At 36.9% G+C, this 72,089-nt stretch overlaps 1 protein-coding gene across 2 annotated transcripts; it reads right to left on the minus strand.

The window, feature by feature from the left end:
- Positions 1 to 300: 300 nt before the first annotated feature.
- On the minus strand, positions 301 to 50,571 carry SCEL (sciellin). 2 transcript variants are annotated; one of them, XM_030036710.2, is made up of 18 exons: positions 50,391 to 50,571; positions 42,843 to 42,916; positions 40,046 to 40,163; positions 39,339 to 39,401; positions 38,956 to 39,024; positions 33,501 to 33,569; positions 31,603 to 31,668; positions 30,339 to 30,404; positions 28,221 to 28,253; positions 26,849 to 26,920; positions 15,649 to 15,708; positions 13,966 to 14,022; positions 12,568 to 12,627; positions 10,984 to 11,073; positions 7,443 to 7,517; positions 6,054 to 6,162; positions 3,066 to 3,168; positions 301 to 2,016 (listed from the first exon to the last, which is right to left on the minus strand). In XM_030036710.2, exons 2-18 carry the CDS (start codon positions 42,883 to 42,885, stop codon positions 2,000 to 2,002), a joined length of 1,170 nt encoding a protein of 389 aa, XP_029892570.1. In that variant the 5' UTR covers positions 42,886 to 42,916; positions 50,391 to 50,571; the 3' UTR covers positions 301 to 1,999. The 2 variants fall into 2 exon arrangements, with proteins under 2 accessions (XP_029892570.1, XP_029892568.1); XM_030036708.2 differs by having other exon boundaries at positions 38,956 to 39,027.
- Between the last annotated feature and the right edge of the window lie 21,518 nt (positions 50,572 to 72,089).

Raw genomic sequence — 72,089 nt, forward strand, 5'->3', positions numbered from 1 at the left:
GGTTTGCTCCTGGTCTCTAGTGGAGTGAACAAAAACCTCTCATCCCCTCAAACACTAGGAAGTCCTGGATTCTAATGTGCTGGCTCAGGTGAACATCTAACATCTTCCATTGTAACTGAGCCTTAGCAATAACTGTTGGCTTCTGAACAGGACCAAATTTGTGACCCAAACATTAAAATTTCACCAGTACGTCTCTCCACCTATTGTGCAAGTCTCATTGTTTCCCAGTGAAGCACAGGGTAATAACAAGTATAGTTTAACTAGAATATGTCATCAACAAGAGACACACACCAGGAAAAGTATCTATAATAACAGGTTTATTAAAGCTACTGCCATTAATTCATAAGAAACTTTCATAAAACTAACAAAACAAACTATCTACTATTTCACGTCTCCTTTGCATATCAGTCTGAACATCTTTTAAGCCAGGCAAGACAGATTACATCATTATTCAGCTACAGGCCCAATGATTTAAATTACACAGACATCCATACCTCCTATCTCCACTACTGAATGTGCAGATGAGGAGAGCAAGTTTGGCTGGGACAGCCATTCAACAGTCTAATATTAATCTATGGCTTTGGCACTTTTCACTTTTCTAAGCTCTTGCTCAGGTCCCACAGCCTCCGAGCACTCTGACTCTGTCATGGTCATATCCAGGAAGTCTTTTTAAACTGAGATGTCAGGGAATAAAATCAGTTCTGAATAACCATGATCTAAAACATCTCATGGCAGAGACTGGTAGTAAACACCTTTTTTTGTCCAGTAAACTACTGAACTATTTATTATTTTAGGCAAATATGGCAGGTAAATATTGAGTGTTGTGGAAACATATTATAACAAAGCATGAACTCTTCTTTCAGTTTGTATACTTTAATACACATATGCTGTCCAAAAGGAAAAAAAAAATGCTTTCACTGTTGTCTCAAAGGAAGGAGTTTATCTATCATCTGGCCTAATGTAGATGTCTAGAAACGTGAACTATTCACTCCAGGTTCCTTTGCAAACCATGGAAAGTAAGACGTACATTCAGAGCATGCTTAACATCATGCTAAAATAGATGTTTGCAATCTGACCAATTGAATCACTTCCTAAAAATGTCTACTTCTCTATATGACTGTAAAGACAGAATAGATCAAGTAACTTAGAAGTAGATGTCTACACTGTAGATGTTTAAATTTAGGCAAGATGAATCTATCCAAGGTGTTTAGATACTAGTCAGTTTAATAAAGTAGGAAAGATAAATACAACAACATAATGTCATGAAAAGTACGTATTTCATGATTCATGGCAACTATTAAGTGGGCACTTCTGGGAAAAAAAAAGGTAATACAATAGTTACCAGAATTACAAACATGGAGTGTTAATTAAAATGCTCTAATGATTTTTGCCTAGAATCCCTCTGCAGTAATAGAGATGCATTTTCCAAAGATTATTTGTTCCATCTTAAAGTTACCATTTAAGTTACTTGGGAAGAATCTTCCTCTGGAGATTGATCTCTCTCCTCAAAGGTGCAGAGTGAACCCACCTCACTCTGTGTGAAAATAGTAGTTTAAACTGAATAGCTGACTTTTAAATGACTAATCTTTGATGAGATTAATCCCATTCATGCTATTCAAAGATAACAGATCTTTATACCTGAGGAGATGTGTTTTCAGTAAAGAGAATATAGCCCCTTCAAAACATATGTGCAAGTATGTCAAGCTGTTCAGAAAATTTCAATAAATTATTGTTAGTTTTGCATACAGTTTAGCAGTTTCACAGATCTGATGAATATATTGAACAATATCTTGTTTTGTATCCTGGAATGTGTGTTTGAAAAGGCATCTAAATTCTCATGAAATTAATTCCTTTGGAAACCGTGCAGTAGGACTGCATTTAGAGTATTTGTTCCTAGCAATAAAAATGAAGCATTTCCCATAGTAGTTTGAATTAACAGGCCAATACACTTAGCTAAACACTAGTGGAACTTCTTTATCATGCTTTCTGGATGTCAGAATTAGTAGATCCATTTTTCTGCAAGAGAGAAAAGATTGATCAGATATGCCAAGCAAATCAGTATTCTCTAAATGTCATACAAGGAAATTTTAGATCAATTTATTTTTTTAGAAAATCTGCTGAAGTCTGACTGTCCCATCTTGTCGTTTGCTGAAATAGTATATGTCAATTTATAATGCTTAATATACAGACCATTGGTATGTCTTTCTACAGTTTATAACTTTCTACTGTTTTATAACTGCCTTATTAATTTTATAATCTGATTAATTGTAAAATTCACTCTTTCCATCAAATTTTGCAGTGGAATAATACCACAAAGTATTTTAACAAAACAAATTGATTAATATAATTGTAGTTAACATGATCTTATCTCAGAAGTACATAGGTGAACACCAGCTTATCAGAACATTTAATCTACATTTCCATTTGTCTTTATTTGGTACAGAGGTACTGATTTATAGTATTATGAATTGATAGTTGCTGTGAACAGAGAAGACTTAAAATCTAGCAACTTCTAGAAAAATTAATAAAACAAAAGCTGTATTCTTCACTGCCTTGCACATTTGTTTAACCACTGTGCTCCTCACAAAGGTGAGAATGGTAGTCACAGTATAATATTTTCATTATGATTTAATAGATTTTGTATTTTCTCTTTATTGTTCACAATGACTACATTTTGTGAAAATGAACCTCTGAACCCTGGCTTACTCCTTTCAGTAGAACAACCTGATTCTCAGATGGCCTTTCAATTTATTCTTGTCACTTTCAGGGCAAGATGCCCTTGCCTCACTATAGGTGTCTCTATTGACCGCACAGGGAGGACTCTACAGATTACAATGAGACCTTAAGAGATTTCCCTTACAGGTACAGAATAATTATTGTGTCTAGAACCTGCGGTTGCATATCATCCTAGGCAACCCAGTCTTACTGAATGAAATACTTTGGAAAGGTTTAAGTATACAGAAATGAGCAAAAACAATAGCTGTGTTGTAATATATTGAAGTTATTTGAATGAAGCTCTCTACATTGTTTTTCGGATGTTCAGTAAAATACATCTTGAATCTTACCTTTAACTTTGGAATAGCAAGGCTCACAATGCACAGTTTGTCTGTAAATCCAGATGCTGTCTCCTGCTTTCAGATCTTCCAGTGGTCTTTTACATACTTCACACTTCAACACACAAGTAAAATAACAAGAAAAATTAAAATTAAACCCTTCCCTAATATTCATTCCCAGCATGCTGTCTTTCAGGAAGTAAGCAATGCCAGACCAGAATAGAGGTTATGAGTACTGCAATATCATCAAATCTGAACTCTGAAAGAGTAGTTTTAATGAACAGTAAATTAAACAGCTCACCTTTAGACATCTAAAAATCAGATATCTAAGTCTCAACTGTTTCTCTAGGTTCTTATTATACTCACCAACCCCTTTCTACCCCCAGACATTTCCAAAGGGTACTTTCTCTGCCTTAGCTTAGAAATTTATTCTCAAATAAGATTAATCACTCTTTTGAGATCCTTTTGTTTCTTCACTGAGTACAGGAAGCATGATCAGACTTAATCATCCAACTCGGAGTAGGTCTTAAAGAATCTAAACCTGCTTATTTCAAAATCTTTTATGATAACTTTATCTTAACTATGTCTGCCATTATTGCAGAATCTGGACACTGCTTTCATAAATGTCTTAATAAGCTAATTTTTGAGAGAAAGAAGCATCTCCCATGTTTCGCATATGAAAACACACAGATACACACAGAGGTTGACTTCCCAAGATCACAAGGACAGTCTACAGTGGATCAAGGAGCAATGTAATTCAATCTATAAACCAGAATCTTGACACCCGCATCATCTCTTTTGCAATCTAATAAAAGAATAGCAAATTCTGGTTTCTTTGGATATTTTATCCTCTGATAAGTGAAAAATCAGCATTACTTTTACAGTGCAATTCAGTAACTGAATTGACAGCCATTCCAGAAAGGCTGTAAGCCTTTCCATAATTTTCACAATGGCTGTCTATTCAGATAAATTTGGACTGAAAGTCTTCATTAAAATAAAAAATTAACAAACAGTCTTACCCAGAACATCCCTTTGCAGCTAAATGAATAAAGAAATTGTGTGATGTCAACACCATGGATTTAAAGGCAGTGTGAATTATTATATCCAGGATCCAGACAATATGCAGTTGCCTTGTTTCACATGGTCACTAGGGCTAGTATGAAATTGCAACTGAGCACTCAGTATTGATAAGTATAACATGTTAGAGTACTAGAGAACCCCCACCCCCCAGTTTTACAGAACTATGTTTTTTCTATATCTTTTCTACATAAGCTGTTAGTATTAAGGTACTAATAAAAGAGTCTGCTCTTTTCACTCATTTTATGTTTCCTTGCATAAATCAGCAAAAGGATGGACATGTTTTCAAAACTTTGTTCACCAAGATTAGCTAGCATTTTTTATACAGAGAAAAAACCTACAATTTGGATTATGTACTCACTGAACTTTTGGTATATAACTTTACAAGGAAACAAAGACTTTATACTGCTGTCAGCTACATGCAAATCTGTAATGGATATAGGGTATTTGTAAGGAGCTAAATGAATATTAATGATGAGAAACTGCACTACTTAGCTAAATACATAACTACAAGCATGAACCACAGACCTACATTAGTTGTTTAATTTTTTGCCAGTGCTTTCATAAATGTGTAGTTACACAAAACTTAAGCTGAATTTTGCTGGCCAGACAGGTCCCCACTTGGGAATAGGTAGCAAAAAAAATATAATTTAAAAAATAAGCTTAAATATTTAACAGATAGTTCAGCCAATACCTACATGTTAATACTGCTAACTGCATAAAAAGCCCATTCCTCTCTATGGGGGTTGGTCTATCGAAAAAGAATGGGAACAAACCAGAGCTTGTATTTACTTGCAATAATAGTATTGAGGAGGTATTACATAGTGATTTCCATGGAATAAATTGCATTCTAGTGCTCACAGAGCTCACAAAGTCCATGTGAGACAAAAAGCATATGTAACTTCCTACACATTAAGTACAACCTTACTGCTCTATTCTGCTTTGGGTTACTTTTCATGCAGTAACTAGGTAAACTGGGTAAATGAACTGCTGTCAGAAGCAGAAGTGAAAACTATGCAATACTGGGCAGAAAAATGAGCTATGCTAATGCGATGATTTTGCCAAGTATTGTTTGTTAGAACAACAAACTATGTGTGGAGATGCAAGCAGAATTAAGACAAACGAGGCATAAAGAAAACAGATCAGAGACCTGAGCACTGGTAGGTGTACCCTGAGAAAAGTTTAAGAGTGAGTTTTAGGCTGAGGCTTAGGCTTTGGAATGACAAGCAAAAAAAATGTCTTCTGTGCTTTCATTCTTCTTGGAAACAGGAAAAAAAAATTACATAATTTTTAATAAATAAGACTGAGGCAAAGACATATCCAATTTCAACACTATTTTATCCTACAGCAGAAACTATCCATAAGACCCAAATTTTAACCAAATCTTTGATGCCAGTGGGTAAAATGATTTCACCTCTATGGCTTAAATACCTTTTACTAATGCCTTTAAGTGTGGCTTCTGCACAAGTCATGGTTTTAGATGTCACTTAATCAAGAACAACTACAAAACTTCATAAAAAAAGAAATAGCATGAAATTTTACAGTTTGAAGAACGTGTAAGTAGGATATAATTCACTATATCAGGCTGGAGGCATGTTTAATGAAAGCTTATAAACGTGTAGGGCATTCAGGATACGTTCCACTGCATCCTTTATCTTCTTTGTGGTTGCAAGAGAGGAGAGGCAGGGAGAGGGAGAATAGAGGGGGGGAGAGAGAGAGAGATGGAAAGAAAGAAGGAATTATCTAGGGGTGAGAGAGAAAGACTAGTATTTCCTACATTAATCTTATCCTCCAGTGTGCAAGCCTTCCTCTTCTCCCAGGTGGAGAAAGCCTAAGGCCTAAATATTTGCTTATTGTATGTGTAATATAATGTAGGTATTACATTCAAATTATATTTCTTAGTAGCAGGTGAAATCTTCTTACCTTGAAGCAAGTCGAATGACAGCAAATTTGCAAGGCATCTAAGATCATTTTGGCATCTATACCCAAGGGCTTCCTGCAGTATGTACATATATCTTTTCCAATTATACTCCTGTGTATATAATATAACATCAGCTGTCAGAAAAAGAGCTACCATTGAATTCTCAAGGAGAAAATTGATAAGCTTAGTGCACTACGTGGGAAAGACATTTGTATACTGTACAATGGCCATAAATGGAAAAACGTCATGTGTATATTCCCTCCATTCTAGTTGACAGGTGTAATATACATGCTCCTGTGATGGGCAAATTGCTGAGCATAATTGTCAAGTAGCAAAAATACCTTGATAGAAAGAATGCTCTTCTCTGGTGAACTGAATGATTTCAAACAGTAAATGAGACTGTATTAAGCTGCTGAATGTCTGGGAGCATGTATACTAAATGGGGATGAAGTGGAGGGTAATGATTTTAATGTTTTAATCACAAAAGTAAATTGGTAGTTGAATTTAAACTGCTGTCATTTGATCAGTCTGATAAAGATTTCCCCTCTATGTTGCAGAAGTGCCTGAAAACATTTTTAATTTTCTGCACTGCAGACAGAAATCCTACCTTCATGGCAGTTATAGTGAACACATGTATAGAACAGCCTACCTAGTATTCATAACAATAGTATTTTTAACAATTTTCTCAGATTTTTTTGCATTCTTTTGTGACATCAATCTGTACTTCCTCTAGGTACAACTGTGGGTGTTGGTTTTGCACTACAAAATCAACTGGTCTTGCTCCTTTCTACTCGATGATAAAACTATTGTGCTAATACTTAATCATTCCCAGAGTTCCTTATAGTTATGTTGGAAAGGATACAAGTTTTTCTGATTTGGTATTTCCAAGTAATGGGACTGTCCAAATTATCTGAACTGAAAATATTGGGTGTGTTTAATTTTTTTTTTTTTCCCCATGAGGTAAGATATTACTGATTGAGCAAATATCCTTATATTTGGGAATATCTTAACTGGTGTGAAAATGTAAGAGTTTTTAACAGCATTGTCATGTGAACCTATTCCTTCACATCTGTGCATAAAGTTGGTCATTACAGACACCATTCTCACAAAGGAAGGAAATTTTGCAGAGCCAACTTTATCACTTAAGGCGTTGGCTATTGTTTCTATAGATATTTTAAAATGTCAGCTGTGACAAGCCTAATGTAATATTAGGCTGCTGAACTGTGGTAATGATTTGATGGCAAGATCCCACTGAAAGGGAGCTCTGTATGAAAAGCTGTCTGACGAGCCTAATGGTGACTTCCACTGCTCTCTTTTGTCTGAACACTTGAACGCTTGTGCAAAATGTCTGTGTCCTTTGATACTCTACAATGTTATTAATGTGTACTTACCGATCAGAAGTAGAGTAAACAGTTTTGATAGTATTTCCAGTTATATTTTCTTCATAGGCACCATACGATGATTTGCTGTGAAGCAGTGAGTGCATAGCAATCACTAAACAGTACTTTTTATTTTTAAAGGCTTCACTACACTGATGATAATATGCAAATTAAACTAATGTAACAAGCTTTTAAAAAAAATCATCATACTTGGTGATGAGTTCTTTTTCTGTATTTTCACAACCATTAAGAAAAATATATCAAATAAAAAAAGCATAAACTAGAAATATAGTGTCTTTAGACTGTGTTCTGTTGTTGAATGATTCTTCAACATTTCAAAATGAAATCCACAAGCCCATTGAAGAAAATCTACATGATGGTATTGGGTGTGCCTGTGCTGATATCCCAGCGTAAATGATACATATCAGGAAATGGTAACACACTGCATTTTTTCCTTTTTTCCCCCTTCTTTCACTAGTCCTCAAAAAGCTGTCAAACAGCCAAACAAAATTACAACATGTCCCTGGAAGCAGAGTGAGAGTCTTTATAATAAAGGCTGTTCAATGTATGATATGTGTTTACTACAGTAACTGTATTGTTCCTTCTAGCAGAGTAGGAAGGAATATACTGAATTTAACTATAAGGGAAGTCAAATCTTCCTTTTTTAACAGTCCCAGTTTTGGTTACTTAACTGTCAGTTTTGTTTGCGTGGAAGGGATGAGCATGTATGTGACAGCTGAAGAAGTCATGTGCTATACGTTTTGAACAGTTCTGAACTGATTTAATTATCCTATTCCTCCAGAAATTCATAAGGTATATGGTGTTTATTACAGGTTTTGTATCACTCTTGAATAATGTTTAGCAATGTTAGCAACAATTTTTTATAATCATATGTATCTGCAGAACATGTCTTTTTTTAAGGGAAAGTATAACAGACTGGTAACATGCATATGTAACATGTTACACAGCCCAGATACACTTTTGTACATACCTGCCTTTTATAATGTGTATATATCTTATTAGATTTCTATTCAACACCAGAAATGTATTAAAATTGCACAAGCTTAAATGAGAAATGTTTTATTTATGTTTCATAGAACATAGCAATATGCTTTTATTTAACAGTAATGTAGCAAATCTGGGTTTGCTCACCACAGAGAAAGTATCTCCTCAAATGAACACCCAGTGCTCCATTTACATTTCAGGCAAGATGAAAGTAAGCTAACTAAGTAGGAAAGCAGACTGAAGCTAAGTGATCACCTTTTGAAAGAGTTTTTCTGGCTATTTTTGCCCTGACCAAGCTAGGCACGTGCACAACACGTGTCACAGGATGCAGTATGTTGATGGTGCCTGAAGTCCCTTGCTATAGTGAAAAGTGGCATAGGAATATCACCTGTCTATTCCTATAAAGTATGGGCCTGTGTGTGCTTCTTTTTGTTGTTAAGCTTATTTTTCCCGAATCTTCCATTTAACTCATTGTATTTAGCTGCAGAATCTTAGTGCTGAGTCAGGTTGACATTTCAAATGATCTAGTTAAATCAGGGTTGAGATCAGGGCAAAGTGAGTACTGTGCATTGCACACTCAACATAATGGGGGTATTTAGATGTAGCATGCCTGAAAATAACACTGTTTATCTTACAGAACATTGTATAGAGAAAAATACTTTCTTCAAGTGTCCTAGTGTAGAGAACAGCATCCATTGGATTTTAATAACTGGCTAGAGTATTACGGTTGAAATACACAAACATAAATACCACATCTTTAAAAAAAAAGTTATACTTTATGGAACAAAACCACGAAGCTACAGCAAAAATATTCCTGAAGCATCAGTTTCTAGTCTTGCCAACTGAAAGTGTGAGGAAACCCAGAACCTTTTCAAATAAATGCATAGTCTGACAGCTTGACAAGACACTAAGTTAAAACTGAGCCACAATGCAGCCCGAGAACTGCGTATCTGATCAAGTCCTTTCTTTCAGTTCATATCACCCACCCCTTTACTTGCTATTGTGTGACTTGTTTATACAGCAAACTACTCAACAATAAATACTCTGTAGAACCTATTGCATAAACCCTGAAAGAATAACCTGCAAAGACCATTCATTTAGTAAGCTTTCATGAATTAAATTGGGATTAGAGCTTCAGGTAGGGGACATACATTTTTTCAAGTGTAAGTTAACACTGCATAATGAAGCGCATTCTTTGCCCTGCCATTCTTGTATTATTGTACTTTATTTTAATTTTCAAAGATAATCAGAACATTACACCTCAGACACTGTATGTCTGCAAAATGCTGCAAAATGCTAATTAATTTTTGTGATGAATATTCATTTTGAGTCTTAAAATTGTATGCTGTTTGGATTTTCTTTTCTTCTCCACCAGTTCATGGCCTTGGCCTTCAAGGCCATGCAGAAGTTTCAGAATACCCGTTTCAACCACACTCCAACCTCCTACAGCAAATGTAAGAAAATGAGAGATCAAAGACTCTGTGCCCAGTCATACCCACACCAAGGCTCGGGTGTGCATAAGCTTAAGGATTGGGACATTGGCCATAGTTCCCATAAAGTACCAGACTGTGACTGCTATTTTCCCTATTAGTAAGTCTATTTCCCTATTAGGAGATTTCTCCTCTCCCTTCCAAGTCATCAGCGTTGATTCAGGCAGTTCACAACAACTATACAGCAATACAACATCTTACATATAGGACTATGTCTTTGAGCAATCCCGTCTACATTAATATTTAATTAATCCACATAGATGGGTGGGTTTGTACTGAAGAGAGGTTTTCCTAATCCAAAAAGGTCTTTAATTCAAGAATTACATATTATATTTTTTGTTGTCATGTTTCTTGAAAATACATTTTGACAGTGAAGAAAAAAATATTGTTTCCTTTGTTTCAATAGTTTCCTGTTACCAACAGACCTGATATTTAGTTAGTTCTATTAAATATCCCTACACCACATTTTTTACTCAGATTTGCAATACATTTGCTTGTAGAGACAGAATCCAGCTAGAGCAAGAGTATTGCAAGAGAAATGGTTTTTAAAAGTTTGTACCTGGTCAAAAAGTCAGAAACCCATGTTGCAGTTTCAGTGATTGGTGTAGGAGACAATACGTGGGTCAGATTCATCCCATATAGTTTTAGGAACTTAACAAGGCACTTGAGTGAAGAGTGCAATGTTTTCCTTACAGCGTCGGAAAGAAATAAACTTCCTGAGAGCATGGTGTACCTAACATGCAGGAGAAGCCTTTCCTCTATTGATTATATAAGAATTCTGTTTTAACTGCTCTCCTAAATTTCATGCCTCAGCTACATCTCTAGAGCTACACAGGGTACGCCTCGTGCTCCCCACTCTGTGCATTACAGCTATGCTTTGTGGGCTTCTATGGGTGGGATCCTGGAAGCAGAGTTTGGAAGGGCAGTGGTCTGATTCCAGAGACCAGTGTGAGGTTTCTAAACATCCCTGAAATTTCTTGCATAAAGATGGTTTCTCTTCAGTTTTTTGCAAGAAATGGCACTTTAGATGTTATCGTTCATTTAACTGTCCACAGTACCTGGTCTTTCTTTCACTGTCACTGGAGTAGTTTGTTTCTGGGAGATTATTTGGAGCCCTTGAAGGATTTGCGTATGCTTGCTCAGTTATCCTAAAAAAAGAAACCACACAACAAGAAAATAAACACTTTTTAGAAATAATTTTCAGCTACACAGCTTTTAGTTACACTTACAGACATAAATGTAGAAGCTTGGGGCAGAAACAGTAGGTAAAAGAAATTTATCTTTTTCTTACTGTTGTTAAATTGTTGCTTGTGAAAAATAATGGAATCATTGACCTAAAATTATAAGTCCTCTAGTTTATGCTGGTAGATATATTCATATCAGAAACTTCATCTAACTTTAATAGAACTCTAGTTTCCTCAAAGTGCCCACTGAGATTTTCAACTGTGCAGTAATGTCTCAGTGATTGATAGCATTCTGCATTTTCTTGGCAGTATTCTATAATGTTTTATTCTTGGTTTTACTGTATTTTAGTTCCAAGTTTTCTTTTTTTGTATATACTAGTTATGTTTTTATTTGACATGACCAGCTAAACAGATACATAGACTCTTATTTCAAAAAGCAGGATTACAATTCCAGCAAAAGCCTGTCTCCTGCAGTTTTCCCTGCCACAAACATGACGTGCAACCAAACATAAAAATAAACCTTGTCAGTCAAATTATAAGATTTAAGGAATAAGTGCTAATAATGTTTTTGATGGTTTTACAAAACAGCTCAGACAAAGGCTGCTCTTGTTTGGTTCTGCCAAAGGTTATATTCTGAAACAACTTGATGATTATAAGCCTTAACTCTGGATGTTTGGGCTGCAGCTTGATTCATTTCAGTGAGCTTGCCAAGGTCTGAAGCTTTGCTAAATGAACCTCGCTCAGAGCTGGTCACTGTTTTATATGCATAGCATGCTGCATGAAGCAGCACCCTTTATTGTGCTTGACTGGTAATCTGGCAGGCCCCCTTTCAGAACTAAAAAAGAAACTCATTCACCGTAGATACTCAGTGTGTGCTTCTCTGGTCAGACTGTCAAGTGGGACTGCTAGGATAAAAATATTTTAAATTAAAAAATAGCAAAACTGCTTATGTATACAGATAGTTGCTCTTCCTTTTCATTTAGGTATACAACTATATGGAAGACTCAAAAAGACACCATCGGAATGGTACCTAAAAGCGTAATACTAACTTCACTTTAATTGACCAAAATGGTTCCTAGTTTTTGCAAATAATGAAACCTAATAGCAGTGAAACTTTTAAACTAGGAATGCATTTACTTATAACTCTTTGAGATGCTAACAGCTGAGTTCACAAAATACCTAGAGAAACACAAAAATACTTATGAGGATCTTATCACTAGGCATTTTCATTCACTACAAGACTAGGTTTGAGTCATTGCTTGTCATCAAAATACATGCAGCTATGTTGTTATATTTGGTTAATCAGGCACATTTTAGAAATAATACAGATATATTACTCAAGTTATACAAGTTCTGCTTGCTTGTATAAGGAATTCACATTTTCTAGTACCACACTAAACAGCTACAACTCTTGATATTGGCTCTTTAAATTTTAGAGAACTATGGATTGAGTCTCACCGCTTTTTATTTTGGTCATCAGCAGACTTTACTTCAGTGTGATCACCAAGGTCCTCAGCTCTGTGAAAGTGAGAAAGACCTCAGAATTAATCAAATTATTTGATTCAACCTAAACACATTAAATGAGTTGAATTATTTATGTTGAAGAAGAAAAAAATTATATGCATCTCACAAGGAAGATTCCTGACTACATTGAGTATGTATCACAATTGTTTCATATCATAAGTGTTTAGTTAGTTATGAAGTAAGCGTTATCAGTTCAAACTTCAATATTTTTCAGTTTCTTTCCAGTGTGACACTACAAAAGAATGACAAACTACTCAAAAATGCTAAGTTCATTACAGTATTGTAGGATAATTCAGGCTGGAATTCAGGGACCTCGGGAGATCTCTAGTCCAACCTCCTGGTCAAAGCAGCAGCAGCTCTGAGGTCAGACCAGGTTGCTCAGGGGTTTTTCTAGTTGGGTCTTGAAAAACTGCAAGGACAGAGATGACACAACTCTCCATGCAACCTGCTCCACTGCTGGACAGTCCTCCTTATATCCAGTCTGAATCTCTCATGTTTCAATTTATGACCGCTGTGTCGCATTGTGTTGCCATGCCACAGGTGATGGGCCTGCCTACATCTTCTAAACTGACTATGGCTCTATCATTTTAACTTGATAATATATTTTCATTCAGTACAGGCAGCAGCACCATGAGCTATGGAAATGGCTGCTGAAGTGTGTTATTTGCTGTGTCGTTATATCCAGCCCAAGTTCCTGTTGAAACTACTATTATCTAGGGTTGTATACAATCTCTAGGACCGTATGACCACATTTATACCAGTAACTCATAAATCACTGGCTGTGAAAAAATTGATTTTATATAATAAATGCACTTATTATATATGGCATCTATATAATACATTAATATAATTTTACATGAATATTTTATAATAAATGGCCTGTAATTAAAAATAATGTTATCTATTGAAGAATTGTTTAAGATGAAAAAAAGGCCACATTGATTCTCATTTGAAAATTAATAATGATAATAAGAAAAAAGAGGGGGGTTTAATTTATTTATGATACTCCTCTTTCATATTTAAAGGACAATTTTTAGTTTGATGAAGCATTTCACATTTATTTAAAGAACTTTGGTGGTCATGCACTGACTGTTTAGAGTTGCAATAAGATAAAGTCAAGTACTACCTGCATTTCTTCCACACTGAATTATTTGTATTTACTAGCCCGTATTCAATGAGGAATTTTAAAAAGTTAAAATTCTATGGTTTAAATGAAATAAAAATATTAGTTTCGATTCCTTTAATGATCTTTACAGAACAGAACTAATACTAATATCCAACCAACCACAAACATTTTATAAGTATATAAGGGAAAGATTATGACAGCCTTGCCTCTTATTTTTCTGACCAGCAGTATTTATTTCAGTAAAATCCTCAAGGTCTTTTCCTCTGAAACAACAAACAAATACAACTGTTAAAATATTCCCCCTATCTGGGAAGAGGTAAAGTGCGTACATTTAAAGGGAAAAAAGTAAATCGTTAGTTAAGTTTATGTTCAAAATTTGCAAATACTTATGGTTTTGACCATAATAAGAAAATATGTTAACAGTTTTTCAGTAAAAGGGTAAAGTTCTGTACAATTAAATAAAAAATATTATCTAGTACAGCCAAGAAAATAAAAAGGCTTTGTTTAATTGTATCAATGCAGTAGTTTAAGATTGTTCTTTGCCAGTCAAGACAGTGAAGGAGAAACATGAACTCTCAAAGAACTTAGTATTCATTTACAGGCTCCCAGCAGCTTAATGCTTGTTTGCATCATTAATTTGCAAAAAATATGTTTTTATTTAAACTAAGAAACTTCTACTTCTTAAGATGACACCTAAAATATGTCCAAATGTCCACATATTTTTGCTTTTGGAATGATAAGAAATTACCTCCATGTGTCATCATAGTTAACACTTAAAGCATTGATTATGTCTGTACTTATACTGAAAAAGTAAGCATCCAAAGACTCACAAAGTTTACATATAAGGAAACACTTTTTATTAATTTCACAAATACAATTAAACTAGTGGTTAGTTTTTCCTCCGGATTTTTTAAAAATTATTTTTAAATGGTTCAGCAAATTAGAGAATGATTTCATAGGTATGACCTATGAAAAGCACTCTAACTAATGTAAAAAACCCTGATCCCCTTTAGGTAGAAGTAGGGAGCAAAAGGAAAAGACTAAGTTAGCTCTGTGAAGCTGCTAACTTGCTCACTTCAATCCATAATAGGCTTATTAATCTTAAAACTTTGGATGTCTCCTAAAATTCAGTAGTGTCTCAAAGTATTGGACTCTACCCTAATAAATCCTCTGTGAATTAAAATTTGAAAAAAAATCAGACTCAACTTACAGGTTAGTGCTAAGTGTACAAATATATATGTATGTATGTATGCATATATGTGAGATTGTCCACTGTAAAATAGATGATCACGTTAGCAATGTTTATGTGCTGCTACTGTTTAGAACATCATTCTTGAAGTTACCTGTAGAATTTCAGTGTTAGGTGTGACAAATATTACATAGCTCTTACTAGCACAGTACACTGGCAGATCCTCCCTTTCCATATGCTGAAGGGCTGCGTACCAACCACAAGATACTTTGCCTGAAACACACTGAACTGATGTGCTCTTCGAAAATGTAAGTTCAAGCTGTTCTTTATGGATCACTGCCCTTGCTGAATGAAATGCTTTGTTACACCCTGTTGGGGCAACACTTATCATCCATGAGTTCTGCAATATTTTGTTTAATGCCCCTTCTCTAACTATATTAAAATATTTCTTTAATAATTTTATTGAGGAAGCATATAAGGCATGTATGGAAGCTTGCCATAGATATTTCTTGTTCAGCTGATAGCACGCATGTCAGTTAATTAATCTGTACTTTTATACTCATCATTCTGTATAAGGAATGCTACTTTTTAATCTATAAACTTTTTACAGATTTGCAACATTACCTTTCCTGACATTCTCACAGTTACAAACTACTCACTGCCTTAGAAAAGCAGGGCCTGAGAAACTTTGAAGACTTACGCCTTATCACTTGTGAAAGAACTTGGATTTACTTTGATGAGGTTATCGAGATCTTGGTTCCTTTAAAGACAGAACAAAAACCAGATCAAATCACAATTAGTATAGCCAGCTGTCAATTAGCCAAATTAAATACTCACTTAAAAAGAAATTATAATTGACACATTCTTTATGAAAGACAAAATTAAACTGATGAAAAGTTCAAAGCATACATCATTTTAGTAATTCAAAGATATTCATAGACACAGCCATATGCCCACCATATGCACATAAGCACACACTCTTCTGGAACAAGAGGACCAAATTATGTTTTGGAAACAACAAGTTATAACTAATACTTATGTCAAAAAGTATAATTCCCTCTGAACATGCATCATGGACAACTTCAAAGAGTACCTCCCTTTTAATATGCTATGATATAACAAAAATCTTTACCAGAAAATACAATTAGCCAAGTATTCCTGATATGTGCATGAACAATTTCTTAGCTAAAAGGTAATTATGGAGTAAGTCTTTCTGGATAAATCAGCAAAAAGTCCATTAGTCTATTTGGTAGGCTATCTAGACCAGCTTCTTCGCAATTAAACTCTTCCTTGTCATAAGAAATTTCATGTTGAAACTGAGCAATGCTGAGAACTAGTTACATCCAGTGATCCTCGAACTTCAGTAAAAGAAATAGGATGTGATTTACTATTATTATCTGATATAAGGGGAAAAAAAAAATCTTCCTTGAATTAGATCTTGTTGGTTAATTAATTTTCTTTTTCAATATACTAACATTAAACATATAATATATATTAATGTAATGTAGCTATTAAAAATAGAAATATAAATCAATGTCTTTTATACTCTTTGAATGGAACGTTTAGTAGTATCAAGTCAAAACATGGGGTGTTGCTTTGACTGCCTTTATTTCCCTTCAAAGGGTTGCGCTGGTGTTAACATTTCTATAAAACACTTCATTTTCATGAAAATGCATTTTCCAACTGCAATCTCTTCTACTGAAGAACTTTCAGCAACTTTACCTAAAAAGTTACTATCTAGTAACCTTAACTCACAACAAAAAATTGAAAAATTTACTCCTCAAAAGAAAGCAATGGGAAAAGAGTGATGCCCATGATGGTATGACAGTCCCCCCGCTGTAGGACCTGTTCTGTAACCTGGTAGTCAACAGTGTTCCATACAGTCTCATTACTGACATTTCATTCTGAACAGTTCTGTCATGAAACAGCATCTCAGAGAAAGATAAAGACAGCCTTTCCAGATTTCTTCTTGGTCATGTTTGCCAGCTTTGGGACTCTCTTTGATGAGATTATCAAGACCTCCGTTTGCTTAGGAATGAAACAAATCCAGTTCGACGCAAGGAGAGTCTACTGCCACTTAGCAAGAATTCCATACCAGTCATTAATAAATCTACATATTATATATTTTTGTAAATTGTCTTTATATTATCACAGATATCACACTTTTCAGAGTTTTCCTCCAGAAGCCAGAGTCTTGTGGTTATCCAAAATTATCCTTTCCTTTACAAACTGGATGGCAAATTGCTTCCTCAGTATTTGGAGGTAGCAACACTAAAATGATAATAAGTCTAATAAGACAACAGATTGTTACTTTGTTGGCTTATATTTTTGCTATTTGTATTAAGAAAAAACCTCCAGCTGTGAATGTGTCTGGCTTGAGTAAAATATACATTATTATTCTTGTCTGCTGCATCCTCCATTCCTTTATGTTCTCAGAGGTATTTAAAATATGCATGTCAAGTCTTCTATAAAGCCTACTGAAGCTTTGCAATTGCAGCTACCTCAATTATGATCTTTATGTGCTATGCAACCCTCACATATGTATCGGCCTCAGTGTTGCATATTCACCCAAAGCACAGAAAGCAGGAGAGTTGGGACTCCTGTTCATTCTGGTTGCAATCATAGGATTATATGCAGTTTACTCAGCAGGGTTATCAGTAGCCTTTCTGCTTACTTCTGCTGACTTTCACAGTGTGGAGCAACAGAAAGGCTGTGACAGTAGCAAAGCCGTGCCCTGCAGGCCAGTACGCTCCTATGTCTGATTTTCAAAGGAATATAAGCATTTGCAGAATCAAATTCCAATACATTTTTTATGAGACTTAGCTCAGTAGAACAGATATGTTTGAAATTTTTACTCATGGTATAGATATAAAATATTGTATTAACTTTTTTACAATTTTCAATTTCATATTTTTTAATAATTTCTGGGCGTCCTTCCTTCAGAATCTGATAAAGTTACTGAAGACACCTTCCTATAAAAATAAGCAAATACAATGTAGGTAAAATATGCTCCCACCACTAGAACTTCTTGTGTTAACCTTTGTAAGAAATGTTAAAATATCTTAGTGTTTTTTTATCAAATGCTACACAATTGAATTAATAACACTATAGAAATTGATTGTAGAACACTGGGAAGTTATATCACTTATATACTTGTTCTTCTTGTAGGTAACATTTTTCTGTTGACAGGGAAGGAAGAAACTCCTGTAGATCAGCAGAAAAGATTCTGGCTTTAAAACACAATCTTTTTAAGTTTTCACATGTATTTTAACACTCTTCCCAGGTAACTTCAGATTTGCTTCACCTTAAATTGCTCTGTTCACTTTGCACAGAGTTTTCAAACAAAAAAAGAGGAGTTATCTAAAACAGTTCAACCTTGACCTATTACCTGTTTGGAAATCATGGCGGGGGTGGGGGGTGGGGGGAGATTTACAAACTTCCAATAATTTAAGAATCATTCATTCAGAAATGTGTGTACTGGCCCACATTAATCCTTGGTGCAACTCAAGGGATAGATGAGCTAGTTCCCTTCTGTAGACTTTGCAGCCAACAGCATTTTTTTACTTCTTCGTACATTATTTTCAGTGCTTTGAGTATCCCAATGCACTGACTGGCTTGCAAGGAAGATTTTACTTGCTGTACAAAGGGATAGTAACAAAAGTAAAAGTCTAGGCTGCATGTGCACTCCTTGTCAACCTGCAGCCTGATTTATAGGACACCAACACTGAAGAGTGCTAAAAAGTGAACAGAAACAGTTGCAGCTGCAGATGACAGCACAAAAATACATGCTGACTGACCTGTTCAGCTACACTTTATGGTTCCTATGGAACAAAACTTCTGTAAAACATAACCCTTAGAAGATATTAATTTATTGCACTGGTAACATTTCTCAAACTTTCACTCTCATGAAACATCTGCTTGACATGACTGCAGCAAGTAATCAGGGCTGACATCTTGCAAGTTCTTTGCCTTGAGGTGGCTGGCTAGTGCAAAGGAGAGGTCATACGATATGCAACTTCAACTGCTGGTTCAAGCATAGTTCAGGTTATTAGCAACTGAAGTTAAAGTTTGAAAGCTGTTGTTTATAAAAGGATAAGATATAAAGCAGGGCAAGCTGCAGGACATAGTGGATAGGTTGGAACTTATCTGATTAGGTTCAGGGCATACTTTTGCTGAGTTTTTTAATCTCTCATTGTTAGCAAAGCTACATTTACTTTAGCAATAGCACACAGTGGGTACCAGTGTTGACATCACCACATAACCCAGTCTCACATTAAAAATTAGAATGGATGTGCAATACAGAGCCTAAACAGAATTTCAGTTTAGGTTTCATTTGAGAGTTGTTAGCATGCTAAAAATCAGCAATACAATTTATACCTTTTCTAATACTTCTAAAAGAGATGGCAAGTATTAAAGTGGAGAAGAGACTAACCTATATATTCATACATTAAAGAAGCTCCTTGAATATCAGAATATCAGATGCAGTGAAAGGCTGTTGTGGAGAAGGTTTTCCAGTTGCAGATATAACTGTCATTTGAAAAAATAAACTATTTCAATGTCCAAGGATGGCTGAATTGAATTCCTATTTCTTAAATATGTCAACAATTTTAAAAAATATAGATGATGACAGAAAACAGCAGTATAAAACTTCTACACAAAGCAGTTTAGACAAACTTGGGGAAATATCTTTCAAATATGGTAGGTGGCTTGTAATAGATGCTGACATTTTTCATAGGTCATTCCAAAGGATGCCACCTCCAAGCATAGTATTTTCAGAGACAGACATTACATCACTGTGAACATTCTGCCTAGAGTGCGTATTTTTCGAAATGGATGAGAATGAGGTAGGTCAGACAGCCTGCCAGGAGGAGAATATATAGTTTGGTCGTAAATTCAAGAAGATGAAATATTTTAATACCACCATAGGACATGATTGGAATTTTTTAGGAGCACCTAACTCAGGAAAACAAATATATACTTTTGTATTCTGTATAAAAATAGTTGGAACAGCAGTACAGAGGATTTTGTATCACATTTTGTACAAAAGGATCAAGTATTGAAAAGAGCAATGAATTTATTATAAAATAAAAATGTTAAGACTTAGAATAAGACCTAGGTGTGTTTGTTAGAATCACTGAAGTATGGAAGATAATTCTATTAATTCATTTACTTTTTCCTTTGTAAGGGACCACCTCCAGAAAAAAAGTCTATTCAGCCTTTAACATCCCCTTGCACAAAAATGCTTAAAATAGCACTATGAATCTACAAGAAAGCCCCACTCTCAAGGCCAGAAAAACCTATGTGCAACTGGGCCACTGTGGGCTTCATGCTATAAACTTGTTAACCACGAATTTTGCTGCTGCTGTCTGCTATTTTGCCTCTAGCTGCCTGTGTAAAATAGGATTATAAATTTGACAACTAATGAAGAGAGTCCACCATAAAAGGCTAGCAAAGAAGATAAGTAAAATAGGTTTAAAAAAAGCTGTCAAGGCACGCTGCATGCAAAATTTATGGCTTAGTTTAACCAGACACTCCTGTTCTGCCATATCTTGGACCCCTATGCCTCTCAGACCCAAACAAAAAGGGAAATTATTTAGGGTTTGTGTGATAAGCTCTCCAGAAATTAGCTAAATTTCAAAAGCTTAATATCTCTGACCCTGAAACAATATCAGCAAATGTTCCTTCATTTACAGAACAAATGTCTTTTGTGTTATCTCATTTTATTAATGTTGGGTATCTAATGTCTTCCTTGATTTAATGTGCAAAAGACCTATGGACATGTTCAGTAAGTAATCTTTAAAGTTATAAAAATGAATGTATGATGCAATCACAAAGTATGATTTTTTCCTCTTATGGTCTGTATTAAAAACTTAGAGAAATTGAGTTGTCTACATTTTGCTTTGCCTTTCAGTCTGCATTTGATTTCTAACTCAGTTCACTTGAGATAATGATCTAATACTTTTCAGTCCTTCTGCTCTGTGAGATCTGTTTGTGAATCTCATTTATTTCAGTGGATAATAGTTCTGTAATTCTGGTTTAACTGGTGACAAGTCAGATCACCATCAAAAAGGAAAACACAAATGAATCCCATCCAGACATTCAAGCACAGCTAATAGTTTTTTTGGTTTGGTTTGGGGTTTTTGGTTTTGGGGTTTTTTTAATCTTGAAAACATTCAGGTAAAGTTTCAAATGGCATAGAAACAGGAAACATGAACCATGCCTACAGAGCTTTAGTGATGTTATTAGTTATTTGGTGAAAGCAATGAAAACCTTTCTAATGTTTGTATTTGCAAATTGGGAAGGCAATGAAGAAAACAGTCAACAAAAATAGATTTTAAAAAGTTTGGTCACATTTTGCTCACTGTCCTTATGCTAAGGCCAAACTGAAGTTGATCCTGGACATGTGTGGGAAAGAGTGAGAAACAAAATTTTAAACAGGCCCAAGCCATGCTCTTGAACCTCAAGTATCAGACAGGAAAGTATGTGACCACAACTCCCTAGTCATTCAGTGAATGCTTACTTAACCTCTAAAAGTCTTGCTAAGCCCATTTCTAGTTCCAGATGTTCCCTAATTCCTGGCGGCATTCTTGCCTTGTTACCTAGAATTTCATCATCCCTCTTTGCTGATACACAAACAGTCCACATAATACCCAAGCACCAATATTGTAGGTGTTGTTTTATGGACCAGAAAACTGAAGGACCACACAAGTTTCACAAGACTTGCCATAATGTCTTTAATCAGTGCAGCACTTCATGTCAAATTCCTGGATACTCAGTGAGGCCAGAGGCAGATCTATTAAAGGAGTCATACACAGTATTTTTAATAGATCTCCATCTGTTTTCTGATTAAAAGCCCTGAGCAGGATAATAAAAACTACTGAGGTAACTCCCTCTTTCTAATAGATGATATTATAAAAGATATATAATATTTCTAAATATGATACCAAACAAGTTGCATCTGTTGTCCTTTCTTCAGTGATGTCTCCCGGTTGACCTCCCACAAAGCATTCTGATCAACAGTTTCTTCTTCTGACATGATGGAGTATGCAAAGACCACACTAACCAAGTCTGGCTAGAACCTTAAGGGCATTTCTGACCTAGTCATGTCAGCACAGAAGAAGACAAAACCAACTGATTGCCAACCGGACCTTCCAAATCTGAACTAAAAGAGTTCTAGAGTACATTAAGTATGTCAGGCATCTCACTGGATAAAGCTTAACATCATGGGCCCAGCTGAATTTTGATCTGCCATCCATGGCTGCTTTACTGTCCCTATATCAGATTTTATCATTAGTATAACTGAGAATGAATAAAGAAGTTCTTTGAGAAAAGAGTGGCATTTATTCTGAAGCAGGGTGCATTTCCTTCCACACCACCATGCTGACTAATCAGTGCCAGGAGCCCTCATTCAGCCCTTTCATCAGTAACAGCCGAGGATGAGGGAACAGAAGAGGTCTGCAGTCAACTGTGAAAGCCAATTTATACTGTGCCAAAACCAGTGTAATGCTTCACCCAGAGGATTTTGGAGTTAAATACAGAGGAAGAAGCTGTTGATCAGAATGTTTTATAGGAGGTGGACTGGGAAAGATCACTGAAAAAAGGACAACAACTTATTCAGTTTTGCTTGGAGGATATGTATGACCCTGTAAACACTGTATTAACTTTTCAGTTAGGAATAATGGGCTTGGATCTCTTCACATAAGCTCTGCAACAGGAAATCATTTATATCAACATGCAGAAAAGCTGTAAACCAACATTCCACTGAATGCCTGATCTGTCAGAATTGGGAGGCAGAAGGTCCCTGTCACTAGGAAATGCCTTCTGCTGAAATGCAAAAATGTATCATCAGAAATGACTGTATTAATTTGTACTATCAAAAACAATTTAGAAAGTGTAAAGCCACTTCACTTTACCATAAAGAAAAAATTGTCATTGTAGCCAAAACAAGATCTGGCTGCAGTTACAACTACTGAATTATGGATATGCCTACATGATTTCTGTTTTAGTATCCTTGCTTCCAACATTTTGAGTGACATAAGTGTCCTCCAGAACATTTTAGAGATCTCCTGAAGGTATCACTAAAAAGTGAAAGCAAACAAAAAAGACATCACAATGGAAAAGTCACAGAGGTATACCTGTGTGGGAGTCATGCCTTCTAATTTTGGTCATCTAAACTTTAGTCGAACCTAAGATAATTCTCTAGGATGTTTCCAGTGGCTGTTTGGAATTGCCTGTCTCTCTCCATAGAACAGATTTCTCTCTTTCATGTAATGGGAACACATAATTGGCCAATGCTTCAAAATGCACCTACATGTTCTTTCAGGTTTGTGCTCTTTGCAGCTTTAGAATAAAAGTTTTATCAATAAATGTTCACTTAGGAGACCTGACATGATGGTTTTAATTCCATTGGTTTGAAAAATTCCAAGTTGATACCAATTTACTCCAATTTTTTAAATAATTTCAAAAACCCCTGTATCTTATTTTTTCCACTCTTCAAAGTTGCCAAATGTTGATAGACACAGAAAAATGTGTCCTTGTTACAAGAGATAGTTTAAGCACAGGTAATTAATGTGTTGTTCTTTCATGATCTTTTATAATGAAAACTGGCAACACATGTCGGGTCAAAGAGGAATATCATTAAAAAGGAGCATAATACAAACATATTTACAGCATTGTCTAAATTTGCTACTATCTGACAGGAGTGATTATAGTTAATTACCCTGTACCATATAAGAAAACCTGGTACAGAACTAATATTCAGTGTACAGTAATTTATAGAAAATAAAATGTTAAAGAGCCAAGAACATAGTATCTGTTTAATTATGTCAGAAAAAATATTCTAGTTCCTTGTTTCTGTTCCCTAGAAATTGCCTCTCTTACCCACATACATACAAATACACAGCTGCAACATTTTCTTCAACCTAGCTCTGCTGTTGATGGCATACCAAAAAGGCATGCTTCTGTAAAATTTCTGCAATGTGCCCTGTGCCCCTACAGACTAAGAGTCATTCACTGGTAGCAGACAATCTCACCAAGGATGCTTTAAGAGCTGATATCTCTAAGTTCTTATATAACCCCTGTTACTATCACTTCAAAAGCTTCTCCTCACATATGTCCAACACAAATTCTGATATATCTATGCAAAATAAAAGATAAATTCATTACTTCTACAATATATGAACTCTTGGAAATATGGCTTTTTGATTATTCTGCATCTTTTGGTAGTAATACCTTTGTTACTGCACTGGTAAATGTGGCCCACTGTGCCAAATACTGTTACTTTCTGTATAGATCACACGCAAGCAAGCAGCGTAGTTGAATACAAGTGAACACCATATAAAAGCAGTTTATAGAAATACACATTTTTGATCCTAACTATAATCATTAAGGAAAGATCAACTAAAGTTGTTAAACACCCTTGGGATGTTTGAAGTGGTTTAACAGTATTACCTACAGAACATGGTTCTTTAAAAAACACATTTTTTTAAACACCTGCAGTTAATGGTTGCAACAATTCTGTAATGGAAAAACACAGAGTGAGAATCTTGGATCTCCACTGAAGTGGAAACAAAACACAAAAAGAACGTGATAAGCAATGAATAAAAGACCCATTGAGTAAATCAGAAAAAAGTTTCTGTATGTATCCATTGCAGTGCTCATATGCTGCTGCATTTGTAAGATACCAAGAGACCTGATTTGAGGATGACCTATTATGCTCTGAAAAATACACAATTATTAGACAGTGGTTATCTTTACTTTTTCTGGATCCTAGCCTACTTATGTTGTCTAGTGTACCTATAAATGCCCTAACTAATCATGAGATGTCGATTCCATTCTGTTAATCGTATCTATAAGGTGGAGGTCCATATGTCCATGCCTCCAGATATGCTATATATATTATTGTATACTCTGTGTTTTAAGATGGATGCCACGTCTAACTGTTGTACTTGAAAACAATGCAAAAATTGCTTTTTATGTTAACAGAATCAGTGTTAGGCCTTGCATGGAACAGTACAAAATGAAGCTTACACTTTTAGCCAAAAGAGATAGTATCTGACATCCTTTTCAGGTAAATCCCTTCCAAAAGATTTTCTGTGTATTGCTGGCCAGTTTGATAGAAAATAATTGCCATTTTCCACTTATTTTATACTGAAATTAATTCATTATTCCTTTAATATCCCTATCAGAATCCTGAGTGAAAGACAAATAATCAATTAAGTATGACTTTAAAAAGCATGACCTGAAAATCTTTGCATTCTAAGTGAAAATATAGGAAATTAAAAGATATAATATAAAATATTATTCTAATAAATGCTGGTGTTACTGTTTACTTCCCCTGTGTGGCCCAACCATTTTTTGCCAGAAGTGTAGTATTTATATGACATCTTTAATAGAAAAAAGGCATTTCTGCTGACAGCTGCTTAATGCATTTTTGGTTAGCGTAAATTTAACAAAAATCTGTAGTTTTATGAAGCTAACACAGCAGCAGCAGATGGATGACATCTGAAGCACAAGCCAAATGTAAAGGAATTGTAGCAGGAGTAGAGGGGGCTGAATTTTGCCTACTAAGATTACAGGCTACTTATAGTTTATATAGTGACACAAATAGCTGTAGCAGCACAACGTTACCATAGAAACTTGCAGACCAGTAAAATATTCCTCCATCTCTCCACCAATGGAGGGACAGGAATACAAAGCTTGATATGGTAATGAAAGCCACCGGGGGATGATGAATGTGAACTGATTGAGGGTGAGGATTAAGTAAGACCTTAACAAGTCTTTAGGAGTGAAGAATGGCCGTGACTTCCCTGGTTAATACAGTGGCATATTTAATTTTCTAAGATCACCCACATTTGTTGGCAGGAAAATGTTTCACTGAAACATTGCTTTTTTCCTAGGGATTACACAGTCAGGCATCTTTTGGATGTCTTTCTTAATTATTTTGTACTTTTTTTACATACTGGAGGCTTTGGGAGAGGGGGGCATGATTCAAAATAATATAGAATGTGGCTTCAGACCTCAGAAAACTGTACTTCATTAATCAAATTAAATAAAATTAGCTAATTTAAACTGATTTTAGTGTCTGCACCATTTAATATTTCCAGGTAAACACTGAAAAATGAGCTACTGTAATTCTCAGTGCATATCTGGAAATGTATTTCTAATTCACTCACTTTTTAATTGCATATTCAGGCATTTTATTCTGGTCAAGGTCAGAGAGTCATATTTTTTGCATGGTTATTGCTGATTGTTTTGAAAAATGTAACATCTCCATCAGTAGAGAACCATATGATTTGCTGGAACTTCAGTAAAAAAAAAAAAAATAAAATTTCTCTGTCTTTTCCACCAATAGTTTTCATGGTATTCTGTACGCTTTCCAAGATACATTAGTACATATGCCATCTAACTCATACCAGAAGAACAAGTCCATCTGTTCAAATGTACTAATTTTGTCACACTAAATGGTGTATGTTGGGTTTTTACTATTTAAAATGTTAACACTACAATGCACAAGTTGTTTTTTTGTTTATATTCATAGTAGTGTGTAGATATTACCTCTCCCACAGTTTATTGAAGACCAAAGAAAATATACTGTATAATCCATACTACTTCAATTCATCTGTTTCCAAACATTTGCAGCAACTATCTATATGCTGCTCTTTAAGATTCAGGCTAGACAGACTGAAAGAATAAAAAATTAAACATCAGAGATAACTTAGCAAGTCAATGAGAAGGAATTCATAGTTTGTACTTCTAGGCCAATTGTTAGGACTAGGTAAATGCTGCATTTATCACACACTGTGTCCAAATGAGCTATCAAATATGGAAATCAGAGTACTTAATATCACATTTATCAATGTTTATCAAAGCACTGTTTTCATTATATCTGCTTATGTTACCTTGCTGTAGCTTGATCATCCACATCAGTCTTTGATTTCTGAGGAGTCACCTGATCTGATGAAAAGGCAGCCCTGCAATAGGAATGGTGAAAACATACTTAAGGCACAAGAAGATATTTGGAAACACATTGTATCATTGAAATGGGCTATCATTGCAGATGTAGTATTTCTTACAACTGTAACCACAGTGAGATTGGATTTTCTTTGAGAAACTTTTTTGGTTTTTTTCTTTAAATATCATATATATATATTTGATATAAATATACATAATATATATAAAGACATATATTATATATATGTAAAGAATACATATATAAAGAGCTATGTAATGCTTTAGTTCACTGGATTACTGCATCTGCTGAGCTTTTTGAAAAATTAGTGTTCTAAGACTAGCTGCTTTTCTAGCATGGATATACTAATAAAGCAGAGTTTCTTTACTGTGTCAAAATTGTTTTAGTAATAAAGGAAATTTTAAATACTTTTCTACTACCTACTAAATAAATTTTACTTATTTAGTAAAGACTAACATTTTACTTGTTTAGCAAAGTACTGATTTTTTAAGAATTAAATAAGTAAACAATTACACTTTCCTATTTTTACTTATTTGTGTTAACAGTCAGATTGGCTACTACAGGAATACTAAAATTATAAGAAATTGTAAGAAAGGGAGAAGGTGGCCAATACAGTTGGAAATGAGTTATGTGCTTTAGAGAATCTTTCTATTAGGATGGCAAACTAAACCATGACAAGTTGTGTAGCTGTCTTAATTAGAAGCCATGAAATTACAGGTTGGTTAAGTAATCTTTTCCTAATTTAGACCATATGAAATGTACATTTAATTAATGAATTTAATAAATTTATATTCTAAAATTAGAGCAACCTTTGCAGATACTCAAATAAGTTTAGAGTACTTTACATTAATTCATCTTATGTTAATGCCTTCTACTACAAGCCTTTGCATGTGCACAGGTTTTTAATTTACCACTTTTTTTTTCTTCATTTTGCTCACATGCTCTTTTCCACTCCCTCTTCAGACCATCAGTTTAATATAAAGGACTATTTGCACTAACAACATATATAACTGTGGAACTAAAATTGTGAAGCAGTTTTTAATTTTTTATGCAGTTACAGTTGGTTTTTCAATTTGAATAAATATCCAATGAAATGTTCTAAGCTATGTGAAAATAATTACATTTCTGCAAGGAAGGAAGTCTTCTTCATGTGCTTCTGTGACACTGACTATGGAGGAACCCTCCCAGGTAGATTATACAGTCTTTGTATTATAAATAAATGTAAAATAATAATCAAGGTTTGTGCACAGGAGTGTGTTTCATTTCTAAAACTACTAAGAAGCAAAGTAAAAAAGACATACATCTTTGGAGCCTCTGAATTTTCTGAAGTGGTCCTAGAGAAAGAAAAGAGTAAACATTTCAGAAACAAAGTAGCAAAATGCTAGTATCGAAGCACTTTGCAAGATTTTAAATCAATCAACAGCAATTAATTTTACTTTTCCTTCCTTCCAAGATGGTATTTTTCTTTGTTTCTTAATGTGGAACATAACATGTTTAACTCAAGTAGCATAATACTAAATTCTAATCATATTCTTTATACGTTACTAAGACAATCATTCTTCAGTTAACATTCTCCAGTCAATCACTCTGATCAATAGTGTTTTGTTTTCAGCACACAATTCACAACCAAAAAACTCAATTACAGTGAGCTGCTTATATTCTTAGCTTCAATTGCAATTTCTTTTAAGTGTTCTGTAAAGTGTGCTTAATCAGCTTGGAACTGAGGCAAAGCACTGTGGAAGTTTACATGTCATGCTTGACTATAGAAGACTAGAATCAGGTCTCAGAATCAGAAAAGGTAAGTAAATAATAAACCTTGACCAAAAAACCCCCACAAAACCGTGATTCCTGAACTCCCTTCCTGAGGACAGCAGAACAATCAGTCATTCTCATATTTGAAAAAGACACAGCTCTTTACTCCACCTATCATTAAGACTGATAGTGACATTTTAAAACTGTGGTTATTAGCATCTATACATAGCACTTTATTACTTGAAACTCACAGGAGAGTAAAAGACTTTCCTTTGGTGACTATTATTAGTTATAGTGATATTCACAATTTGAAATAGCTTTCACATCTTCAAAGCACTTTTAGAAGATAAACAAATTAATCATTTAATGCCCATCACTGTTTAACCAACTGTCCTTGGTGACATTGTTGTTAGATGATCCAGGAAGAGTCATGAAAGCTTCAGAAAGAATATGCCTGTATTTCGGTCTTCTCTGAACTATGAGAGTAGAGGAGTAACTGGATAATTAGTGTTGAGAAGGACACAGGAATCCCAGGTTTTTGTTGGAAGCTGGGCAGATGCCATATAGAGGATGCATCCTATCCTATGCTTTCAAAATTACCATGATTATAGTGAGACATTGAAATGAAGCCAGATAAATTCATCACAGTTGACATATTAAAAATATCTAGTAAGCATTGACTTAAAACAAAATAAACTTTAGCATCTAGGAGCTACCTTTCTGCTGGGTGGTGAGTGACTTTTTGAATCTTGGCCAAACAGATGGACAGTAGTAAACACAGAATAAGATTAAAAATAATTCCTAAACTTGGTTTTAAGGATTCATCTTAAAGTCTTCCAGTGACAGAGATGTCATAAACTCCCTAGGTAATGGTCTACCAAGGAATTATACCTAACACAACAATATATCCATTCATTTCTGTTTCATTTAATTTTCATCACTGATATGCATGCGACTCATGTTGGAAGTTTCCCAGATTAAAACTAGGGAAGCACAAGGCCATGATGCAGCCAATAGGGGACCTAAGCAAAGAATATCACAAAAGTTCATTCATGAATATTTTAAACCATCCGTATTCTGCTTTTAGATGAGAGCATAAGAAATGTCCTCTGTTCTGTTTCTGGTCTGCCAGAAAGCAACCACAAGTTTAGAAATAAACATTAAACATTCAACTACAAGTACCTTTAACCTGAGCTTTTCTTCTAAACTATTTCTTGGACACCATACTGAGAGCTGACTAAGCAGATCTTGAGGTTTTGTCCACACTTAACCAAAAGGGCCCAGGGTTAGCCCTGGCTGTCAGACCAAATGGCACCAATAGATTCCTGCCCTTAACGGCTAGTCGCTCTATAGCAGATTTGTCTTGTGGAGAGCTAACTGGAATAGTCCAAAGCAAAACCATGAAGAAAGCATACAAGTATTGTAGAAAAAATTTTGGGAGGACTTATGTAACCTCAAGTCACTGGCACTTCATATACCCAGACCTCAGTCAATGCTGGGCATCAAGCTGCTAAGAGTCCAAACAAGTATTTAGGTATGGGATGCTTTCTCTTCCCATGCCATCTCACTCATCAAACTCAGTCCCTCAAAGAATTGCCCTGTTGGCTCACTCCCAGAATCAGCTTTAGCCAAGAATTAGGAAATAACTAGCAATCATCAGTACTTACTGTTTAGTTTCCACAGTTTCTGTTGTGGTCCTACTACTTGAAACCGGGGGAGGCATCCAAGACTGCCTGTCAGTGTTAACAAATAAATTTTTTAGTATTAGCTTAATGCTGTGCAGTTGAACAGCATACTATGAATGCTAGAATGTCAGAAGTGATGTAGAAATACCTGGAACTTCTCTTAAATTATTAGTGTTTTGAAATACTGCATGCAGATACTTTTTAGACCTATTTTTTTTCCAGACAACTGAATGGAATTGAAAATAATAATTTTAATTACTGTTGTGAAAAATGTGTTCTCTGACTCTAGGTGGTCTTTTCTGCAACCTGAATAGTACAAATAAATGGATCATTCATGGGAAGGACAACCAGAGAGAATGCACAAAGGAAAGGGTGTCAAGTATCAACCCAAGAAACACATTCAGGCTGGTATTAGAGGTCACATAAACATCACAAGCACTTTCAGTTCTTTTTTTGGGGTCATTTTTTTCCCCTCAAAACTATCAATCCAGCAATTGTTTGTGAGGGAAAAGCAATTGCACCATAAACAGTGCAATTCAGTGATGGCCTTTCACATCTTCAAAGAGCCTGAAGAGAACTACTGGGCTGAAAACACCATAAACTTCCAGTGAACAAGCAGCGTTGTTAATATGAAAATGATGACATTTTAATTTCTACTTTCATAATTCTACTGATCAAGATTTTTATGCATGAAATATGGAAAAGAAAAATCACAAACGGACAGAATTTGCAGCTGGGAAGGATGCATAAAAATATGGCTATCACCAGCAGTAAGTTTTAAATTAAAAATGTAGTTCTTTGTTCTACACCCTGTTTTTAGTCTTGCTCAGATAATACTATCTGAAATCCAGATTTTTAAAGCTAGCTGTGTATCAAGCAGAAAACTCTGTGGTTCATATGTACTGCAACAGCACAGAGTCAAATTCGGCATCAGAGATTTCAACTGGTCGCAATTACAGTGAGCTATAATGCTTTAAACTTAGACACTAAAAAGGCATACGCTATAGCATCTGTTGTGGTATGTCCACTGGGCTCACAAAACTGGCTCTACAGAGACAAACTTGCAACACAGTACTCCCATGGAAAAAGCCAGAGCATGCTAAAGTTTATTTCTTGAAGCTTGCTGAGGAGTTAGAGCATTCTAGGGGAGAAAGTTGGTAATTTTTTTTAGGTAATTGTAATACATTACTGAGGTTTAATAGTGCTATATGTCCTCTGGCAACCAAGCAATGATGGTAATGAATACCTTTTTTTCTTGATTGGAGAAGTTGCAGCAGTGTTTGTGGATGCTGCATTAGGAGTCCAAGACTGTCTGTTAAGGAAATATACTTAATTAATTAACCTTCAATAAATGTATAATTTTAAATTAAAAAAACAATTATAAGAAATCATATTTCTACTATCAGAATGAACCAACTGTGTATGGTAAATGGTATGACTATGTTTATATATGCCAACTGAAATTTTGGAAATACCTCAAAGGATACAAGGTTTGACACCTTAAGAGATTCTGATGCTTAGAGAACAGATGTGTTTTTACCTGATATAAAAAGTGATTTCTGACTTCTTAAAATCTTGACTTCTGTACCTACACTTCAGTCTTCAACCACTAAAATATTAATATCCTTATTTTTCATACTTTAAGTTTTATGTTTCTTATTCAATTATGTCAATGCTGCTCTATTTTATGATATACCTGTAAAAGGAGCCAGTATTCCTCATGCTCCTAACTATATGAGTTCCAAGCCAGTGATTTTTCTCATAAAGTTTATCAAAAAGTCATTGTCTTGTCCTGTGCAATTCTTAATGTAATGAGAATAACTGAAGAACAGAGCTTTACAAATCATTTTATTGCTCTCTAGCAGGAAAAGGTATATACTGTTTAAGTCTCACTTAAGTCCCACTTCAGAATTCGTGGCAGGTCTATTAAAAAATCATCTCCAGACAAAATAACATAAAATCCAATTTATATGATATTTCATGTGTCATCGTCACCATGATTTACAACATAATGGTGCAAAACCATAATTTAAAAAATGACCTAACTTGATCTTTAAATGCCAGAGATACTCATTTGCTCTTCACAGTAATATCTCAACACTTTGCAAGATGACATTTAATTGCTGTGCTCAGTCTTCACTAGCAACTATACTCAGTGTAATTTGTTACTGATAGAACACTGCTGACACTGATGAAGGCACAAAGCGATATATTTGTCCCTTTACATTTATAAGTATGGTGGCTGAGCTCTTCTGACTTTCATTTTTTAAATAAAAATTTCAATTAGGTAAGAGCTGTAAGTTCTTTAGAAAATAAACTTTCAGTGTTGTGTAGTCATATTACATATATGAAGTGGCCATCTCTGAATCATAACAACTTTTTTAATAACATCAAAAATTTTGTGCTAACTTATTATAAATTTAAAATTAGTTTCCACCTGTTTTAAACAAAAGACTAATCTTCTGACATAAGAAAAGCTTTCCACTGGAAAAATCAGTTAGCCTGTCTATCAAAATAGTATTTTGTATGTTTTGGTACTCAAGTTTTCCATTGGCAATGTTCAATGGCATTTTCCACTGAAAACCTTCATTAGAATTTTTTCATGTAGTCTTTCCTCAGAAATACATACTGTATTTGGTATAATTCATGCAGAGAAATGTAGAGCTCTAGAATATACCCGCACTGAACTGTTTTCAAAACACTTTCATTCTTTCTTTTTTGTATTTAAAATACGGTATTTCTTAAATAATTGCTATGCTGAGTAAATGTGTAATCTGAGCTGGTGTCTCTCTTAATCTATGTGCAGAAATAGGCATTTTTAAGGAAAGTTCCTCTTATTCTAAAGAAAATATCTGAGTGACATCAGATGAACTGTCCACCAAAAGACCCTTTTTCTCCTCACTGGCTATAAAAAAAGTCTATGATAACCTAGATATAGATGTCTGCACTCCAGATCTCAGGTAGTGAAATGAAGCCTACTATTAGGCCATATGCCATACAAATCATTTCTCTATATATTCTTGGTATGTACATGTAATCAAAAGCTATGATAATATATAATACTTAGATGATAATGTATGATAAATGATACAAGATAAATTATAATTCATAATACTTAGATGATAAAGTTCTCAAAACTCATACCTGTTGCTTTGCTTATTATTCAGAGTTGGGGACTTATTTATTTTATCAATATCACTTCTGGCTGGAATTCTGTCAGAAACACAGAAATTATTTATAATACACACTCTAGATCTTTTTAAAAAAAAAAAACACACTTTCAGTGAAATTAAAAGACAGAGTATCACTTCGCCCTATGTACAGATTAAAAATTCCCCAGTATCAAAATAGGTATAGAACAGAAGCTGTATTAATATATCATTAGTGCATTAATATCTGAAGAGTCTAAGTAGCTCACTGAAAAAAACTGTTTTAAAAGGTTGTGTTCAAACTCTAATTGATATATTGTATCAAGCCTCAGTGTTAACAGTTCATTTATTACAACTCCTTTGAATTAGATCAGAATACTAGAAAAAAAGCAATGTTCAGTCAAGCAGTACATAAACTACCCCCTTTCCCTCTCCCTCACCATCCCTTGAGAGGTGTAACAATCTCATTTTCTTTACAGCTTTTAGAGATCAATGTGATCTGAAAATACCCTCGTGTAAGATCCCAGATAAAGCATGGTAGTGACCTACAGGACTAACATCTATCAAAGAAGTTAGATTATTTGTGCTGGAATGGATTTTATTAAGCCATGAAATTTACACCAAGAAACAACCACATGATTTTCAAGCCCTTTATGAATTCTAGTCGTTGCTTAAAACCCTTCCGAATTTTCACAGAAAGCACATTGTAGCTACTATAGTTGAAACAGTTTAAGTACTTATTTTATTTCAACTTTCTTCCCATATATGGAATATCCTTTAATAAGAACAGGGGGACTCTGAAAAGCTCAAATGTAAAGTGACGTACATTGAAATAGATTACAAATACTAAGTTGAGGGGGTTATCTTAAATATTTGGCTAAAACAGCTGAAACACGTTTTGAGCTACAACTTATTTACATATAGAAATTACTTAATTTTAGTTATCTATTCCCATCTATAAACTGAAGCTATAGATCCAAAATAATTAATCCTACAACTATTAATCTAATGTAATGTACAAAACATTTTGTATACTGCCTTAAGCCAAGTATCACAGAATACTGTTGTATTTAATTAAAAGCCTTCAAGAGAGCTCTGGGACACAATCTGCACCACCATGCGCTCTGTGCCTTTTTGCCTTTCTCAAACCATAAATTTAATTGTGCAAAAAACTATCTCACGTCACGGGCAGCTTGCCACGGTGAGCGGCAGTTACAGTTACGCGGAAGATCGCTAGAGGTCTCACGGAACTTGCTGGCATCACTGCGGGTGCAAACACGAGCGTTTCTGCTAGTTCACAACTAATCCAATGAACCAGCATTTCTTTCACGTTTCTATTCGTATTTTCAAAATTTCAGCACAACACTCTAAGTAGTTCTGTATTTGCTCATTTTAAAGATTTCAAGGGTCCATCTGGCACCCTACTCCACTGCTGCCCAATGTAGCAGAAGCTTTGAAAAAAGTGAAAGAAGGTAAGTATAAAATTAACTTCTCCTTGTAGAACATTTCAGCTTCTGTTTAGCAGTGGTTGAAGAATATCCTCTGTTTGCACCCAGAATGCTGTCTCCAACAGGCACCTTTGGATCAATGTTCCATTTATCCATCCAATGTTTTTCTGAACCAATTTAAATTTCTGGCCTCCACAATATCCTGTGGTGGTGACTCCTACAATTAATATATGTGTTAAGGGAAAAACAAATGTTCTTCTTTCTCTCTTTCTTTTTCTTTCTTTAAATCATTACTTAAACATTTTGTAGAGTATCTCCTCATTCTTACAGTGGAACAAACAGAAAATATTCCTTCCTTACTCACATTCCCTATATCATTCCAAGCTGAGGAATCTTTGTCTCTTCAGACATTCCACATATGAAAGCTACTCCCTCCCTGTGATCACTATTTCTCACCTTCCTCTTTATTTTTTTTCTGGTTCTATTGTAGTTTCTTCACATAAGCGAAATGCTGCATGCAGTGTTCAAGATGTGCAAAACAGGTTCATACCACAACTGAACAGTGGTTTCTGGATTGCTCAGTTCCTTTTCTAATAATTTCTACCATTCCAAAGGATTTGATTATTAATAAAGCAGACAATTGAAGTGTCTTGTTTGCTTCAGTCCCATCTCTTCAGATCTAATTGCTATAAATGCAGTTAGGATTTATTCCTCCTGGAAGCTATTCTGGACTTAGTAGCATTTAGTACGTGGAAAAATAGCAATGTAATTTTCATCATCACTATCTGATTTTTAAGTTTTCTCCCATCTTTTGTGAAATATTTAGTTAGTTGCTAATAATAAGAGAGAAATAAAAGGATAAATAAAATTTTTCCTCCCATCCAGAAAGGCTGTCTGTGATCATCTGCACAATGCAATTGTTGTCTGAGTTATGATGTGTAGATCTACATGCCAGTACAAGTACATGTGCACCTACTGCCATCAAGCTATGGATTTCTGTTAACAGCACTGTTTGGTATTTTCTTGTGCTTGCAGCCAATGGTGCAATTGCATGTAATCATCTGCAACATCTCTCCTAGGTCCTTAATACTGAAACTGATGTTCAGATTTTGTAGATATTGGGTTAGGCAAAATTCATATCAAACAATGCTTTCTTTGAACATGGATATGGCAGTATCCAGGAAGCAAAAAGCTGTACTTAATATGGCTTTTAGATATGTTTTCACTGTCGCATTTACACATGCAGTGAAGAACTCAAAATTACTCCTATACTCTTCAAAGATTTTATTTTGGATTTTTTTTTAAAAATTAGAATTCAATGAGTATTTTGCCGTTTTGAAAACTAGCTATTGAAGAGACATTCATCCAGATAGATCCAAATTCTTTAAATCCTTGGCTTTTGGAATATTACTGTCATGGCCAGAAGAGATGCAACGCAGAATTGTGGAAAGATGTTCCAATATCTAGCTTCAAAACAGATAACTCCTAAAGACCTTTTGCAGGATAGAAGACTACCGTTTTATACAGTGTCTTAGCCAGACAAAAATTATTTTCCATACAGACAATATGACTTACAATAATTCTGTAAACAGCTCAGAGATCTCCAATACCAAGGTAATTCTTCTCAAGAATTGTCTACTAGGAGCAGTCCTTTAGACTGTATTCCAGGAACATGCTCCATTTTCAACTCTGCCTTTTAGTTTTGAACAGGAAAAAACAATGAATGCTTCTTTTTCACAGAGGCAATTAAGCAATACAGCTGTTCTGCAAACTGGTCTGTTCTAAGCTTGGAGACTTCTGTACTACAGTTATGCTTGCCAGAAATAATTTATAAGAAAATAAGGGAATTGTACCTGGTGGAGAACATCCTTCACAGAGGAAGCAGCAGTACCAAATTTGTCTGCAGGCTACAAAAAGGTGCTAAGAGAAAATACAACACCACACCCTTTTATGCCTGAGGTTGCAAGTTTGAGGATATGCAGAACACGTGGTCATCCCTTACAGAAGTGCCTGCTGGCAATGGGTGTGCACACATTAATCCTGGAATGGCTATATTCCACAGTTTTGAGAAGACCAGTGATCACTGAGGAAAAATAAACAACTTGACTGCAGCTTCCTCATTGTAATAATTTCATGGTAGAACCATCATTATTCACTCCATTTATGGACATATTCTGTATTAGTTATCAAAAGTGTATAGTCACACCTATAATCCTTTCTTTGTATTCTCTGTCATCTGTTGCATGTTAAGAACCCTTTACATTAGATATTTGTGTATATGAAAACAAAAGACAGTCAGCTTACAACCTAAAATAATTCAGACATCTTAATATGTCAGCATAAAGCAAAAAGGCACAGATAGAGTACAAAAGGACAATGCTGTTTGGTGACACTGTAGAAAATGGAGTTGTCCTATGACTTCTAAATTAGTAAGCAGGGCTTCTGTGCATGGAGATCAAGCCTTAAAAATTGTTTTGAAGTCAGTGAGCATGTGGATAAGAGTGACAGCTGATATATTCTACTTGAATTTCCAGAGCTTCACAGAAATTTGCTTTAAGGGCTCTTAAATAAACTGATCTCCTATGTGGCAATAGAGAAGGTCCTTTCGTGCATAAATAACTGCTTGAAAAGCAGGAAACAAAGGTTTGGAATAAACAACAATTTTTCAGAAGGAGGGATCTGTACAAGGCCTGTGTTTTTCCTTATGTTCACAAATTATCTGGAAAAGGAGGAGAATGAGATTATGTTGCTTGCCAATGACATTAACTCATGGTAGTCAAAGCAAATGCCGACTGGCAAGGCTTTCAGAAGTCGTCTGCTAACATATCAGATTTCTAAAATGGCAGATGACGTTCACTTTTCTTAGATGCAAAGTAATGCCTGCCAAGAAAATCAATTGATCTCTGAACCAGCTATTATTACTCAGGAAACAGGTCTTGGAATTATATAGATAATGTTATGAAAATCAAAGCTCAATTCTCAGCAGTACTCAAAAGAGCAAATTCAGTATTATGAAGTACGAGGGAAGGAATAGCAAGTGAACCAGAAGCCGCTGTTATACTCTATCTATACAAGGTGTGCGCCCATCTTAAATACCTGCATGGAAATTTGGACCCCCAGATCAAAAAGACTGCTATGGAAATAAAAAAAATACAGAGAAGAGCGATAGGTAAATTGAAGTTATAGAATGGCTTCCTTGTGATTGGTGTACAAATACAGCAGTATTCACTGGCTTGCAGAAGAATTGACAGATGGGTGATTTCACACAGCTCTGTAGCCTGTTCTGTTCCAGACTTATATGGAGAAGGTAAATTTTACGTAACAATTTTTCATCATTTCTTACAACAGAAGTAAGGATCATCAAACAAAATAACACAGTGCTAAGATCCAAGCAAACAAGTGCACTTTTTTCACAGTGTGCATTTAAGTGCTGGTATTCATAGCCTCAGCATGTTGTGGATACCAGATGTTAATGAGGGCTGAATTTTGAAGATGCAGATGAAACAATCTGCAAACACAAGCATGGGCATGTCTTAACAGAGGTCAAGGCTGAAGAGGACATTCAAATTAAGGACCTGTATGACAAGCATATGATTCTGATATTTGTACTGATCATGGTATGAAGTGGCAGCAAGGATTTGCAAAGAACTAGGGGTTTACCCGTGTTGTGCTTAAGCACAACTATTGGAGGTAGGACTTTGATTTATAGTTTAAAAAGCAGAAAATTTTGAAGGAGTGGTTATCTGTGCAGAGATACTTACATTTATGAGGACAAGAATACACAGAAATTGATACAGAAAAAGAAGAGCAAGATGTCAAAAGAATCTTTTCTCAAATCACATTTCCATTTGTCTCACTGATAATTCATGCAAAAATCATTCAAAGTCTTCTACTTAGACACTTAATAAACAACAAAATTATAAAACACCACTGTTTTCATTCATGCTTTCATTTTTAAGACCTCTCACAGGTATGAGAAATACATACAGAAAAAAGTCCTACCTGTCCAAGGTAGTATCAGACCTGTATCGTCCAAGTACAGCTTTCTGATCTTCCTTTTCATTTGTGCTATTGCTATAAAAAAGGTTAGAAATGCCATTTTGGCCACTGTTTTTATTAAACAACTCATCACCAATAAAACATTATGTAAATCTCAAATTAAGGTATCATATAGGATTTCAGACCACCCAGGTGTCAACAGATCCAACCCTGCATCCATTGCAATGATCAACTTAATTCTTGACTTCAAAGTCAGATTTACAGTGTAAACATGTATAGACTGAAACTGAACAAAGCAATCTCTTGCTATAAACAGGATATACTAAAAGGATACTCAGTTTTCTTTGGCAATATCATTAGAAAAGTGTTCACATACTCTACTGTACCTGTGTAGGCTGTCTTGGGATTTGTATTGATTAAGCACAGCCCTTCCATAGTTTTCATCAGCACTTCAAGCAAAAGAAAGAGAGTGGTTAGTTAAAATTTGAATATTAAAAATAGAAAATTGTTTTTTGGTGAAAGATTTCTGTCCTCTATCAGATTTCATAGCTGTCCACTGCCACCGTAATCACACCAGCTACATATCTCTGCATTAGATGACTCCAGACATGTTGGAGTAAGAATTAGCTCTTCCTACATGCTGTTCATGAACCATATAATGAGGGCCTGGTCTCAAGATAGACTTTCTACTGTAATACAAGTCCTAGTTTGCATTACAGTAAATTTCAACTGATTCTGACTTAAGCTCCTTAAAAGAACTTGCCAAGACTTATAATCTTCATGCTTGTAGAAAAGAAAAATTCAGATCATATTCTTCCAACCTAAGTATATGAAATGTGCAATTTTTCTTGTAGAGCAGAAGCCAGACATCTCATTAAATGCTCGGTGCTCAAAAGTTCCAATGAAAAACATAATTAGTGAAAGTCCAGCAAACTAATACTTCCAAAAGGCAATCAATACCTCATCAAGATAAGCAAATAATAGTTATTTGATTAAATTCATGTAATTCTGGTTGATACCACTGATGAAAAAGTAGACCCTCCAAGAAAATGTACATGGCATACAGAAGAAATGTATTTCATATCTTTCTTACCTTTCCTCTTCAGGCCTCTTCTTTATCCAGCTGTTATCTTGCAAAAGGGTCCGTCGTTTATTAATATCATGAGTAGCCTGTTGTCTGCTTTTAATTGCAACAGAGGGGCTCTTATTATCTGCAAATGCAGAGAAACATGTCTTGAAAATGAATGTATGGGACAACTTTGGAAACTTAAAGTACTATTAGAAAGGCTGAAATATGTAGAAGTTTAGCACAGATTGAATCTTCAGCTATCACTCTTGTTTGGTGCAGACCGTTTCCTTGAAATATTTGTGGCTTAATCCCTTCAAGGCACTGCAGAAGCCCAGTTTACCAAGCTAAATTCAGTTTCACCCTCAATATGAAACAGCTTCATATATTTTTAATGTAAACAAATATCAAAGATCTGATAAAGGAATTATCAAATATACATGCAACAGTAATTCCAGGAATGCATCCTGTTTCCTGGGGTGTTGTCTGTGATTTTTGTATTCGCAGATGTATGACAGGATGCAAATTTCAAACGAAAGCTAATCTTGAGATGATCACGTGGTCTTCCACCTATATCCAGCCCAACATGTGTGGATTTTCAGGTTTCTCAAAAGGGTCAGACTCCCTCTGAAGCTTTTTCCTCAGTGGCTGAATGAACAGTCTCTTTTCTAACCAGCTACCTAGTTTTACTGAACTTTTAATAAAAACAATACCTTTAAGATCTATAACTTTACATCAAATTTAACTAAAATTGGTGTATGGTTTCAAAGGTTATTGGGAGGGACAGACAGACATGCACACTGACACACTGGATGAACATGGAAGCCTTATTTACTTATGAAAACAACTTAAAATATCTTAGCCCAACAACGCTGATATTTAGTACATTGAGGAACTAACAATATGATGTTCACTTGATTTGTGAGAATATATGTTCCTCACTGTATTGGAAAGCTGATGTTTATCTCCTTTGGTTTCCCTTGATGAGGAGTTTGACCCAGAAGCAAGCAAAAATATTCAGTGACTATTGTCGAGTATTCTCAGGTCTTTTTGTTCCCACCTAAGTTTCATATCATCATCCTGTTTGAGGTGAGGTGGAATATTGTTGTGCCAATTTAACATTCCCCTTTAAAATGCAAGACTAGAAGTTAAGTCCAAATAGAAACTCCATTTTTTAATTGTGATATTTGCCCCAAACTTTCCCAGACAAGAGAAGGTGAAAAATTAAATATGCAAAATCTTTGTCAATAGCATCCAATTAATCAAAAAACTGACTGATGAAGAATACTGAGTTTCTCGAGTTTTCCTTTAGGGACCTTCATGATTTTCTCCATAAATTCCTCACTTTCTGACCATCCATGCAAAAGGAGTTCAACACCACCAGATTTCAGGAGACATCACTATTTGGTGTTCAGTAAGGACATCTGACCGTAAAGACTGTGTATAGAAAGACCACACTTCACAGAAAACACATACAGTCAGTATTACGTCATTTGTCAGAGCTGTGTTTTCTCATTCTGCTGTGATTTATAAGAAAATGTAGTTCCTGCTTTTAATACAAGAACTTCAGCTGTAGCAGTAACATGAAAAATGACAAATAGCTACAGTGAGTGGAAGACTAAATCATAATAAAGCAGGAAAATATTTATTTTAAGTGACAATTGCCAAGACTGATTTTTTAAATACATATATATTCAAGAAGTACTCAGTACATATCCAGCCATTAACATTAACCTTGCATGTGCAACATTGGCTTTTTTCCAATAGCATTGTAGGAAAACTGTTATCACCTACCCCAAAATCACTTGGATTGCACAGAAATCATGGCTTTCTTAATTGCTTAGTGCAAACAAGATTTTGGGAAATCTCCTATAAAGGCAGTAGCCAAGGAATATATGTTGTGTTTTCTTTTCAAGAAACATCACAAGCAATTTGGTAATGCATGAGGCCTTGAGTTTGCTGAAGAGTACTCATTTCTGGTCTAATGAATTGTCTCCCAGTTTCAATTAAAAAATTAAATATAGATCTGATACAACATGAGCACAGGCAGATGGAGCTTATCCCCTTCTTATTTTGGCAATAAAAAATTTTATGTCCTTAACACGGTAGGCCAAGCTGTTCCTCACCATGGCTGTACCCCTTTTGGTGTATTTAGGCCTGGCACATCCCACCCAAACCAGGTCCTCATGCACCTCAAAACACTTCAGTCTTTCAAAGTATTTTGTGCGTTTTGGGGAAATGGAAAGTTTCATCGTGTTTCCAGTTTGGCTCTGGTCATTTCTCTGCATAGAAACTGAACTCCAGCCCTCCTCAAATTTCATCCCTCCAGAGGAACAAAAAAATCCCATCTGACAATTATTAAATAGCTTTTCTCTCCCTTCCCCCCATTCTAATTTTCCTCAATTTCTCCTCATTTCCCCTGAGCGAGTCAAAGAGACAGTGCTGAGATTGATGGAGGCCCTGTCTGCCCACTGCCTTCCCAGTCGCCATGCTCCTGTGGGGTTGCCACAGCAACCACAGGCCTCAGCAGAGGGAACCACCATCTTGCGCCACACAGCCTGGCTCCCCCACACCACACTACACTGCCCAATGTGGTGGTTTGGCCTGAATCTCTGCCAGCAAAAGCTTATGCACAACACTGCTAGCTTTGCAGCTGAAGCAGGTCCTACTGTGAATCTAATAACCAGTCTGTCACCGCTAAAGAGTGGTGGTGTGCCCTGTGAGGGAGCTGTGCGATGGGCATGGCGATGCTTAGAAATGAGGGAGGCCGTGCCTCAACCTCTAAGTGCCCTGAGAGCAGAAAATGAAGGAGATTCAATGTTACCGCTTTGATGAGGAGACTGTTTCCTTATGCTGAAAGATGACATTTTGTTCAGTGGGGTGTCCTTCTGTGGGAATCTAAAAGAAAACATGAAAAAAAAAGAAGAGAGAGTTGGCAGTGAGATTAGGAATCAGCCCCAAAGACAGTTTAAGTTCCTTTGCCACTTTGATCACCTCCTCTCACAAGTTTAGTCTGATAGGGTAAAATGACTTAGTGCTAGCTGCAGCCCACTTCAAATGTGCTCAGGCATGGCAGTGGCTTTTCCCTCCCTAGTGATGACTATGTGTACCTGTCATGGTTTAAGCCCAGCTGGTAACAAAGCACCATGAATCCACTCACTCACTCCTCCACTCCAGCCCCGATGGGATGAGGAGAAAATATAAAGAAACGCTCATGGGTCGAGACAAGGACAGGGAGGGATCACTCACAACTTATGGTCACAGGCAAAAGACAGGCTCAACTTGGGGAAAAAACAAAATCAATTTAATTTACTACAAATCAAATCAAAACATGGATAATAAGGAGTAAACCCAAACCTTAGCACACCTTCCCCCAGCCCTCCCTCCGTCCCGGCCCAACCCCACTCCCGGTTCTCTCTCCCTCCTCCCCCGGCGGCGCAGGGGGACGGGGAATGGCAGTTGGGGTTAGTTCGCCAGACATTGTCTCTGCTGCTCCTTTGTCCTCAGGGGGAGGAGGACTCCGCACTCCTCCCCTACTCCAGCGTGGGGTCCCTCCTGCGGGAGACGGTCCTCCACGAACTTCTCCAATGTGAGTCCCTCCCACGGGCCGCAGTCCTTCAGTGCCAGGCTGCTCCAGCGCAGACTTTCCCATGGGGCGGCGGCCATCTTGGGGGGGGACGGACAGCCTGCCGCCTGGTCTCCCCACGGGCTGCAGGGGCATCCCCTCCTTCCTCCCTGCCCTCGGGATCTGCACAGGGGTTCCTCTCCCATCCCGATCCCCCGACTCCCGGCAGGTTTCCCCTCTGGAATCTGTTCTCCCAGAGGCGGGTCCGGCTCCCAGCCGGGGAAGCTTCCAGCAGGAGCCAGCCCTGCGCTACCAAAAACTCCACCACACAAATCCAAAACAGTATCCTTGCCCTGTGCCTCTGCCTGTCACACTGTCCCCCTTTCTCCTTGTTGGGAGCTCCTTCTCTGAGAACATGTTGGGTGGTGAGAGCCTTCGGAGGGCAGGACGGAGTAACGAAGAATGGGCCGAGGTGATTAGCCTAATGGGAAGATGGTATCAGCCTGTGGCTCAGAGCGGCGCCTCGAGCGCACGTGGGCTCACCCACCCCGCTGACGGGTCTCAGCTTCTGTGGCCTGCAGCTAACGCGGGGGTCCAGGACAGAGCCGGCTCTTCTGCCCTGCAGCAGTTTTCCAGTCACTGACTTCTTCCCTTATCTCAAATCAGGTAAAAAAATGAGCCTCCAAGACTGCTGATTTAAAAAAAATAATAATTATCTGGGAGTTGAGCCACTAAAGATTTCACGTTATGCTTTGAAACTGGATTTTGAATATCAGCTTTCCTAGAGAAAGCATCAAGCAGAACATAATGACATTTCAACAACAAAAAATTCCCCCTTAAGTAAAAAAAAACCCAACAATCCTGACTTTAACTTAAGAGTGTGGACAAAACTAACCCTCTTTAGCAAATGGATTCCTTTTTGAAAAGCAGCAACTTCCAAGAAAACAGTGTTAAGCTGGAAAGCTCCCAGCCCGCTCCACTGGTCAGGCTGCTAAAATTTACAGAAGCACCGGAAAACAGTTTTTGTGACAGAAGCTGTCATTAAAATTTAGAAACATTGCTGGTTCTCTGGGTGACACAGTTGTCCCGGTTTTTTTTCAGATGTAGAGTGCATTGCTCACTCACCTAAGATAGAGTGGATCGAGAGACTGGAGCCTGTGGCTGTTTCTTTACTGATGGCAGGCGAAGAAGATGTTGAATTTTGGCAAAAGCTTAGCAAAAATACTAAAAGTAATACTGACAATAAAACATATAAAACTAGTGGATGCCACAATTGTCCTTAGAGCAGATTTTTCTTTTCTGTGTTTTTACTGCCAATTACTAAACAAGCTTATGATTACCAAGAAAAGAAAGCAGGAACCCAAAATCTGGATGTAAACAAATACAGATCTTTTTACAAAGATATAAATACAAAAATAATATTGAAGTCCAAAAGTCCACATATATCTTACCCAGTTGTGAAATTGCAGATGTTTATAAGCATTTAAAATTCTGGCATGTTGATTGGAAGGCTCTGACCCACACTCCTTTCTTTTAACCTTAGTTGTTGGTATCAAGCATGCATAAAACATGTGACTGCTGGATCTGGTTCCCACCCAATAAAAATATGCTCAGGGCTGTGGTGAGCCTTATTTATTTTGCAATAAGTTACAAAACATCTTTCAAAATTACTGATATAAAGTTTTAAGCAGATATGTACTGAACTTCCTAGATACTGTTCAGGTAGGTTATCAAGCAATCGGTGTTAGATAATAACCAATCTTGCTATGAGTTTTCCTGAACTGTCACAAAATCATAGAGAGGACTCTGATTTTTTTATGTTTTCAGCATAGCAACAGCTGGACATCTGAGGTTTTTATTTCAGTCAGTCCCAGGATAATAGGAAATTTGACGTTTCAGTATATTTCACAAGCACTGACTGCTTGCATTTCTTCATAGGGAGAAGAAGCTGTAGTTTGTATTGAAGGAACTTGGATTTATTTTCTAATAAAGACTTTTAAAGCCATTTCCTAATGGAAGTGAATCATAAAACTTTGAAAATGGAGCCTTTTTTTTTTTTTAAATTAAACCAAATGTGGTCATTCTAAGGCTTAGACTATCTTGTTAAAATACTTTGCGATTTAAGTATTTCTCACTAATGACAGGAAACTGCTATGTAGACTTCATGTTATACTATACCCTTCCTTTCCCTAGATTCATGATGGAAACTGAAATTTCTCACATAACTGGCAAGGAAGTATCATACACCTTTGTTTAAAATAAACAAGAACGCTTCAGACCTGTTCTGAAATATAAATTATCACCAAAGCAAAAAATCCATACATTTTGAGCCTTGTCTTTAAAATCTACAGAATAACTACAAATGCATTAATGACACTGACACCCTGAAAAGCAACTGGAAAGCAGGTTTGCAACTCCCTTTTGTATCCATGCATGACAAAAGAAAGTCCAGCAAGTGTGTTTCTTTCATCCTCCATCATTTAATTAAAACTGTGTTTTTTCTCTTTCCTATATTCATTTTTTAATGTTTTTAGGGCAAAACAATATTTCTGTTGCATATGTGTACAGCATCCAGAATAAACTACTACCTAGTCTCCCAGCCTGAAAGTAGTATGCATAAATGAATGTAAGAAACAGGCACACTCCCTTTCACAGTCGGCACTGAAAATGTGCCAGGTATTCTGAATTTTTAAACCCAAGCATTTTAGTCTTACAGAATACTGCCATATTGTCCTCAAGGTTTACTTCCAAACTTTCAAGTTGTATATCAAAGATTAATCAGTTAAAATTTAAAATGCAAATTAAAAAAGAAAATTCTACTTTAATCTCCTGCACAGACAATCAAGAATCATCAGAGTAAGATTTAAATTTCAAGATCTTAGAAATGAAAAGAATCTTGCATAAAGAGGCAGAATACAATTCATCAAAGCATTTTTTTCTTGGTCTTTACTATTGTGAACTAAGTGTGTTTGTGTCTGTGCATGTGGAAAGGGGAATGGACAGAAGATTGTGAGGATCACATTAGTTTAAAAACTTCAGCTCATAAAGATCTGGAACCATCACATTATTCACACAGGTCAGTGAACTTCAGCCCATAGTTCAAGGGAGATAAAAAAAAGTTTTTAACTTTGTAAATGAAATTGTGAGAAAGAGAAGTTATAGGCTTCTATAGTATAGTATAGTAGTAAATTATGTTTAGGCATTCTTAATAAGATCTCAACCACTGAAGCAAAACAACTCAGCTGGAATGCAAAACAAAAACAAACAGGAATGCAGCTCCAGTGTAATTTGAATTTAAAAATAGCATCAGGAAACTTTAAAAGAAAATTAAAACTGCCCCAGCCAGTCCAATAAGCAGTTCCCAAAGAGTTTTAAGACATGCCAATCCTGGATTCAGACCCTCCCCCATTTTTGGGGAAATCCAAATACAATCCTGAAGAAACCCAGAAAAAGCTTCAGACATGACTTCAGGGAAAGTCAAATGCTCCTCCAAGCTGGTAGCCAGTTATTCAGAAAGCAGCATAGGTCTCCAATTCCGTTTTTATCACAAATAGCCATATTCACACTTCTACATCTCCTTTCCACATCCTGCAGTGACTGGTCAGCAGAAGATCTCAGGCCTGCCTTAAATTCTCAAAGCTAGACCTTCTAGTTTTCAGCTGGTCTGAACACACCCATTCTTCCAACACAGAGTCCTCTTGCCTTCCTTCTGTTCTTGGCTGTAGCTTTCTACGTAATTAGGTTTCACATATATGCATTGCCATGTTTAAAAAAATACATAAGAATAATACAAACATTTCCTGTAAGAATCATGTTTTCCACATCAAACTGAACTAGTTACAACCAAAAAAGTCTTTGTTCTTTGGCTTCTAGCTATGACAGTGATTAAGACCTTATTTATAAATATTCAATTTATATGTATTTTGCTTTTAATATTTCTTTCCACAGCTTAGAGGTACCACATATCATCACACTGTATAATAAGTAATTCAATACAGTAGATGTTGAAGGAGTGTTGAGGGAGGTACACCTTCTTCTCTTAAAAGTCAAAACATTTTTTTTTATACCGAAGCATTGCCAAATGTGAACGCCTAAAATATCAAACTTCCTACTATTATTAATGAACTGGGTGATACAAAAAGTTGTAGATAAACAACTAGTTTAAAACAGAAAAGTTTCAGAATTTTCCTGTCTTCCAACTTCTCATGCTGCATTGCTGAAGCAGCCTGGATTGTAGAGAAGCCACTGTGTTTGGCATGTCCACATAAAAGCCAGCTGGAACAAACAGGTTTCTTATACATGGCTCTACACAGCCACAGCTTGCTGACTACTGTTTGCAATGCATCCTTAAAGTTCCAGCTTTTCAAAAATGCTTAATATCTGTCATATGAAAAAGAAAATAAATATATACTTTGTTCTTTCTTTATCCCAAATATGAAACTTTCCACCAAAATTTCATCTTCTTGAAGGACTATTCTGCTCTGAAGTAAGCTGAACATTCAGTGTCTTGCGAGTACTCAAAGCTCAAAATTTTAGAATTATTCCATTAGAAATCTAAAAAAAGGTTAGGAAATTGATTTTCCACATCCTTTGTGTTTTAACCCATTTGCTTGCTTTCACTGCAGTCCAGAAGAAATTTTGGATAGAATAACTGTTGGTGAAAGAATAAAATGGAGGCTTACTTCAGCTTTACTTTTTGTTTCTTTTTTTGCCATTGGAACTGTTAATGTTAATTCTATACTATATGGCTTATCTTTCATTTATATGAGATGAATGTGGAGAATACAACATTTTAAACAAAAGTGCATTTGATCCTACTTAATCAGTTTCAAAGCACACCACAGTATTTCCTTGCCTTAGTTAATGACTTTTACGTCAGGTCAGCAAACTTTGTTGTTTTCTCCATCATTTCTCTTGAATATAGTAAGACCTAGATGTGTGAGCAAGCAACTGACTAAAGTAATTCTGACTTGATACAAGATAAAGATCTCCAAGCCTTAGAGATAAGGCACTGGGGAGACACGTCATTATTACAGTTGTTCTTCTAGATAGATGTCCATAATTGTGTGACATGAAATCTTTCTGGTTTGGAAGTTAATACCAATTTTGCTGTTTTCTATATCCATCATTTCTCCCCTCAAATATCAGAATTGCTGTGACTGGTATGTCAGATCTGGCTACCTATGCTTCAACTATAATAATTTGTATTTCTAAACATGGCTTCACTTCATCATAGCAGGTAAAGGCTGTTTTTCAAATCACTATCTAGAGCCACTCAAAGCTGTACCATCCTTCACATTTCTAAACTTGCTATTTCAGTCAAGCATACAATCTCCTAAACAGCCTTAAAGGCCCACTCTGTCAGGTGCAGATCTGTATGTATAACTGATGCTGCACTTTCTTCCGTTCAAAATTGTCACCAGCATCCACTGTCGTAGCTCAAGACTGTAGGTCAGGACATAAAGTAAAAGAACAATGGTGTTGCCAATTCAGCACAGTACCAAGTGTGTACTCAGAGCTTAACAGATAAACACTTGGGCATCATGTATATGCTTCAAAATTATAAGTAACATGATTCTCTTTATTTGGCAATTAGTCTTTTCGTCCTTTTTCTGAAAACTACATGTAAAAATAACTATATTTATTTTACAGACATTAAAGAACAACAAAAACATGTTCCTAGAGTGAATTTTTTTTCAAGAGTTACACATCAGAGCAATAGCCATATAATACATTTGTAAACTTCTGGAAATAATACATTCTGTTTAAATAAGTATTTTACTATACAGTTTAGGCCACAAAATTGATAACAACCCTCACAGAGAACAGGAATAACATGTGTATGTTTGTAAAAGAGAAAACAGGGAAGGTTGGAACAGGCAAGGTAGGACTAGAGAACACGTGAATGTACAACAGAGATCATTCATCTATTTGTAGCAGAAAGAGCTCTCAAAACTGGTTTTTCAGGACGTGGGCGGAGGAGATTCTGTTTTGAAAGAAATTAAGCTTTGGAACTGTCACTAATGTAAAATCAGCTGCTAAGGCAGAACCCAAATCTGTATGTGTTTTCAAGTTAGAAATATAGAATCATTTTTAAATGGCATGCTTTTTTTAATAGAGTGTAGAAGGGGGGGCGATAATTTTAGATTTTTTTTTTCAACTCTTTCCTTTCACTTTGCTATATTTTTAATGAAGAATGCTTCCTGTTTATACACGGGTTTCATTCATGGTGCAGATAAGTCATTGTCTCAAAACAGATACAAAGAATAGGTATTTTTGCTATACCTTTAGCAAGAGTGGAAATGATTTCTGGATACTTCACAAGTAGCTTGTTCTTAAAAAGTAAACTGTGGCTAAATTTTTTTCAAAATCATGTACTTGAAGCAAATACAAGTAAATGAGGTTTTAATTTTAGATAAAAATTCCCAGGAAAAAATATAGAAACAGTAAAGCAAACCAAAGAGCAAAAATGACATTAAACCAGCCGTTTGGGAAAAGTGGTCTGAACAGTGAGTTTGTCATGAGAGAAATAGCACTGAAATAAATTACAATTAACAATATAATGTATGTAATGAAGTAATTAAGATAGTATGGCCAAGAGAACATTTCAGAAAGGTCCAGGGAATTTGAACACCTAAACTGAGACACTTTAAGAGCTGAATTTTCATAGTCAAGTTCTTCACAATTCTTGAAAATCGGATCCTTTGAAGTGGGATCCTTAGTTAGACACTAAGAAATCACAGAACATCTGAAAATGTAGGACTTTCGATACATAGTATATAAAAACAGAAAAGCAAATGCCCTTACCTAGGTATGGTAGAAGTTAGTGTCCTAGCGTGGCTCAGTGTGGTAAGTCAACCTGGAGTTATCTGGAAGTGAGGTACAATCAAAGCAAACAGAGACCTGAACTGTCGTTCCCCATCCAGCTGTCTGAAAAGTCAAGAGCCTTCTCCTTCAGAGGCTGAGTCACCTCAGGAGGAGGTAGGAGGTGTGGAAAAGGGTGGCACCTTGTAGAAATACCAGATCAATTAAAAGTACCAGTGAGTTGTTATACTTCTGTACTTGCTGTACTTTTCAAGTGCAGTAGGGCTGGGTTTCACAAGATGAAATGCTTTTACAGACCTTGAAACAGAAAACCAATCAATTACTATTTGGAAAAAAATATGCTATGCTCATTTGGATTTTCCGCAGAAAAATACATTGCAGAGATATAGGGCTGCCTCTCAGCTAGAGGGTTTCAGGTATTTACACAGGTGAACATGAAGAAACACTATATTTCATCAAAGGAAAATTCTGCAAAAATGTTACGTGGGGAACACACACTGCAATCTGATATGCATTAAGTATTTGTGCCTTCTGAGTATGTGGGCAGAGGCAAAAGATCTGTGGGGGAAAACCCTCCCACGAGAGATCTTATTGAAAGTCCCTCTTATCTGTGCATATTTGCATTCTCCTTCAGTACAGCCAATAATAAACAGAAAGGAGAGAAGAGACTGCCTTCATTACTTTTTTTTCTTTTACAATGGCTGCAACACGTTTCTCTGTAGGCTAAGAACTTTCTTACTATTAAATACAGTAGCAAGGAACATAAACTTCCTTCTAGGAATGCTGTATACAACCCTATGGCTCTGTTTAAGATACAGTCTGGTTTTAAAGTATCATCTTATACAAGCCCACACTTATTTTGTATTTGGAGAGCTTTTGTAATGAAATATGTAAGATGTGGTTATACAAGATTCTGAGTAAACTTTAGTCCTATTGTTTTTTTTGAAAATTAAGAATTTCTTTCAACACAAAAAAGCGCAACTCTGACACAAATTAACTTAGTAAATGTCTCCTTAGTCATATTTCTGGTCCTTATTTTTGCTGATGGTTACCTCTTCATAGGCTTGGTGCTTAGTAACATGCAGTTATTGTCTAAACATTGGTTATATCTGATGAAATACAGCTGATGAAGCAGAGCAGCAGACAGGAAATTACCAAGTATAAACTACTAACTACCACAAGTTTCAGAATTAATGAATACAAACAAGCAAACCTTTCTGAACTTTGTACATCTCATATTCTGGGTTTCTGAAAGTGAGAAATACTTACAGCAGTCCTGGCATATTCAGGTACACCGTGCTATATGTTTATCTTTTTACAATCAAGAAGAAAATTTTACAAATTAATCTCCTTACAGACATATTATGATTTTACAATTTTAACACACATGCCTCCCAAAAGAAACAAATGTCTTTCCTCATAAGCAATGCACAATGGGAATTAGCTTAAAAAAAAATCTACATATGCTTTGAGTTGAAATGGACATATAGCTTTGATTTATAATAAGAACACTTGAGACTAGGAATATCTTTTTGTTTTGAAGCATTTTTCACTCACAATCCAGGTGCTAGATTATATTAATTTGTTATAATTTTACATTCAACCAGAAGAGTTCTGCTTGTAAATCAGAGATAAGCTTAACTTGTCTCACAGTGCTTCCTTCTTTAGCCAAAACATTTGAGAAACACAAATAGAGGTGCAACTAATACAGTCTGGAGAAATTAAATTGATATTTTCCTGTATTTATAACCTTTTAACATGGAGAAGAAACTATGGGACACAGCAAGCCAGTTCAGCTACCTAAAATAAGCCAGAGGCTTATTCTAAGATAGTCCTTGCTAAGTCTTTAGCGGCTGGCACGACGGAATAGACCCTCTACAGGAAAATACATACATATAAGAAATTCCAGCAATGGTACTGACCTTAGCTTGAGAATAAAGCAGACCAGCTATCTTTTATTGACTGACCTGCAACAACCAGTAAATTCAATGGATGGTGAATTTTTGATGTTAGCTATGCTGATTACTTAATTTTTCAAAGTTGGAAAAAATAATTTAAAAAAACGCAACATTTTTTTCGGATTAAAGAAAATCTGACTTACTGCTAATCATTCTGTCTGATTTTCTCTATGGTAATCACATACAAGTATTGTACCTGGTTTATAAATAATATATGATGCAGTGCCATGTAGCAGGAATTGAACATTTTCAGCATAAGCATACCATGAAAGTGACCTATAACTATTTTCCATGAACAAGCTTCCTGTACTCTGAAGAAATTCAGCATTCAGACATTCAGAGGAACTCAAACTTTGCTTCTGGATCTCAGTATAGCAAATAAATTGTACCACAAAACCAGTCATCCCCAGATTGTGTGAACTGTTCTGCAGTCAGGTTTAGAGAACAGTTTTGTTTTCATTCTCTAGTTTAAGGTCCTTATTTAATTGAAGGAGGGACAAAAATACAGACACAGTGAAATTTAATTGCTCAGACTATATCAGAATTTGAATTATGTCTCCCTTATTCCCTTTCTTGCTCACAAGAAAATTCCCCAGTTGTAGCACAGAGATAGCATTCTGGACACAGATTTTTCAGCAATGTCAAAAAAGAACAATGCAAAAAATACAAGCACGTATATGCCTCTGTATTGTCCACCAATGACTTTTAATCAAAGGATGTAATTTACCTAATCTACTAGTTCACCACATTGGGCCATGCTTTACTATTGATTTATCAGAGTTGAAGGAATTTTTTTTAGTTCAAACAGTAAAGTGTTTTGGTGATGTCAGTAACTAATTTCATATCTACCTATCACTATAATGTCTATGTAATCTGCTTGTTGGGAGTTCGGTAAATACTCTGCTTTTGCTTGCCATTCTTGCAAGAAAAAAGAGGAACTTCTCTGAAAAATAGATACAAACACAAACAGTCACATCCTCAGCTGATATAATGGGATATAACTCCACCAAAATCATTCTGATGATAGCTTGATTTACATCAGCAGAGTGCATGGCCTGACATGATTTATGAAAGAAAACAAGAAATGTCTTAGAATTTCTCCCAACATTAACTCCTCTTTTTAATTTATCAATAACAACCAATAGGGACACATTGCTGATTAGTAATCAGAGGTCACTATGTCTTGCTGCTTAGGCTGCTAGCATATTTTGGAGGCCATTTCTAGCAAGCTCATTTTAAATACCTCATCAACAATGGAGGCTTAGGCTTATTTGTCATCCAAAGAATTCTTAAAATGCCTCGTAAGGAACTGCCAGTAGGGGATGTTGACTTTTAAAACGGAGTAGCACTGGCAGGCAAGTGAACATAACTAGTTCACAAATGCCATCATTTAAACTTGAATGGCTTACTCAATGTTATTAAAGTCAAATGCATGTAGCACCCTACAGTGGCAATAAATTATTGTACTTCCCAATTCCCACCTCTCTCTGAACAAGATGGTTGTGTTCTGTGTAGTTAGCTTTAGTTTATACTTTTCTACAAAGTCTATGTTCCTTGATGGCTAGTAAGATGCATTTTCTCTGCATGATTTTCCTGTCAATTTTTGTTGAGTTTCCATTTTTAAGTAGAAAACATACTGCAAAATATTTTTCTAACTCCACATCCTTATTAACATTTATAGGGTGGCCGTCATATGAAAATAGCATAATGTAGCCTTGATCTATTGAGCTTTTAGGTAGATTTACAAGACAGAGATGGGCATGAGCAATGACTCAGTAGGCAACTTTCTGGACAAATACCATTCTGTGACTCCTCCCAAAAAGGGAGGAATATACTACTGAATACATTTTTTTCGTACACGCAGACCTCCAAAAGAAAAGTCCTTTAATACTTCAGACTTTCCAAGTAGGATTAGTAAACTATTGTGTTCTGGGTTATAAGACGCTATTATTATTACTGGTGTGTCCAAAAGATTTAAAGACATTCTAGCAAGTGCTGTTCAAATTTTTTTAGTTTCAAGACACAGATAAACCAGCTACATTTATCCTATTAAGTAAAACATACCAAAGCCCAGTCTTTGGCCTGAGGACAAGTGGCACAACATGGTTTGTATCTCAATGGCTAAACTTGCTTTCCAAAAAGAACTGTGTGGCCTCATCCATGCTCCTATTGAAGCAGCATGGGGCTTGTACTAGAGATCCATGCCCAAGGTTTTTTTCAGAGATAGCTAATTGGCAGGAACAAAACTATGTCAAGGAGTGTGCATGATAATGGTAAGGACAAACAAAGGATATTGCTCAAGCCCATGTCCTACCCCTACTTAGTTAACTAGTGTGGTCCTACTCATTGGACTTGATTTTTCTGAAGTGAATTGTGTTCAACATAACTCGTGTCAAAAGATGACTAAAACTAAACTCTCTAAAACATATAGATAAGTGTCGGCAGTGGATGATGGCCAGCTGCCAGACAGCATTTAGCAAGCAGACACAGCTAGTTAATGTAACCTTCATCTGGGAGGTGGGTTGCACATCTGTGCCACTCATACATTTTTCTTGCTTAAGCTTGGTCTAAGATCACCTGTATATGTAGGCAGCAGTTCTAACAGTCAAAAGGGGAAGGGTCATCTAGGGAAAAACGAACCCAGTGCAGCAAATATAACACTACTTATCATAGAGAAGCAAGTGGTGCTCATGCATAGGGTGACACCTTCCTCTTGAAGGTGACTAACACAAGGACTGTTCCTCCCTTAATTCCCAGTCCAGCCCTACATAAAATAAGGGGATGCTTGGCACTTGTGCTACCTCTATGTACAGAGGTACTTTTCACCCCTGGTCAAAATAATTAACCAAGGGAACGTATTGCCTATGGGTACACCCTTACCAAGAGGTATGCATGACTCAGAACCAGGCTAGAAACAGTTGTGTGAATCTCAGCAGTGTTCATGACTGCAACAGAGAGGAGAGGGAGAAATAAGGAGCATGATTTTTTTTCCATGGGCATGTTATTCTATCATTAGACTCCCATGGGATTTCTGTAACTTTCCCCTGAAGATTCTGGTCCTCCTGTTCTTAGACAGACATCTCAAAATAAAATGAACTACTGAGCTGATGTGAGATGGAAACCCCCTTTCTCCATGGACATCCTAGCTCATACTAAGATGTGGGTTTTAAAGGTAGATAAGCAATGTCCTGGGCAGGCTTGCAAAGGGCAACTACTGGCAGTGCCAAGCACCTGGGGTCCTTTTTAACAACTTTGTTCCCCCCTTGGTGCTCAGAAAGTCAGCATTCCTCTGCCTCCTCCACATGTAAGGCTCATCTCCAAGCATGCCTAACCCTGTCAAAGAACAGGACGAGAAAGCAACAGCCTACCAACTGGAAAAGTCACTTAGCCTACGGCTAAACCCAAGTTCAAATCATTCTTCCTTTTGACAGCAGCCCATTTTTACCAGCAGACTACCTTAACCACTGAGTTATAAGATATTTTTCATAGGAGGGAACACAATTACCACAGTTTTTCTACCTCCCTGAAATTTAAGTATTCACTGGAGAGAGAATAGCACTACAGACCTTTTGCTATGACATACAGATATTGGTCTCACCACTGTCTAAATGAATGTATAGATATTATATATGGAATTCTCCCCTTTTATGTTGTATTTTTCAGAATTTTATCACTTGGGTGATTAAAATAGGTAGAGAGAAGAGTAATTTTGTAATATCATATAGCAACTGTTGTGCAGAGGCAGAACAACTTAAAGCCTCTTTCACTAGATTATGTTACTGTTAAAGTGAGTACATTTCAGTAAGTCTGATATGAAATACCAGAATGCACCAGGGATAATGTTGTGTTTTATGGATTAACTTTTGCCCACCCAGCTTACATTTCCTATTGCTATTGCAGGTTGCCATTCCCGGGGAAGACCTTTCAGCTGGTTAAAGCAAGGTATGCAGTCTGGTTGTTTAACCACACCTTCCTGTGTACAGGAAGGAGCACTGTCAGAGCTTTTTCATATGCATTTTTTAAATGCCAAGAAAACCCTAGTGACAATGCAGATGTATTTGGCAGCCCATTGTTCTCCCAAAAGGTGTGACAAAGTTCATAAACTAAAGAAGGAAGAAAAAATTGCTTTAAATAGTATGCAAAATGTCTAAACATTTTCACTGCTTCTAGTTGCCATAGAAAATGGCTAAGCAGTGTCTTCTGTTTTCCTTTAAAATTGCTTGGCGTAGAAAAATGCTAATCATAGCAGGTGCCAGCACATTTCATGGAGATACACAATCTTCAGTGTTAGTGGGCCTGATTTTCCCACAATTTGAATACCTCTCTACTCTGCAAATGAGTGAAATATCTTGCAGAAGTCCCTGAAAGTCTAGTCCATAGCATGCTAAACTTGTGTATCTTGATCTTGCACCACTGCCATTACTACCTTAGCTAAAGAACACAAAAAGTTACTGATAAAATCAGTTATCTAAGGAAAATTGTGCTGAAAATCTGGCTAGGTCAAATGACACCTGTGTGGTGGTACCAGCTGAATGGCCATAACCAGTTTTGTAGCTTATGTTATTGATAAATAGCTTATTTGTTAATGTGTTACCATCATCTGAATTAACAAAGAACATTCATATGGCTGACTAAAGAAATGAAAATCAGGTTCTGACCAATAGTAGTAGGAGTGTGAGAATTACAATTAGATGTCCTTTTTTCATTAAAGAATAAGAAAGACTTTATAATATTCCCATCCCCTAAAAATCCCCACTGAGAGAGAGGTGTGGGAAAGAACGAACAGTGCTGCTCTCAGAGAAAGCCATCTTGTTAGAAGATGTTAGAAGATAAGAAATTAAGGGGAGGAGAGTTTCTTCCTGCTCCCTATCTGAAATATTCTTATAGCAATTATTTGGTCATGAGCACTGCAAATACATAGGAGACAACCCCTCCAGGCTGTTCTTTTTATGGTGCAGATAAGGAGATGTATCTGCCCCATAAAATATCCATGTGAGGAACTTTAAATTACACGTATCTGATAGATTGGGTTTCCCCTCCTTGTCCTGGTATTGCATTGGGATTATCTGCTAGGGCTAAGTAGCTTTTTCTCTTGTAATGATGATTCTTTCTTTTACTGTTTGGATTAAATTAATTGATTGAGAACTTGATTGTCGTTTGAAAACCTATATGGAAATTTTACACCAATCAAAAAAACCCAGTGAACCAATATCCCACCTATTCAATGAAATCTTCATTTGACAGGTGGGTTCCACACTAGTATTATCAGCACACATAACTGCTATGCATGCCAGCCAAACGTAACAGATTGTGATCCTGTTCTCTATCCTCATCAAAGCTGAATATAAGCATGGAAGAAAGGTAGGTTTTTCCCCATTCCTGGAAGATGCTGGCTGTGGTACAGTTAGCACAGAACAGCTTCCTGTAGAAGAGTTGTTAGAAAATGTGTTCCAAAATCAGTAACTGCAGAAATAAGACAAAAGCCAAAAATGGGAATCGGAAAGAATGGAGTTGAACTTAATAGGGTTCAGAGAAGGACAAAAAAAGATGATCAAAGATACAAAATTACTTCTCCATACAAGGAACAAATGCATCAGCTAAGACCCTTTTAGTGTGGTGAAGGGTTGTCTGAAAGGAGGTGTAAGTGGTCTAAAACAATCACAAACAGTATGACAAGGGTGTATTTTAATTCTCCCCCAATACAAGAGCTATTTGGCATCAAAATTAAGCTAATAGGAAGAAAAAAAAAAAGAAAGAAAAAGAGGTGTTTCTTCCTACAATATGTCTGTAAGCTGTCTTGTTGCAGGAAGCCGTGTTTCCAGTATTTTATGAAATGCAACAGTTTATTTATACATGTGTATATCTGTACTGGTGTTTGTGTGTGTGTATGCATGTATGTGCATAAATACTTACATATGCGTGTGGGTGTACCCATACATAAAACAGTTCAATGAGAAACAAGACAAGCTTGTGGAAGATAAATCCATTGATGGTTACTAGGTAAACAGAAGCTACATTTAGCTAAGACCCTAACATGCAAGCTGACAGAGACTGTAAGGACACTTAGTGAAAGCAACTCACATGCTTCCCCTGTTCTTCCACTCTTCCCTGGGCATCTGTGTTTGGCCACTATTGGAGACAGAATATTGGGGTAAATAGACCTTTAGGCTGACCAAGGACTGCCACTCCTATGTTATGCCCCTATGGTCAAAATTTGTATAAGGCACATAACTAAAATTGCATTAAAATTATTTCCCAATTCTTTGTTGTTGATGTAAACAATTAGCAATACAATCAAGGTGATACCAAATTTTTGTAGAATGTTGATGCTTTAGGTATTAAAATAAGCCAGTCTTCTTAGTGAAGGGGCTGTCATTCAGCCCCTCAGCTGAGAGTCATTCAGCACTGTCATTTTAGTTTCTTCAGACTGAATTTCTACTCTAGTTACATGACAAATGTGGAGAGTATGTATATATGCAAATATGGAGAGCACTGTGTTTTGTTAGCACACGTTTAAGACCCTTTCCTTACTCATAAATACCTTTGCAGTCAAATAAAATTGCTCATCTGTTCAAATAACAGTTAAAATAGCAAGGCAGATTCATGATATGTGTTGAAATGTAGGTCATCTGCAGGAAGAAAATAGAAAATGGTATCACAGAAGTGGCATCTTCCCTCCACGTTCCCCTCCCAGCTTCTCTGGAGAAGAATTCAGCTGTCTCATTGTCCTCCCTTATCCACAGAAGTAGAAGGATTAATAGCATTTCCAAGAATATTCCAAGGAATACATTTCAGGTGTAGATTTCAATCACAAACAGAACTATGTGAAAGAAAGGAGAATACCTTTCCTAAATTAATACATCTGCAAGTAGGGCTTCATGGACTAAGCTGATGAAACAACTGAGCTTTCTTCTTGCCATTACAAAACACTTGTCCTTTGACATAAACTGGCCAATAGACTATTACAATGGTGAGTAAGTTAGTACATTTTAAATATCAATTTCTCCTTCCCTTTTATTCTGAGTAAATTATATTCTTTTGAATAATTGTTTTCAAAACTCTGAGTACTTTGGAAAGAATGTTGGCAGAAACAATCTTTTACAGGAGTTTTAATGTTCAATACACGAAGAATTGAGCTGCAGGTTTTTCAGTTGTTTTTGCTGCTGCTGTTGTTAAGTGCAATGAAAACAAAGCTGGGCTTTAAAACAAGATGATTTTAAAATAATTTGGGTGATATTACAAGGGAGAGAGTCAGAACAGAATTATTATAATTATCTGGATGGAATCATGGAGTCCCAGATCAGTTCCTGAAGTTCCAGATCCTGCCACGGTGCTATAGGAGCATAGGGTGAAGAACCCAGTAATTTCAAGCGTGGGCTGCTCTGGATCCTCATGCAGGCTATTAGCCTGAGAAAACGAAATGCCAATTAATGTCTAAGTAAATAACCTGAATTCTACTCAATTAAAGGAGAAGCCAAACTAGTGACAGCTATTTTCAAACACTTGCCTCCTCAGAGCTGGGTGAGACTTTCCATCACAGGCCCTATTTAACAAAAAAGCTAGGCTACATCAAAAGCTAGGCTCCTACCTCTACATTTGTCACTCAAGACACCCCTAATGTAATCTCACTCTAATGTAGATGACTAAAGTAGGTCAGAGCATTGGGCTGTAGAAATTACTATTTCTCTCCACTGTCTTGAAAGGGAGCCTAAAATGACAAGTCAGATGTAGGCATCTACACTGTAAACACCTAAACATGTCAGATGAATCCCATGTAATGGAAGGATTTCAAATAAAATTTTTGCTCTTGCAGAAGGCAATGACTTCTTGCCAAATTAAAAGGAAGAGGAAAAAAACATGCAGATTTTTTTTTTCTCTGTGTCTGGCCAAAATTCCAGTCAGAAAGCTCATTCTGCAGCCTCAGCAGTACTGCATCTATACTACATCAAAATTTGGCTCATTCTCAAGCAAACTGCTTGTCCTGTGATGCATTGTAGAAAACAGCTTCCCTACTGCACTGTGGCCACTTACACAAAAAGTGTGACAAGGAAGCTATAATCTGGCGATGTGGGAGCCTGACCCACAGAGAAATTGCAAGACGAGAGGAGAGAAAGAAAACAAAAAATCATTGTGCTTTCCTGACAGTTCTGTCCCTTTCATTCATGGGTGCAAAAGAAATATTCCTTCTGTTTTTAGAAGAAATACGTCAGATCTTTCTGTATTTGAACCCTCTAGCTATAGCAACAGTAAGGCTTGAATTTTGGGGTTTAGTTGCTTTACTTGTAGGTAACTGTATTCACTCTGTTCAGATCCCCGAGCTGCAGACAAACCAGTATAAATTAGGTTTGGCATCTTCTATGAACCTGTGAGCAGAACCTCCATAGTACTGTGCTTAAATCACAACCTTTTATTTCTTTATCTTTTCTTAATTTTCATTTAGGAATACACAATTCTGCTCCAGAATATTTGAAACTTTTAAACTCATAGTGCTAAACTCATTTTAGGTTGAAGCAGGAAGCTCCAAGTCAGCGAGCTATGTTGTAGCCTAGTTATACGGCCAGGTTGGGTGTGTGAAAATAGCCACCACACACTGGAGAGTAAATTGCTGGGTTTGGTTTTTCTTGATTTACAAGTTGCTATAAGAGGTGCATGTTCCCAGGGAGTGGTGAAAAGTAGGGGTGTGTTAAACAGGTTTAAGAACATTTTAAAGAGACACTGTCAGGTTTGAGACATAGAAGGTTTGGTGTACTTCCTCCTGCCTTCCAAATAACATTTTCTGTTTCTGTGGTTACAAACAGCTGAGCTGCACCCTGCCTCTCTCTTTAAGTGATACCACAAAATCCAGTGTAACAGTTATGTGTCACACTGGTTGCTCTCTCTGTCTTATTTTCCTTTTTTTGCCATCAGTCAGGAAATGAAACTGCCAGGACTGCTGTTCTTCGCACTCCTTGGAGAGCAGAATCCACGTGCCATCAAGTCCAGCCAGTAAAATCTTATGGTTTTCTGTAAAAATAGTGAGGTGAGGACAAGGAACACTTGAATCAAACTATTTCTCCACTCAGAGCGGTACAGACATTATTTGCTAGTATTCCTGGGGCCACCACTTTAAGGTCTGAAATACCCCAGTCTAAAGTCTGGGCTGCAATCTTCCAGGAACCTCGGCAAAAGTCACATGATTTTGAACCTGAATTTTCTTGTTTCTCAGAAGTTTTACAGGGAGAATGGACATAATTTTTAATCTTTTATATACACATCATTGTCTTTGAGCCTTGGAGAACTACTGGGTATTTTCGTCTGGGTATCCTACTGGAACTAAGGATAATTCCAACTGAAAATGAGATTAATCTTTCTTAAATGGATTTCACAAGGGATGACTGGAATATCCATTTCAATCCCTTGTTTAGTATAAGAGAATAGAATTAGCAGAGCACAATGTATAGACAAACTTCAGCCTGCCATTATTGCAAATAACGTTGAAGTCTTTGTTTGGAAGGATTCAACCTCCCTCTCTAGGGAACATTTTAAAATCACTTTTTTTCCCCCAGCTGGTAAATACATTAGATTTTAGATCTCTCCCATGAAAGGGGGTTGTAGTGAGGTGGGTGCTGGTCTCTTCTGTCAGGTGGCTGGAGATAGGACAAGAGGAAATGGCCTCAAGTTGTGGCAAGGCAGGTTTATGTTGGATATTAGGAAAAATTTCTTTACTGAAAGGGTTGTCAGACATTGGAACAGGCTGCCCAGGGAAGTGGTTGAGTCACCATCCCTGGAGGTATTCAAAAAGCGCATAGACAAGGCACTTCAGGACATGGTTTAGTGGGCATGGTTGATGGTTGGACTCGATGATCTTGAAGGTCTTTTCCAACCTAAATGATTCTATGATTCTATGATTATACTATAGTACTTACAGTGCTATCTGACATTCTGTATTATAGAAACATTCATCATCAAAAGGTCTAATGTTTAGTTATTTGAGGAAACACATCTTTTAAATTCCCCCTTCCAAAGGTAATAAGAGAGCACCATGACACACACAAAAAACATTGTTAGCTAGACCAAAACTTAGTTCTTGGAAAGAGCAGAGTGGGAATGTGACTTGCGAATGCCACTGTTTGGAAGAAGCAGAGCAGATGGCAACTGAAATTTGGAAGTAGGTAGCAAAGTAACTGAAGAGGAGCTGAAATAAAAATGATGTAGGAAGATGTCAAAGAGAAAATGGAAGCAAGCAGAAAAGGATCTAGAAGGTCAAAGATAAGTCTGATCTCATATACTGACAATGCAAATCCTGCAGAGATGTGTTCATGAAGGGTTTCGAGAACTGTATCCTTGCATATGAAGATTAATGTTTCCTACTTTTTTTTAAGCCATGATAGAAGTGTTTATATTAAAAATAGAACAACTCTTTCCCCAGAAATCTTACATTTTAGAAAAACTGCAATCAAATGAAGAGAGACAGGATGAGCAGTGACATTGCATGAGAACTGTGTCATGAACAATGTGTGGCATGTCAACTATTCCTTCCACGTGGCTTGTGATTGGGGCAGATTAACATCTGGATTATGCTGCAAAAGGAGCAAATAAAGGCAAAGGCACAGGATGAGGAAGGATGGTTGCTCAGCTGCAAACAAGGGAGCTGAGAGATTTGAAGAAAATGCCCCAAACAAGCAGCCATCAGAGGTTCATGCAGAAGGCCAAGTTCAGCTATAAGGTCTTACTACAATTTTTCTCAGGGTTTTGTAAAGTCAGCCTGCTAAACAGTCACAGGTGTAACTGCAGAGACTACCCGTTCCCAAAACACCACAAACATTGTCATGAATCAGTATCTTTGTCACTTATCTAACTGTACGGTGCAGTGATCCAGTAAACGGATGTTGACAATAGGTTTTGCAGTGAACAGCAAGGGCGCGGTTTCATTATCGGTTTAAACCGATCTATTATCACATTCCCACCAAAAGGAACGGTTCTGCTTTCCCTGTCCTGCCCTTGTCTGTGTCCTCCCACCAGTCCCTTAGACTGCCTCAGTCAGGTCAGTAAACTGATCCTATTCACCGCAAGTCTCACAATCAAAAGAACTGAAGCAAAGCATACAGCAAAAAAGAAAGACACAGGGTAGGGCAAGACCACCCCATAGTCGTAGTGTGCTGTTTGGTTTATGCCAGTCAGGAAAACAGCTCTTAAAGCTAGCATCTTAATTTAACAACTACTGAAACAAAGTGACAGTTCACACCTCAAAATCAATATTTTAACTTCTCTGTAAATTGAGTCTTATTGTTACTAGTGACATCCCTTCACTAGAATATTCTCCCTGTCCTAACAGCTACAGATTTTTTAATACAAGAGAAGTCTCCCGAGGATTTCAATTGAAAGGACTTGCCAAACTTAGAAGCAACCATCTATGGCCTTTCAGAGTATGTCCTAAGTTATTTAAGTACTGCCTTAGCTTTCCCCTCATCTACAAATCACACCTTGAGCAAATCCCTACAAATACATATATTGGAAAAGCTATTCAAAACATAATTGGGTAATATGGGTAATTTGCCAATTATTACCCATACATCTTCTTTTCTGTATGGAAGAACTTTTTCTGATCTCAACATTTTTTTTCATATTAGTGGCCTTTGATATCTTTCAGTCACTACTGGGAAGGGCAAAACTTGAGGATGGGATTTGAGTGCCAGGAATCATTATCACTTTACATATTAAGGAATTAATCTGATCTCCAAAGTAGTCAACAACTCAAAAGATAAAAAGAGATACTTTTTTATGTTTCTCCACCACTACCCTTGAAGACAGACTGTACTGATTTTGCCTGGGATAGAGTTAATTTCCTTCACAGTAGCTAGCAAGCGGCTCTGTTGTGGATTTGTGCTGAAAACAGTGTTGATGATAACACAGGGATGTTTTCGTTACTGCTGAGCAGGGCTTACACAGAGTCAAGGCCTTTTCTGCTCCTCACCCCACGCCACCAGCGAGTAGGCTGCGGGGGCACAAGAAGTTGGGAGGGGACACAGCTGGGACAGCTGACCCAACTGACCCAAGGGATAGTCCAGACCATATGACGTCATGCTCAGCATATAAAGCTGGGGGAAGAAGAAGGAAGGGGGGATGTTCAGAGGGACAGCGTTTGTCTTCCCAAGTAACCTTTACACATGATGGAGCCCTGCTTTCCTGGAGATGGCTGAACACCTGCCTGCCCATGGGAAGTGGTGAATGAATTCCTTGGTTTGCTTTGCTTGTGCACGCAGCTTTTGCTTTACCTGTTAAACTGTATTTGTCTCAATCCATGAGGTTTGTCACTTTTACCCTTCAGATTCTCTCCCCCATTCCACCATGGGAGGAGTAGGTAAGTGACTATGTGCTTTTTAGATGCATACTGGGGTTAACCCATAACACAGACTTTAATCAAATAATAGGATCAATTCATAGAATCACAGAATCACAGAATTTATGAGGTTGGAAGGGACCTCTTAAGATAATGTAGTCCAATGCCCCTGCTCAAGAACAACCAGCTAGAGTATGTTGCCCAGGATGATGTCCGGTTGGGCTTTGAGTATCTGCAAGGATGGAGACTCCACAACCCCTCTGGACAACCTGTTTCAGTGCTTGACCACCCCCACAGTAAAGAAGTGTTTTCTTGTGTTCAGATGGAATTTCATTATTCTTAATTCGTGTCTGTCGTGGTTTAACCCCAGCCAGCAGCTAAGCACCACGCAGCCGCTCACTCACTCCCCCCCACCCAGTGGGATGGGGGAGAAAATCGGGAAAAAGAAGCAAAACCCACGGGTTGAGATAAGAACAGTTTAATAGAACAGAAAAGAAGAAACTAATAATGATAATGATGACACTAATAAAATGACAACAGCAATAATGAAAGGATTGGAATGTACAAATGATGCGCAGTGCAATTGCTCACCACCCGCCGACCGGCACCCAGCTAGTCCCCGAGCGGCGATTCCCCGCCCCCACTTCCCAGTTCCTATACTAGATGGGACGTCCCATGGTATGGAATACCCCGTTGGCCAGTTTGGGTCAGGTGCCCTGGCTGTGTCCTGTGCCAACTTCTTGTGCCCCTCCAGCTTTCTCGCTGGCTGGGCATCAGAAGCTGAAAAATCCTTGACATTAGTCTAAACACTACTAGCAGCAACTGAAAACATCGGTGTTATCAACATTCTTCTCATACTGAACTCAAAACATAGCACCGTACCAGCTACTAGGAAGACAGTTAACTCTATTCCAGCTGAAACTAGGACAGTGTCCATTGCCTCTTTTCCTGTCAGTGGGCACTACTGAGAAAAATCTGGCTGCCTCTTCTTCATTCCCTCCCTTGATGAGATCCCCCTGACCCTTCTTTCTCCAGGCTGAGCTCTCTCAGCCTCTCCTCGTATGAAAAGTGCTCCTGTCCCTTAATCATCTTTGTGGCCCTGCGCTGGACTTGCTCCAGTAAGTCCGTATCTTTCTTGTACTGGGTAGTCCAGAACTGGACACAGTACTCAAGATGTGGTCTCAGTAATGCTGAAGAGAAGAAGGATCACCCCCCTTGACCTGCTGGCAATGCTCTTACTAACATAGCCCAGGAGGCTGCTGGCTCTTTTTGCCATAAGGGTGCATTGCTGGCTCATGCTCATCTTGTTGTCCACCTCCTGGATATCTTCCATTCCAAGGACCTTCTCAGCAAAGCCACCTTCCAGCCAGTGGGCCCCCAGCATGCACTGACGCCTGAGGTTATTCCTCCCCAGATGTAAGACTTTGCCTTTACCCTTGTTGAAGTTGATGAAATGCCTCTCTGCCCTGTTCTCCAGCTTGTCAAGGTCCCTCTGAATGGCTGCACAACCAGCTGGTATATCAACCGGTCTGCACAGTTTTGTGTCATCCGTGAACCTGCTGAAAGTGCACTCTGCTCTTTTGTCCAGGTCATTAATGAAGATGGTGAACAGTACTGGCCTCAGTATTAAGCCCTGGGATACATCACTAGCAGCTTCAACCATCTAAGGCATAGACCTTCCTTCTTGTGATGAATGACAGTTTCTTTTCTCCCCAGGCTGTATGTATACTGTATAAACTGCTCCTTCCCCAAAGGGAAGACCAAGTCAGAATTAACAACTTTGAAAAGCAGTCCATGCTTACTCTGTAATTAAGTGCATCTTTTCTTCGTGCGACAGCACTAACCTGTTTCCTTCCTCTTTTTCTTCCATCCTTGCCGCATCTTGTCTCTGACAACCATGGTAGGTAGAAAAGATTAAGGACTTCCTTGAACTCTTCGTTTAATAATGAACAAGAAGGAAGGAGGTAATCACCCATACATTGGCAACTCTATAATTATAAAGTCAATGAAATGTAAACTTTCTCAGCTTCTGCCTTCTAATTAATTTATTGTAATTACTAAAATGTACTGATTTATTTTCATTCTTCTGTTGCAACAGAGATGACTATTAAAAAGTTTGTGAAAAGAAAGAATAGTATAAGCCCCAAAACTGAAATTCATATACAGGAGGCTGTTGAAATGTAAATATAAATTTGTATTAGAAGCAAAGGAGATGAACGTAATAAAGAGGCATATTCTATTGCAATGCTCCTACTGAGTCAAAGAGTATTTAATCACTTGCAGTTTTATGTAAGTAGTAAAGGTGTTGCTCTGTGATGAACATCCAAGCTAATCTGAATACACAGGCACAGTGTTTCATAAGCAGTAGTACTATGAAAGGTAAGATACATAACAGCTTTGATTTATTCAACAAGGCACAGAATATGCATTCAGGCAAATATATGACCATACAGTAGAAGCAGACATCATAGATAGTGTACAGATCAGGGAAACTTTAATGACTACTTTATATATTTTAATTCCAGAGTAAATTTCATGTTTGTAAAAACTAAATATTAGTTTACTGAGCTTAAATATGGTCATGTACAAAATTAATGTTCCAGATGACAAGCTTTCTCTTATAGCTGTCATGAGCAGTGTTGTCATACAAACAGGAGTTATCCCAGCTCTGGCCCCTGGGCTGCTCATGCACAGTGTCTGAACACAAGGTGGCCACATGTCCCTTGTGTTACTTTCTCCTCAATTTGTGTTTAATGGAGTGGTCCTTAGTCAGTACTTCAAAGTAACAGTGGCAGACGACCATCTGTTTCTGATTCCAGAGGGATAGAGCTCAGAATAAGGCACCTGCAAGCCAGATGTAAGACATCCATCCCCTGCCCTCAGTATTTTTGTATTGACCACCCCTAGGCAATTGCACAAAGGGAAAGGGAATTTCAGGTGACTCCATATTCAGGGGTCTCTGACTCCATGCATCATTTAAGGCAGGCAGGGATGACCTGACTCAGAGCTTTGCATGCCAGTGTAAGGTGCAGACACCTCACTGCATCCTCTGGCTATGTCTGACCTTCCCTGAACTGTTCAAATGTTCTTGTCGAGACCTCTATAAATTCTCCCCGTAAATCCAGGGAGAAACTTGGGACTAAGAACAGATGCAGGTTCTGAAATGCTCACAAAACAGCACCAAACTCAACAGGTTAGATTACTCCCTTGTAACAGATACAAGTATGTGCTTACTTCTATCAGTAGATGGGGATTTTCAGTAGACGTGCTTAGGCGTGTCCAGGTATGAATTGTTATGGGTCTTGGGCTGGGGTCTGCCGTAGCTATTGCTGTCTCTGCCTCTCAGCCCCATGCAATGCCTCCACGTCACAGCAACTATTACATTTTGTTACGCTGAAGCTTCAAGGAAGGATCAGGCTTGAGAGCTTCTGCTGTATTTCAGAATCACTCAGCACAACAGACAGAAATATCTGTGAAGGTTTACTAATTATTTCTGGCACAACAAGATGAATCTTCAGGAGGCTGCTCAAGCTGCATGAACAGCTTTATTATCTCCATGCTAGAGGGTGAGCAGTGCCCTTACTTCTGCCTGCAGGTCCTTGCGCCGTCCTCTGAGGCAGCTGGCTCTGGTGTCTGTCAGAAACAAATTACTGGCCTGGATGTAGGTGTAATCTAGTGTGTCCATAACTCTATAATGGAAAGCATTTAAAGCAAAAGTGCCCTTCTTTCTGCCAACCTTTGCAATAGAAAAGAGTGATTCAAAATACGATATTGGCATTGAAATGTTACAAATATCAAAGTCAGGTTCCCCCTCACTTTTAACTGTAATAATTGATTTAATTTTCCACACTCTCTCTCAAAAAACAAATATTTTCATCCAGCTACTCATTAGCCCAAAGATCACAGGACAGGACAACATACACAAGTCTGAGGAGGATACATAGTGCTAATTTAATTTAATCACAATCTATTAAGTATTTACATAAATACAATCCTCCAAGGAAATATGTTTTTATTTTGCCAAGAGCAGTTCCTTGAAGGACGACAGGGTAAGAAATACTACACGTATTATTACAAATAATTACTTAGAGGTAAATGTACTAATTTTAATTATATCAGGTAATCTTGAGGCTTCGCATACTTTCAAAAAATCATTTATTCTGGTTGCCCTAATTTATAGTTGGGTTTAGATACTGTCAGTACTTTTCTTCTCCAGCAACAAAGTCCTGCCTTCCATTCCCTTGGAAGGACACTGTCTCAGTCCCACCCTGCCTGAAGTAATATAAAGACTCAGAGAGTCTTCATCTGATGAGGCAACTGCAGAGAATAGAATAGCCCCTGACCTTACCACGATCCAAGACAAGAGTAGCTGTTCCAAGATGGGTGGGACTTTCCCATAGACCCCACAGACAGACCCTATCCTCTTCAGAGGCTGCTTTCTGTAGTGCAGAGCTACATCCACAGCAATCTCTTCCCTAGTTTACATCTTCTGCCAGCTTATTTTAGGACTCAAACCAAAGCAAATCTATGCTTTAGTGCAGGAAGCTCTTTCAGGAACAAGGCTTTCAGGTAACAACAGATAATACAATAAAATAGTGCTGTTTACTTTCCCCCATCATGTATTCGCCATTAAAAGCACTATTCAATTAAGATTATTTCACAAATAAGAATTTGACTGTAAATAAAATTTGAGTCTACTGTTCAAGCAAGAATGTTGGATAATAGAAACTGGTCCAGACTTGAGCCACTCTGTAGCTTAGAGTTCACAGTAATGTTCACAGAGGTAAAAATAATCCAGTATTTTAACAAGGCAGTTCTGCTAGGAAACTGCTGACCTATAGAGTCCCATGCACTTAGTGTTCTGAAACGTTAAACAAATTGTTCTGTAAAATTTAAATTTAAATCCAAAGCTGTAACTCTAAAAAACCTCAGCCTACTTCTTGCTTTTCTCTAGAAAAATGTGAATTCCACAGGCAGGTCATTGTATTCGGAGTTCTCTAGCCACATACATGTATGCCTCTGTGTAGGTATCTGCCTGGTTTGGAGCAAGCAACTTGTTTACCTCATATCTAAGCTGGGTGAGGGGTATCCAGAGGTGATAGTCCCCTGATGATGACCTGAAAAGCGTTTGGTGCAATACATGTTTTCAGGGGTTGCCTAACCCAGCAGTCAAAGCTGGGCACTTCAAAAAACAGTTGCTGCAGATGCTTTATTATAAAATAAATGTGACCACAGCTGGTGTAGTAGCAAGGGACCTGTCTTGTTTTATTCATAGTTCATGACATGCTGTTTCATTTGTGATTGGTACCCTGCTTGTATCCAAGAAAAGAAGGTGGCCACAGCTGTGCTGCCTGCTATGTAATAAACCAGCAGTTAGTACGCTGTCCTGAGTGAAGGACACTGCAGTTTCTTGGTCAGGGCATTAACTCATTTATATTTTGCATGGGCTCAGAGAAAGTACAAGGGAAAAGCTGGAGCTGAAGCCTTTTTCCTACAGAAAATATCCAAACTACAAATTCTGAAGACAGGAGTTTCCATCTCCCTACAGATCAGACGCTTGGAAAAATAACCAACCTGTGTTTTTCAGATGGTGCCTGTGGTGTGCCTAAGAGTCATTTGGCTATTTTGCACTAGTTGCAAGAACAGGTAAACAAACAGAATTGCTGCATCTAGATTTTGCTACAAAAATGTATGCATAAAAACATCTTATAGCTATCGAAGTCATTGCCATACTTGTGTTGTATGAAGTGCTGTTTGAGATTACGAACACCAGTATTTTTTTACTTTTGGTAAGCATATATAACACAAAGTATAACAGCAATTTACTTTAAGAACATGAAAGAGATTTAAAACATCACTTGTACTGTCTATATATGCTTGTATCTGTCCATAAGCCTCCTGCTACATTTCACAAAGTAGATCCACAAGTTGTGTCTTCTAGCTATCCTCTACCTAGCCTCCTGAAAAAAAAAATACATTTCATAGCTCAGCACAAAATCTCTCCTTTTTTCTTCCTGCAGCACAATCGAGTTTTTGAATCCTCCAGTTCTGTTACTAAAATGTTATGGTTGTTATAAAGAGTGAAAGGTACTTTATAGCTCAAGATATATGGGGAAAGTCTGTCCAGATGAGGCCACCTCAAAACTTCCAGGTGGTTTAGCTACGCCTTTCTAGACTTCATCCTGAGCACACACTTGCCTGTGAGGGTAATGCATGCCTCTTAATGACCATGGTGTGGCCCTTTTTATTCATATGCGTCCATTTGTCTTCAGTTAACAACAGAACTCACACAAAAATTATAGCCACAGGAGGGATTCTAGCATTTAAATCAAATAATGATACTCTTGTTTCTGAACAGATCATGCACCAAAGACCATATTAGATACATGACAGCCTTTAGTCTGGGAGCTAGTGCAAACACCTTTTTATAAAAGAAATATTTAATCTTACTTTATCCACTTGCTCATTTGTAATGCAGATTCCCTGAAAACTGAGAGTGATACCGATTTGTAGTTACCGATTCTAGAACATACTTACAATTTAGTGCAATTTGCAGTTTGAGCACTAGGTGGAAATAGAGCAATGAAAATAAGTCCTGTTACCAAATCTTCAGCACAACAAATGGAAGAGCTTTCTCCAACAATCCGAGAAGGGAGAAATGGCAGCTAAAATCCACTTCATTTTATTGGGGAACTGTATCATTCTCATTTCTTGCAGACAAGAATAAGAGAAAATAATCTCCCTAGTCTTCTTAAACTTGATTTTTTTATTTCCTTTCCTTGCTGACTTGCTTTAAAATTTGGGATACATGTATTCAGAGTACTCAGATATATTTCTATTGATTGTTCAAGTATTTCAGTGGAAATTAGCACCTGAATCAGACATGTAGCAATTTTTTCTCTATTGCTGTTGCAGTTTTGTGAAAGTTTAGGCTGAACATATACTTAGACTGAGCTGTTTTTGTCTGCTGCCATTTGCTTGTCATAGATTCTAAACAAATAAAATAGTGAAAATAGAAATTAATGCTTTCCTTTCACTCACTGCATGCTTATGCAACAAGAAAAGCACAGCTAGAAAAGTCACCCTAATTTTACTCCTTTGTATAAGCCAGGCCTAGGAGCCTCTTTATTATAATTCTAATTTTTTTCAGCTCAGGAAAGAGAACTTAAATTGATATTTAGCTTTGGATGATAGCCATCTTTTAGGTATTGTGTTGCTTATGGAAAACTTGGCTCCAGAAATATCCATATGCAGAATACAACTGCAGCAAAAGCCCACAGAAATAAGGAGGAATGATGTAGCACTTCATTGGAAACCACAAAGCAGAACTGAGCTGTACAACACCAGTGCTGCATGCGCGGTCAGGATGGGACATCCAGGCATTCCCACCTCACTTCCAAGAAA

The sequence above is a fragment of the Aquila chrysaetos genome, chromosome 14, assembly GCF_900496995.4.
Source record: "Aquila chrysaetos chrysaetos chromosome 14, bAquChr1.4, whole genome shotgun sequence".
Lineage (NCBI taxonomy): Eukaryota > Metazoa > Chordata > Aves > Accipitriformes > Accipitridae > Aquila > Aquila chrysaetos.

Bases quoted from the DNA above. Each gene is read 5' to 3' on its own strand.
- SCEL (XM_030036708.2), bottom strand. From the start codon at position 42,885: ATGTCATCTTTCAGCATAAGGAAACAGTCTCCTCATCAAAGCG. The intron at 40,164-42,842 runs GTAACATTGAAT...CTGCATTTGCAG, and splicing joins ACAGTCTCCTCATCAAAGCG to ATAATAAGAGCCCCTCTGTT. The intron at 15,709-26,848 runs GTAACATAAGCA...CTGTCTTTAAAG, and splicing joins GATGATCAAGCTACAGCAAG to GAACCAAGATCTCGATAACC.